General features: G+C 33.7%; 2 protein-coding genes across 2 annotated transcripts; one reads left to right on the top strand and one right to left on the bottom strand.

Annotated features, from left to right (window-relative positions):
• Positions 1 to 31703: 31703 nt before the first annotated feature.
• On the bottom strand, positions 31704 to 37729 carry LOC114372944 (L-type lectin-domain containing receptor kinase VII.1-like). The gene is made up of 6 exons (XM_028330512.1): positions 37685 to 37729; positions 37346 to 37511; positions 33933 to 34108; positions 33603 to 33824; positions 33413 to 33509; positions 31704 to 33043 (listed from the first exon to the last, which is right to left on the bottom strand). The coding sequence occupies exons 1-6, from the start codon at positions 37727 to 37729 to the stop codon at positions 31704 to 31706; spliced, it is 2046 nt and encodes a 681-aa protein (XP_028186313.1).
• Positions 37730 to 39469: 1740 nt separating this feature from the next.
• LOC114375580 (cytochrome P450 83B1-like) lies at positions 39470 to 58468 on the top strand. Its single transcript, XM_028333405.1, has 3 exons — positions 39470 to 40060; positions 40388 to 40730; positions 57714 to 58468. Exons 1-3 carry the CDS (start codon positions 39510 to 39512, stop codon positions 58317 to 58319), a joined length of 1500 nt encoding a protein of 499 aa, XP_028189206.1. The 5' UTR covers positions 39470 to 39509; the 3' UTR covers positions 58320 to 58468.
• The last annotated feature ends 13621 nt before the right edge of the window (positions 58469 to 72089 follow it).

Raw genomic sequence — 72089 nt, 5'->3', positions numbered from 1 at the left:
AATGAGTCCAAGAAGAGCAAGGGGCATGAGTGCCCAATTTGCCTCAAGGTTTTTCCATGTGGCCAAGCCTTGGGTGGCCATAAGAGATCCCATATGGTTGGTGGGTTTGAGAGTAGAAGCTTTCAAACAATTGTGCTTCAGGAACCAGTGGCAGAAATTAGGGACTTCCTTGATCTTAATCTTCCTGCTGCTACTAAGGAAGAAAGCAATAGCCATGCTGACTCTAACAGTAACATACCCTGGTGGATAGTAGAAGACAACCACAAATAGGAGGCACTGGTAGGCCTTATCTCATAGCCAAAGGTGACATAGTTTATTGTTCCATCAGTGTTGCTGCAACTTCAGAGTGAAGATTCAAACTGTATAGAAATGTTTCTGCATTCATTCCATTCATTCTTTACTGGAGATGTATCTTCTTCTTCCTCTTCAGGGTATTTCTGTTTTTGTTCAGATTTTTCAAGTAGTTCATAATATATTGTTCTCTTCCTTTTTTTGTTTTTTTAATTTTATTTTTTCGGATTCTATATGTTACTACTTTTTTGTTTATAGAATAATTTTCATTTTTTCAAAGTTTAAGCTCACTAAAGGTGACATGTTTATGGGGTAATTATTTTTCTTTGCATCAAAGAAAAATGAATGAGGTGTTGAAAAATTCGGATAGGTACCCCAAGCCATTACACATGAAGGGATAGAAAGGTAGATTTTATAATACACATAAAGAAAATCCATAAGGACATAAAAGCAACTGTATAATAAAATTATATATGTCAAATAACTATAGGAGATAAAAGTTTTAACTGTAAAGCAAATCCATTAGGACATAAAAGCTTAAACTGTAAAGCAAATCTCAAAAAATGGATGATAGGCGCAAGATAAATATTCTATCATCACTCTTATCATTCTACCTAAACTAAGAGAAAAGATAAAATCAATTTAGATATTTTTCATTGATGATAATAACCAAATGAGGGATACATTTATGTTGAGTAAGATTTGTGTTGAGTAACCAGAGTGCAAAAGCAGTGTGGACAGCAAGGTCAATGTCTGGGGCTAACAAGAAGATGATTGAGGCACTAGCTGCTAGGAAGAAGGAACAGTATCTAAAGAAGGAAGAGTACCTGCAACAATTTAAGATGAACTGCCATAAGTTCCATTTTCAAAGCTTTCATCCAATATATGCATGTTTTCAATAATGCAATTAGTAAACCAATGACACAAACCAATGTAGTATTGATTGAGTCTAAATAGAAATGTAGTATTGATTTGCTCCATTTTATGGACTCATATTAAATGTCCATTAAATATTAATGAATTTGAATTATGTGTATGAGTTATGTAAATGAATCTAGCAAAATCAAAAATATAAATAGAAAATTACATTAGACGATGTTAATTAATTCTCCTTCATCATGATCATTACGATTAGCATGAACGTCGTTAGCTTCTTCTTCTTCGACAACGTTAGGAGTGATTTGTGCGGTCAAAGGACTAACATAGGTGTCCATGTATGAATCATCATCTTCTACATTGACACCAATTGTTTTGCCCTGGAGAACCACGCACCACCTTTCATCACAGGGATTTTGCACGTAAAATACTTGTCTAGCTTGTTCTGCCATGATGAAAGGGTCATTTTGGTAACCAAGTTTCTTTAGGTCTACCAATGTAAATCCTATATCATCGGTGCGCACACCGGTGTTGCTGTCAACCCATTTACATTTGAAAACACATACAGTAAATTTCACATAGTTAAGCTCCCAAATTTCATCAATGAACCCAAAGTAAGGGATGGATGCTACACAGAGATTGGCGTCATTCACACTTGCAAAGTGTTGAGATTCAGCCCTTAGGGTGACCCCGCTGTTCTGCATTGTACTTTTGTCATCTTGTGCTTTTGTGTAAAATGAATACTTGTTTATGTCGTATCCTTGCCAAGTTATAACATTTCTTTTAGGCCCATCTACTAGCTTTCTTAATGTTTTTGAAGCATTCTCATCTACAAAGATTGTATCTTTAAACCAATCACAGAAAGTCTTGTTATGCTTTTTCAACACCCAATTCTTTGACATTTTTGGATTATTCTGTTCGACTAAAGCTTCATGGTTAAGTATGTATGGCAAAACTTCATTACTGTTGTTCAAAACATACAAGTGAGCTTGTAACAAATCTTCTACACTTGGAGTGATCACATGTAGTCCTCTTGAACCCTTACCACCCACTCTGTCATCATGCCGAGACTCAGGAAGGCCAACAGGTTTAGCCTTCTCAATGTATTCTGAACAAAATTCAATGGCTTCTTCTGCAATGTACCTCTCAACAATAGATGCTTCTGGAAGATATAGATTCTTTGTATACCCTTTTAAGATCTTCATGTATTGCTCAACCAGGTACATCCACCGTAGATAAACAGGACCACAACATTTGATTTCTCTGACCAGATGCACAATCAAGTGAATCATGATGTCAAAGAAAGCAGGGGGAAAATACATCTCCAACTTTCACAGTATAATTGCGGCCTCATTTTCCAGCTCATCAAACTTGACAGGATCAATGACTTTGCTACATATAGCATGGAAGAAAAAGCACAGGCGAGTTATGGCTAACCTGACTTTGTTTGGCAAGATGTCTCGTATAGCCACAGCTAACAATTGTTGCATGAGCACGTGACAATCGCGAGACTTTAACCCTACAAGCTTAAGCTCCTTCAACTGCACAAGGCTCTTAATATTTGAAGAGTATCCTTGTGGAACCTTCACCCGATGAAGACACTGACAAAAACTTATCTTCTCCTTTTTGGACAAAGTATGGCAAGCTGGGGGCAAGTAAATTTTCTTCCCATCAGACCTTGGATGCAACTGTGATCGTATCCCCATATCAGCTAGATCTTGACGGGTATTCAAGCCATCCTTCGTCTTGCCTTCAATGTTAAGGAGCGTCCCAATCACACTGTCACAAACATTTTTCTTCACATGCATAACATCAATACAATGTCTAACATCTAGATCAGACCAGTACGGAAGATCAAAGAAAATAGACCTCTTCTTCCATATGCAACTCTTACTTTTATCCTTCTTTTGGGTCTTTCCAAATACAGTATTCAGGTGTTGAACCCACTGATATACCTGTTCACCAGTCAACGGTATCGGCGTAATATGATGCTCTTGACTTCCATTAAAAGCTTTTTTCAGTCGTCTGTAAGGATGATTGGCTGTTAGAAAGCGACAATGCATACTGTAGACTATTTTTCTTCCATGTTTTAGTTGTATGTAGCTTGTGTTTTCTTCATAGATGGGGCATGCATGATGACCCTTAACACTGTAACCGTTGAGATTCCCATATGCTGAAAAGTCGTTAATGGTACAAAAAAGCATTGCACGCATTTCAAACATCTCCTTGTGAAATGCATCAAACACTACAACCCCCTCATCCCACAACTTTCTCAGATCTTCAACCAACGGACTTAGATACATATCAATGTCATTTCTGGCTGTCTTGGGCCCGATATCATCATAGACAACATCATGTATTTTCGCTTCATGCAAAACCAAGGAGGCAAATTGTAAATTACTAGCAGAACTGGCCATGAACTGTGTTGAGTGCTTAAGGTGCCATATGGATTCATTCCATCACTGGCTAGTCCAAGTCGAAGATTTCTTGGCTCTTTCCCAAAATCCGGATGCAAACCATCAATCTTCTTCCACTGCAAGCAATTACCCGGATGACAGACCATTCCATCAGAAATCCTTCCATTTGAATGCCATGTAAGGTCTTTTGCGTCATCTTCATTAGAAAAAAGATGCTTAAACCTTGGAATGGTTGGAAGATACCACAAAACCTTCGTTGGGGGGCCCTTGTTGGATTTTTCATCAGAACTGCTTTCCTCTTCATCCTTCACTTTGTACCGTGAAGTCCCACAGATAGGGCATTTTGACATTTCTTCAAATTCATGCCTGTACAGTATGCAATCATTGGGGCAAGCATGAATCTTCTGATGCTCCATACCCATCAGACACAATATCTTTTTTGCCTTATAGTAACTTTTAGGAACCGTGTTGTCCTCTGGAAGCAGATTGTGCACTACCTCAAGCAATGAGGTGAAACTTTTGTCACTCCACCCATACCTGGCCTTCACATTAACCAAACTTAACACCGCAGACAACAGGGTTAAGGAATTCTTGCACCCCGTATACAAAGGCTTCTTTGAATCACTCTGTAATCCTTCATACACAGGGGCGTGTGCTTGCAGGAAAGACTCTTGTCCAAGGTCACGAATCATGTCCTCTAAGCGATCTCCCATTTCTACATCAAATGGTTCAGATTGGGACCTATTCTGCATGTCTGTCACTTCACCATGCCATATCCACGTCGTGTAATTATTCTTAATCCCATCACACAATAGATGGTCCCGTATGTCGTCCAGTAGTTGTCGTCTTCCATTCAAACAGTTGATGCAAGGACAATAATATTTTCCTTCTTCATTCGGTCGACCTCTTTCTGAAGCAAATTGCAAGAACTGCTCGATGCCATCCTCATATTCTGGGCTCATGCGACTTTCATTCATCCAACTTCGATCCATCTAAGCAATTCCATGCATGAAAATCTTACTTTTTATTTATAGGTGTGGCCCTATCCCATTTAGGAAGACTGTCTTTTATGTTAGCTTCAAACGTTAGGGTTAGCATTATTTTGAAAATTTTGACTAAATTTCGGCAGCATTTCGCATTGGTCTCCAAGTACACGACATGACATCGGTGAAATGAATTTCCCGATAATCAAGTATGCTCTCAGAGAACAACTTGAAATGCATTGAACTGAAATTTCATCAAATTAATCAAAATAATAATAACCTTGACGAATGAATCTAACATAAAAATACTAGTCTCCCCAAATTGTCCAAACGGGCAATTCAAGACTAAATACAATGACTAATGCAAACTGTCCACAAGAATCATTGCATTCAGTCTCAAACAGGAATCTATGGTTCACTCAGCATGAACAATAGTTGTTTATATAGCAAATTACATTCATGACGTACAAGAACATACAAATTCTAAATTTCAATTACAGACAAATATCGACATCAACAGTTGTTTGCATAGCATATAACATTCATGACATACAAGAACATATAAGGACATCAACAGTTGTCTGTGTGTGTGTCTGTGTGTGTGTGTTTGTGTGTTTGTCTCTTTATGTGTGTGTGTGTGTGTGTGTCTGTGTGTTTGTCTATGTGTGTGTGTCTGTGACTCTGTGTGTGTGTGTGTGTTTTTGTATTTGTGTGTGTGTGTGACTCTGTGTGTGCGTGTGTGTGTCTGTCTCTTTATGTGTGTGTGTGTGTTTGTCTGTGTGTGTGTGTGTGTTTGTGTATCTATGTGTGTGTGACTCTGTGTGTGTGTCAGTCTCTTTATGTGTGTGTGTGTGTGTGTGTGTGTGTTTATGTGTGTGTCTGCGTGTGTTTGTATTTGTGTGTGTGTGTTTGTGTATCTGTGTGTGTGTGACTGTGTGTGTGTGTGTGTGTGTGTGTGTGTGCCTGTGTGTGTGTGTGGTTGTGTGTGGGGGGGTCATTCGAGAGTACCAAAGGATCATTATATTCTAAAAATCATCAGCCACACGATGCACTCCTATATTGAAGAGTTACTAAACCACTAAGACCAGAACAAGCATTATAATCAATTTGCAGTAGCATGTGATGTAAGCTCCATTGGAGCTTGTAGGCCTAGGATATTCTTTATCAATGGATTCCTTTGCTTCTTGGAAGATGAATGGCAGCGGAATGACGAAAGGAAGAGAGAGAGGAGACACCACTTCAAGGAGAAGATGAGTCTAGAAGAAGCTCACCACCATAGGAGGCCATGGATAAGAGCTTGGAGGAAGAAGGAGATGAATGAAGGGAGAGGAAGAGAAGAGCACGAAATTTTGTGCTCTATATGAGCTTTGAAATCTGAAGTTTAATATTTAAATTATCAAAGTTGAAAAAAACGCACACACATGACCTCTATTTATAGCCTAAGTGTCACACAAAATATGAGGGAAATTTGAATTTCAATTCAAATTTCACTTGAATTTGAAATTGAATTTGTGGAGCCAAAATTTCACTAATTATGATTAGTGAATTTTAGTTATGGCTCAGCCCACTAATCCAAGATCAATTCCAAGATTCTCCACTAAGTGTGTTTAGGTGTCATGAGGCATGTAAAGCATGAAGGACATGCACAAAGTGTGACTATATGATGTGGCAATGGGGTGTAGTAAGCAAATGCTCACCTCCCCCTCTTAAATTTAATTGGATTGGGCTTCTACCAATTAAATTAAATTTATTTCCAACCACACACATCAAATATTCACTTAATGCATGTGAAATTACAAAACTACCCCTAATACAAAAAACTAGTCTAGGTGCCCTAAAATACAAGGGCTGAAAATTTCTACATTTCTAGGGTACCTTACCTATATTATGGAGCCCTAAATACAAGGCCCAAAAATAATGAAACCTTAATCTAATATGTACAAAGATAAGCGGGCTCATACTTAGCCCATGGGCCCGAAATCTACCCTAAGGCTCATGAGAACCCTAGGGCCTTCTCTTGCATCTCTGGCCCAATCTTCTTAGAGTCTTCTATCCAATGCCCTTGCAGGGTAGGATTGCATCATTCCCTCCCCCTTGAAAAGGATTTGACCTCAAATCCCGAGGTTTTTGAAACTCTGGGCTTTTTTCCTCAACACCTGTAAAAAGAACAAAAACATATGTATTAATGGTGTTTGGTATGTTGAAGTAAGGTAAGGTCTGAAAACCCATTTCGTTGGCATCTTCCCATGAAGGAGCAATGTTCCTCACCAACTCAATGAGTGGTGCTACATGTATAGAAAAATATGGGACAAACCTTTTGTAAAATTTTGTAAAGTCATGGAAGCCCCAAATTTTTCTTATACTTGGTGGAGTTGGTCACTCAGGAATGTCCATTATTTTCTTAGGGTTCATGGGAACCCCTTGATCACTATTTAAAAAATTAAGAAAAGTAATGCAATAAAACATACCTTTTTCTGTATTTTCATGTTGATTATTCCTACCAAAATGTATGACAAAACTAAGGTGTCCCATATAAGTACCTAAGTTTGTATTGAAACTAAAAATAAGGACAAACCTACCTAATGAGTCCCTATGTACACAAATCATGAAGATGTTGGGTGCACGAGTGATTTTACAAAAGAGGGTTGCACCACTCAAAACATTCATCATACCACCTATTTTAGGGATTTGATGCCTAATAATACCTATTTTGGGCACCGACAAAGCACAAGGATTTAAGCTCCTGTGAACCAAACCCTCATCCAACAACTCCTTTACTTGAGGAATAAACTAAAGCCGAAGAGGTGTGGCAATGCTAACAAGTGTTTTTTTACAAAGGAGAAAATGTGGAGGATGTCTAAGAGGAGAAGTTTCTTTAATATTTGTCTTTATTTCAAAATGGCTTTCCTTCTTAGCTAACCTCTTGGAGGAGACACTTACCTCCTTACACTCCTCCTTAACCATTAAAGGTTGTCTCACTTCTTGGGGGTAGATTTCTTCACTAGATTCTTCCCTTTTTGCTTCTTCACGTTCACTAGAGGAAGGTGAAGTAGTAGCCTCATCTTGGCTATTATAAATGTCTTGGCCCCTCAAAATCATGGTTTTCTTGGTGGGGCATTGAGAAGTAATGTGTCCTCTTCTAAGACATTTAAAGCACTTTATAGAGCTAGTCTTCTCTTGCATACTAGCCTTAGGGGGTTGCTTTTCTATTGTCTTCCCCTTATCATCTTTGCATACTTGCAAGAGTGAGGTCTAAGATGTGACCTATGTCTTTCTTCATAATAGTCACGAAGTTCTTCACTTAGGCTCTTGCAAGAGTTATGACTACTATAAGAGGCATGTTTTTCTTTTCTTAATTCTTTTAGTATTTTCCTTCTTTCTTCCTCTCTTATTTTCTCTCTTTCATCTTGACTTATTTCTTCCACTCTTTTTTACCTTTTTCTTTTCTCTCTTGTTTTTCTTTCCACAACTTAAGGGATCTCAACTCATCTAATATCTTATACAAGGGGTCCTTAGGAGTAGAAACCTCACCATTAACACTAGATGAAGAATGAAGACTCATGTTGGTTCCTAAGTTATGGTTCTTTCTTGTTGGGGGTTTGAAAAAAAAGGTAAAAGAAACTATGGTTGAAACTAGCCAAAATAAACACTAAAAGAGGTGTGAAAGATAAGGTAAAAACGAATTGGTAAAAAGCAAGCTATCTTGGCGGTTTGACAATGGAGGGTAAAGGAAATAAGCTGTGAAAGTAAGTAAAAAATTAAAGTGCAAGAAATGCAAACTAGGCGGATCCTAAGAGTGTTTGGATGACCTCATTTAAGGTTCCCAACAAAACACTCACTATCCTAAGGGAAAATTGCCTAAAATTATTACACACAAATGGAAGTAGGGTGACCTAGCGGAGGCTCCCAACTTACTTCCAATGAAAGGCCTTTTTGTTACAAAATTTGAAAGCAAAGCAAATTGCCAATTACAAAGAAAAAGTCCTCAATTGTGGTGGCTATTCTCTCTTTATTGTTTCACTCAATTTGGAGTGCTTCTTAGTCCAATAGCTCTTAAGGTGGTTGGCCCCTTCCTTCTGGACTCAAATCCTTCAAGATATGGCACCAATCCTCCTTTCCAATTCCCTATATGGCAACTCACAAGCAAGGAAACAAAGAGACAAGCAATAACCAAAGACCAAAAAAAAATGAAATGAAAGCTAAACCAATATAGTTTTAACAAGACAAATTTCCAAGGATTATTCAACAATTAAAGCAATGAAAAGCACAAAAAAACAAGCTAGGACTCAAAGAGAAACCTAGAATGGCTCTAGAGTAGAGTAGAAAAACTAAAAAAAAAAGGACTCAAGAAACCTCTAGTTTTGGCACTTGTTTTCACAATAATTTTCAATTGAAATTTTAGAACTAGGATTGGTATAAAATAGGCACCAATTATAGAGCAAATTTTGAGCCAAAACAACAAGCACACTTTCCTTTCACTTTTTTTTTCCTGGACACTGATTTTTTTGCCAACTTGTGCGATTTTTATTATTTTTTCCTTTAATCCAAATTGCTTGGTTATTTTTTTATAATTTTGGTCCAGATTTCTAGAAAATTAAGTAAAACTTTCAGCTCCAAAAACGTAGTGACCAATTCCCATTAATTTATACAAGTTCGTATGTTCAAGCTACCAGCACTAGCGATTTCAACCTAGAAATCAAGAGTAGTGTTTATGTTGCTTAAGGCTTGGATAGTTACAATTTGTGTTTGCTTATGCTCAATTATCTTGAATAACACTATTCAGGAGAGCTTAAGACTTATTTTGATTCACAAATCCAGCCACAACTCAGCACCACAACTCAACTTCATCATAGGCATCATGTAGGAAACTTAGAAAACAAAAAAAAGTTCAAGAACAAGACTACTTCTAGGAATTGATTTAGAACATGTTATGAACTAAATAACATGCATGAATTAGACTCAAAATTCAAAAGATAGGCTAAGAATGACAAGAATACATGAAAAAATATATATAGAATTCAATCAACAAAATAAAATTCAACACAAATTTAGAACATAATGTGACAATTACTATGACTAAACATGACTCTAAGACAGCATGGATTAAGTGATTTACACTTAGATTTTTGTGTTTTTTTTTAATCAATATTTTGGAAGAACATTTAGATCTAAGGTTCAGCACAAGAATATTATGAATGAAAAATGATAGAACCTAAAATCAACACAAAAAACATGATTCAAGAATAGATCTACAAAATTTGAACCATAGAAATGCAAGAACAAGTGTAGATCTAAGATTTAATCGGTTTATTTTTTTGAATCTACTCAAAACAGAACCAAACCACAAGACAATGGAGGATATACAAGGAGAATAAGATGAAGAACAAGGAATTAAAGAGAATTCACCGAACAAAAAGATAGAGGAAGCAAAAGAACATCACCTAGATGAAGATGCTCTTGATACCACATGATGTAAGCTCCATTGGAGCTTGTAGGCCTAGGATCTTCTTCATCAATGGATTCCTTTGCTTCTAGGAAGATGAATGGCAGCGGAATGAAGAAAGGAAGAGAGAGAGGAGACGCCACTTCAAGGAGAAGATGAGTCTAGAAGAAGCTCACCACCAAAGGAGGCCATGGATAAGAGCTTGGAGGAAGAAGGAGATGAATGAAGGGAGAGGAAGAGAAGAGCACGAAATTTTGTGCTCTAAATGAGCTTTCAAATCTGAAGTTTAATATTCAAATGATCAAAGTTGAAAAAAATGCACACACATGACCTCTATTTATAGCCTAAGTGTCACACAAAATTGGAGGGAAATTTGAATTTCAATTCAAATTTCACTTGAATTTGAAATTGAATTTGTGGAGCCAAAATTTCACTAATTATGATTATTGAATTTTAGTTATGGTTCAGCCCACTAATCCAAGATCAATTCCAAGATTCTCCACTAAGTGTGCTTAGGTGTCATGAGGCATGTAAAGCATGAAGGACATGCACAAAGTGTGACTATATGATGTGGCAATGGGGTGTAGTAAGCAAATGTTCACCTCCACCTCTAAAATTTAATTGGATTGGGCTTCTACCAATTCAATTAAATTTATTTCCAACCACACACATCAAATATTCACTTAATGCATGTGAAATTACAAAACTACCCCTAATACAAAAAACTAGTCTAGGTGCCCTAAAATACAAGGGCTGAAAATTTCTACATTTCTAGGGTACCTTACCTATATTATGGAGCCCTAAATACAAGGCCCAAAAATAATGAAACCTTAATCTAATATGTACAAAGATAAGCGGGCTCATACTTAGCCCATGGGCCCGAAATCTACCCTAAGACTCATGAGAACCCTAGGGCCTTCTCTTGCATCTCTTGCCCAATCTTCTTCGAGTCTTCTATCCAATGCCCTTGCGGGATAGGATTGCATCAGCATGAATTGACCTTCTTTGGAGGACACAACAATTCTGCCATGTATTATGCAACTACCAACGGATAACAATGACATTCTCAAAAGCTATGTTAACAAGGATTCAACCACACTCCAAGTATAAACACTTCCATCCATGGTCATGAGCAATTTCAATTGCTGCCATAGAGAGATTCACAGAGAGAGAAACAGCCGCTACAATCTCTGAATTGATATGGTTTACAAAAAATTCATATCCTATCAAATCAATTCTAATAGGTAACCCTAATGGGCTGATTCTGCTCGTTGTAAGAGTTATAGTTATTTAGTCATTGTTAGTTAACTTTCTAACAGAATGTGGCAGAGATAGGCTACTAAAATTGTGTGTGTATGTAAAGGCACCTCCACGAAAGTCTAGAGAAAAGCTTCAAAGGAGAAGGAAATGGGTGCAAAGGGCACAAAAGAAGAAGGAAATCAGTGTAGAGGGAAGAGGGTTCAAAGGAGAAGGAAATGGAGGTTCTGAATGCATTCTAGTTTACGTACACACACAATTTTAGTGGATGAAGCACTTGGTTCCTTTGTGCTATGGTCATTGGACAGCATTGTTGCAGACCTTGCCAGTCATCAAGGAGTTGTTAAGGGATATAAGAAGGTAGTCCAACAATCATCATCGAATCATTTGACAGCAACAAATTGATCGATGAGGCAGCTTTTTTTGTTGTGGACATGGCTAAGGCATTTCGAGAAGGATTTCTCTTTGCATTTTAACCAATGGTCTAGTAACCATAGAGAAGGGATACTGTACTAGTTAAGAATAGAACTTTTGATTAGCAGATTCTTTCACTAATATGGTGTGGCTTGGCTGTGGTTCCTAATAGATTCCATTTGGTCTAATCTGGAACCATTAGCTTGGGCAACAAAACATTTGTACTTCAGTACCTCTGGTACTCAATTATCTATATATATATATATATATATATATATATATATATATATATATTAATGTTGCTGATAAAAAAAAAATCATCGAAATCTTAGGTACCCTTTCAAATCATAACATTATATTTGGTGTAGTCCTTTTAAAGGTGTTGCATATAATATTTTAAATCAAACATCAGTATGCAACATTTTAAATCAAACACCAGTATATAACATTTTAAATCAAACACCAGTATATACATACTAGTTCCTATGTACGTACCTGGAGTTGCTATAAACCTAAAGAGCTTCAACAACAATGTGAATTAAAAGTAGTATATGATAACCTGGAAAAAAAACCATAGTCCATGTCATATGTTTGAAATTGAAATCTAGTTATATAGATGATAAGGACAACCTTGCAATATACTATGTGGTCAATTATCCAATGCCTAATCAACTCTTATATAAGAAACTTTTTTTTTAACTACAAAACTGCAATTGGAGGAAAATGTAATTTATTCTGCAAACTTTTAGGGTACGATTGTGTTAAAAATAGTTTTGGAACTTCTTAAATTTATAAAATTATTAAGTTTATTATCTGTATGGTTATTGTTAACTGTATTTATCTTTTTCCCTTGTCAACAATTAATATCCAATGATACATAGGCCTACGATATACTTTGGCCTAGTTTTGATTACCTTTTACCTTATGTTAGCCGTTCAGTAGTAAAACTCTAAAGGCCAAGAATGTCTACCTCTATTATGTTGGTAGGTGTTTTCTTTTGATGTTGTGGATTCTGATGGTGGACAAATTGGGGCAACTTGCTTCAATGCTGTGGCTGATCAATTCTACAATGTTATTGAAGCTGGTAAGGTATCATTGAAGCTGGTAAGATTCTATAGGTGAGTGTGATAGGCAAGGCAAGTAACTAGGGGATTAATAGAGAAAATCGCTATTCAAATTCGGGCTAAAACTTTTAAGGTGTAAGGTAAGTGCTTTCAAGTCATGGATTGTAAAGATGGAGGCATATCTGCCATATGCCACCTCCATCTGCCATATGCCACCTCCATCGAGCAGTTCTTTTAGCTCTTGTAAGTAAAAAATATACATATATGTCATATTTACCTAAATTGATGATATTGAAATTTCTTTAATTAATATATAATTAATGAAGCATTCTATATTAATGATTTATTATGTAGGTGGGAGAGGTGGGAGAGCTTTCTGAGATCTTGCAGTGGAAAGGAGAGGTTGCAAAGGGATTGCCCAATTGGAGTTCTGATGATAAGGAGCACTTAGAGGAAGAGCTTTCAGATGTTTTGCTTTATTTAGTGCGTCTTGCTGATGTTTGTGGGCTAGATCTTGGACAGGCTGCTCTGACTAAAATAGTGAAGAATGCTCAGAAATACCCAGTTACTAGTACTAATCACACCAGCAATTCCACTTACAACTAGCAATTAAGCTGTTAATTTCTCAGTCTTTTTCTTCATGTACTAGTATGCTTTAATTTAGTGCTACCTACCCGAAAAAATAATTGCATCTATGTATCTTCTCTTGGTTTTAGTTTTCAAACTGAGTCACTGCCACTTAATTCAATCATGACCGTGTAAGAAGAGGAAACCTTAATTTAAAGAAAAAAAATTTAAGTATTTGATAATTTGTGTTATGTTATCTTAATTTGATGTAGTAGTTTAGGTGCCATGAAATATTACCAAAAGGACTACACTCATATTTCATCATTCTGTCATGCATGGATCGAACTACCCATGTGATCTCATTCTAGTGTCCTAAGCGTTAGTGAAAATGAGTAAACTGTCCATGTCGGCACGTGCCTATAGACAACAAATTTTCATCTCATGGGTTGTTTTGTGATATCATTGGCATCATCATTTATGAATATGCTGTAAAGCTGATGTAACACTAATGTTGCCAGGAACATTAGAAACTACTATGACTAGAGTAAAAGCTATAAAATAACTACAAAATTATGTTGATAAGTGTTGCATCGAGTGGCCTCAGAATAATTAAGAAGGAGGGGTTGAATTAATTATTCCTAAACCTTTACTAATTAAAATTTATTCTTTTTAAGACTTTTACTAAATTTTTAAGAGAATGAGGAGTAGAAGAGAATCTTAACAGAAAGTAAAAGAAGAAATTAAATGCACAACGGAAAGTAAAAGAGTAGGAAAGAAGGAAACAAATACATAAGAGTTTGTATACCGGTCCGGCAACAACCCGTGCCTACATCGAGTCCCCAAGCGACCTGCGGTCCTTGAGATTTCTTTCAACCTTGTAAAAATCCTTTTACAAGCAAAGATCCACAAGGGATGTACCCTCCCTTGTTCTCTTTGAACCTAGTGGATGTACCCTCCACTAGAACTGATCCACAAGAGATGTACCCTCTCTTGTTCTCAGTCAAACCCAAGTAGATGTACCATCTACTTGTACCACAAAGGATGTACCCTCCAATGTGTTGAGACAAAGATCTCAGGCTGTTAAACCTTTGATACTTTGTGAATAGGGATACAAAAGAATTCTCAGGCGGTTAGTCCTTTAAACACTTTTGTATTAGGGAAAGGGAAGAATCAAAAGAATTCTCAGACTGTGTCGTTTTGAATTCTTTGACAAGGGAGAAGGGAGACACAAAATAATTCAGGCGGTTAGTCCTTCGTTCTTTTGGAAAAGGGAGAAGAGAGACACAAAAAGAATTCAGGCGGTTAGTCCTTAGCGAATTCTTTTTGGCAAAGGGAGAAGAGAATGAAAAGATGAATAGCACAAGTTTTCAAGGTTTAGAAAACCAGAAAACTTTAGAAAGCTTTTGGTACAAAGAAGAAGAAGAAGTTCAAAGAGATTCAAGGCTTGTAAAGGATTTTATGAATAAGTGTTCAAGATGCTTGAAATGCAAAACAAAGCCTTGCTTTTATAGACTCTTCATGTCTGGTCAAGACAACCATTTAGAAGAGTTATAACTTTTAGAAAAACTTAAAACCAATTTGAAAAAGTCAAAATCTATTTGAAGAGTTACATCTTTTGATTTTATTCAAAAACAATCACTAGTAATCGATTACCAAATCAGTGTAATCAATTACACAAAGCATTTATGTGAAAGGATGTGATTCTTCACATTTGAATTTGAATTTCAACGTTCAAAGGCACTAGTAATCGATTACAGCTTTTTGAAATTAATTGGAACGTTGTAAATTCAATTTGAAAACTTTTTCAAAACAATTTTGCTACTGGTAATCGATTACAACAATCTGGTAATCGATTACCAGAGAGTAAAAACTCTTTGGTAAACATGTTTTGAGAAAAATCATGTGCTACTCAATTTTTGAGAAAACTTTTTATACTTATCTTGATTAAGCCTTCTCTTGATTCTTGAATCTTGAGTCTTGAATCTTGATCGTGATTTTTGAGATCTTGAACCTTGAATCTTGATTCTTGACTCTTAACTTTCTTCTTAAGTCTTGAATTCTTCTTGATTCTTATCTTGAACTCTTGAATTGTTCTTGATTCACTTGAGTTGTTCTTTGATTGATCTTTGAGCTTTTTGTCATCACCTTTGTCATCATCTTTTGTTATCATCATTGTTATCATCAAAACACATTTGAATCACCTTTGATTCACCATGAAGCTTTGCTTCTACAATGAGTGATTTGACTGGTGGCAGTGAGTTTGATGGGAAGGGTGGATGCAGTGGTTATTTCCAGAAGTGAGGAAGCCATGAATAGTTTCTGAGAGAGGACTATGAAATTATAGGCTTATTTGATCCTATATAGAAGATGGATAAACTAAAGATTTTATTCGGTACGTTTAGTTGTATGTGTACAAGAAATATATATAGAGAGAGAGTATAGAAGAATAATTACAAGCTTATCTCATGTTAGACACCCTAATATCAGCAGTTGCAAACAATCACAATTTACTTGGTGCCAACTTAAAGTGGAATTAAACAAGGAATATACTTAAAGTGCATAAAAAGTTAAATAATGCTCAAAAATAGGAAATCCTAGCTTAAATCTTACCCTTTCCTTAATGTCACCCAAAGTCGACAAGTACAGCTTATAGAATTCCTCTCTGAATGCAACCACAAACCTAAATAAAGTTTAGAAACCAACAAGAATAAGACAATTAGAATCTGTGTGATTTGTATAAATTTAAGGGACAACAACATACATGTACTATATTATAGTATTTTCACTTTTAAAGGACTAAAGATGAATTATTGACCATAATTGATATATTAGCATTTGTATATCACTAACTCGCTCTTACTTAGTATGTCTCTCAACTTGCAATTACAAATTCATTGCAACTCAGCATTTGTGTAGGTTTTAAATACCTGATATAGTTAACAATTGTATAATGGATCAAGCTTAAGCTTCTAAGTTCTAACAACACGATGCAATGATGCAAAACCATAAATTTGTGGTAACCCACAACCACAAACTTCTTTACAAAACCTTTGTCATACTCACTCAAATTTATTTATATCTATACATTTGCACCAAAACTTTTCTTAATCTTGTTCATTTTAATTATGTTAACTGTGTTGGTTTCCTCTAGGTTTCGAAAACCATAATACTTCACTAGTTTTTAAGTTAAACAGAGAATTATATGGGCTTAACAAAGCACCAAGATAATGGTTTGACAGACTTAAAACCATTCTTTTGCATCTTGGCTTCTTTGCAAGCAAATGTGATCCATCTCTCTTTATCACCTGATGGGAACTGAGAGTTATGGGTAGCTATGACAGTTATTGGCAGAAACTAGTAGTAGTTAGTAGTTATATATTAAAATAGATGTAATAATAACTATCACGACTGTTATGTATTATTAGAATCTAGAATATGTTGAATATTGAATAGTAACTGTCATGTTGACAGTTTTGGACACAAAGTAAGGAGCAGATACTATTATTAAATGTATGTAATAGGGGAATAAGGGGATACGTGTGTATTGCTTTCTAGTAATCTGAACAAAGAACTCATCTCAAGAGGAGTGTATGACTTTGGGACAGTAAATTATGCTGCACTTTGTCATTTTTTATATTGATTTGTGGGTTCAGTACTAGGGGACTGAACTGGACTAGATGCTGAACTAGAAGTTGGAATAGGTATGTCAGTGTCAGACTGAACTGGCTGATGATTAGAAGAGGACTGTGCAGAAACAGATGTAGACTGTCCAACATCAGGAGAATTGAGATGACCGGAAACATAGGAGGTATGAGTTTGAGTGGGTTGATGGGAATTAGAAGTAGGATGTAAAACATTGGAGACTGAATGATAGGAATGGAAGGAAACTGAAAAGGAATGGAGGAGGAAGTGGACTGACTGAGAGAAGTAGAAGTCTCAAACAAGTCAGCATAGGGAAACTTGGACTCATTGAAAATGACATCCTTGGAGATATAAATTCTGCCTGAAGAAGACATACATTTATACCCTTTATCAGAGGTAGAATAACCCAAGAAAAGGCATTCAACAGATCTAAAGTCTACCTTGTGGTTGTTGTAGGGTCTACGTAAAGGGAAACAAGCACATCTAAAGGTTTTGAGAAAAGTATAATCTGGAAACTGTTGGAACAGTATATGATAGGTTACTAAAAAATTTAGTGATGTTGTGGGTAGTCTGTTTATAAGATAGACAGTTGTGCAAAAGGCAACACCTCAAAATTTAAGTGGTAAGGAAGCATGATGCAGTGATGACCAAGTTCTACAATATGCCTGTGTTTTCATTCAACGACCTCATTTTGATGATGAGTGTGAGGACAAATTAGCCTATGTTGAATGCCACAGGTAGCTAAAAAGGATGTAAATGGCCTAAACTCTCCTCCCCAATCAGTTTGGAGACTTTTAATTTTGAAATTAAACTGTAATTCTACCATACCCTTGAACTTTTGAAAAATGTTGAGGATTTTAGATTTACTTTTAAGAAGATAAATCCAAGTGAAATGAGAATAAGCACCAACAAAAGTTATATAATAGAGAAATCCATTAGTTGAAGAGACATGAGAGGGTCCCCATAGATTACTATAAACCAAATCAAGAGAAGTATAGACAGATTTAGAAGAAGAAGGAAGTCTGTGAGACTTTCTATTCTTTTTCTCATCTCTTACAGCCTTTCCATCCTCGTCTGCACCATACAAAACTAGTTGCTTATAGTAAGAGTAATCTCTATTCTCTTTGAATATAAAATATAGAAAATAAAAGATAAATCTTGAGTGCTGCAGATGTGCAGAACATCTACTCTAAACCCATGTCCTTGTCCTCTCACCTACATAGGTCCTTGCTTTCCTTGCCATCTGCCACATTTATAGGTACTAGGTAATTACAAAGCAAATTACACCTTTTGCCTACATGAGAGATTGATTCTCTGCTACCCCATCCATTTCTCCTAGTAAACAACCTACATACGGTTCAGTGTCTATCATATAAACTACAGAGTAAATATTTATGAAGTTTATGAAGATTCATATTCATAGTTATTGTATGAGTGGTTGCAAAGATCGAGTCATTAATCATTATGCACACAAAGTTAAATATAAGTTATGTCCCTTGATGTGTTTGCTTTAGAGGCATTGCCTGGAGATGGAACTTTCATGAGGAGGTTAGAGTTGCATGACCATGTTAACTGTTGTTGGGGAGTATTCATTAGTTTCGATAGTGTTTAACTTGTTTTTGCAGAATGGAATAAAAGATTACTACTAGTTTATGTATTTGCACTAAAATACATGTTCTTTGAAATATCTTATGAATGGATTCTAGTATTGATATAATTTTGTGTATCTTATGAATGGATTCTAGTATTGAAATACAAAATTATTCCAATAAATGGATAACTTATACTCCTATTTCTGACTGTCCCTTTTGTAAATAGGTAGACAAAGTTTGATGTGCTTCTTAGTTCTTAAGTTACTTTCTTGTCCTACATATTATTTTCAAACCAAAATGCTATTTATTGTAAAAGCATAACCTAGTACTACTTGGCACTATATGTGAATTTAAGTATACAAGGAGTTGCCTTTGTCATAAGACTATATCAAATCAAAATGGTTAAGGTTCCCTTTTGGCCCAAATTCTTGCTTTCAAAATCATGTTATTGTGAACCTTGTTTTGGAAATAAAAATAAATGCACCACCACCAAGTAGGATAAGAGAATCAAATGGCAAGTGGCAACTTCTCAAAAATGGATATCAACATCATTCAATACCCAAAACACCAATGAATCGATTATATCGTACGATTCATGAACAAAATCAATGAAAAACTTAAAAATAAATTATTCAGTACCCAAAACATCAAAACATTTTTTAACTAATACTTAAATTTCACATGTCATTAAGGAAATAGTAAACTCCAACATAAGGTATTATATTGTATTATGAGGGTTTGTCATTATAGTCCTGTTTGCATAGTCAACTAATGCAGGTACTGAACTAAACTATGGCCTTTAAGTGTTCTTTTTTTTTTTTGTTACAAAATTTCACATACAAAAAACCAACAACTATCATATTTGGGCATGTAGAAGCTCTTGTTCATGGTCATAAGTATGATATTTGGGAATCCAGACTCTATAATAGAGACATACCATCAGCCAATTGGTTCAACACTTGCTGTACAAGAGAAGTATGTTGCAAGTCCTTTGGTAGATAATCCAACAGTGGCTCAGATTACAAAGTGGAACGAAACATAACCTACAAATTTAAACGCAAGACCTTGTGAATGCAAATAACTGATTAGAAAAGTTGAAATTGATGAAAGCATGCAAATAAGTTTCAGAGTCTCAAAAGGCTTATTGTACTTACAGAATTGACTCTTTGTGCCTCAGATTTCCAATCTTCACCACTCCTCCCCAACGACAGCACACTTTAAACCACAACCAAATTTGGTTAGGCTTGGCACCTCCTTCTACTGGTCAAGCATGTACTTTGACACTAAAGCTTTTGTTCGCAACTGCACTATTTGTCAGCAAAACCAATACCTGCCACACCAGAAGCCGGGTTACTTCACCAAAGCTTTTGTTTTCTGACCCAAAGTACACAAAGCCCTTTGTGTTCTCCTAACTCATCGAAATCCCCAAAACCATCCATTGTGCCTAACACCTCTGAAACCCTTCTGCCCACATCTCCACCATTACATTCCCTTTCCCACTATCAAATAAATCTTATGGTTAGGAAAACAACTCACATATATAACCACCAGCCCTTGCTCCATTGTCAAAACATTGAATGAAAAAGGAACTGAATCTACGACACCCCAGGATAGTAGACCAACTGCAAATAATTTTCTAATACATTCAAAAGAACAGAAAATGTGAAACGAGCAAAGCAAAAGAACAAACAGGTCAAACTACTTTCGATCAACAAGGTAACAGAGACCCGTACCCCAACCAAAAAAACAAAGTCCAATGACAACAATGTCCTTATAAAAAGCAAAGAAAACAGAGTCTAAATGCAACGAAAAAGAATGAAGACATGAAGCTGACCTCGAGTGGCAGCCACAGGCAACTCAAACTGGGACTAAGAAAGAAGAGTCACGACCAGTCGTAGCTGACAACAATGTGGTTGCAGTGACGATAGGGTTTCAGTGGAAATCGTAGTTGACAACAATGTGGTTGCAGTCGTAGCTCAGGCGGAAGGAGAAAGGAGAAAGTACGATAGGATTTTAGCACGGGGGAGGATGAAGTAATTCAGGTTTTTAATTTATCAACAGAACAACATTGGTTTTTTAAAAATAACCGATGTTGACCTAAGGTAGTTAACATCAGTTTTCAAAAAACCGATGTTAACCGCAGGTAGTTAACATCGGATTTAAAAAAACCGATGTTAACTAACTCGACTTATTTACAAAAATGTTATCGCGCCTTTATTAATATCGGTTTATAAAAAAAACCGATGTTAATCTTCCGATGTTAATTCTATATTTTCTACTAGTGTGACAAGTTCTAGAAACATTCACATATGGTTTTTGGCAACTTCTTGCGTCCTCGCAAGGCAATTGGAGGGTGATGGTTGCTTTTCTGCGTGACGGAGAGTTGCTATTTTGGCTTATTTAATGTTGGATTGTGATTTAACTTTGGTAATCCGAATCAGTACTAAGAAAAAAAAAAACTTTATTATTGTATGCTAAGACTTTTTTATTTTTTTTAATACAATTAATCATAAAGAACTCGTAAAATCCTATTATACTAAGCGATAGAGAATTAAGGTTTCGTATTCAGTGCAATTATTTTACGCTGATTTATTTTTCCTGCATTTCTGCTTCATTTTTCTTACACGTTATTGTCCTTTTGTTTCTTGTTAATGCAATTTAATTTTCTTCCTTATTGTACTTGTTGGCACTTCTTGGTGCTTTTGATCTTTTCATTTTATTGCTCCTTCTTTACCATTTCATGCATTCATTTTTCTTTCAATTTTAAATTCTTTCATTTCTTTGTATCTTCTTGCAATTCTTATCTATTATCCTCAATTCTTTGCCTCTAAAGTCTTAGTTCACTTTTCATTATCTTAGTTTTCCTTTTTTTCTTATGTATTGCTGGTCTCTTAAATCTTTGTCGTCTACTTAATTTCATTATCTTTCCTTTTCATATTAAATAGTTCTCTTGTGAGTTTATATTTGGTCTCTTTTAGCACATTGTTTCCTTTTATAGGGAACGGATCCAAAAATGTATTAAAGGGGTTTAGATTTTTTTTTACAATAATTTAAATTCTAATTTTTAATAAATAATTATTTAATAAATAGCAAGTTTTATAAAAATATTTATTATTAATTTTATATGTAAAAATAAAAGTAAGACCCACTACCAGAAGAAAATTAAACAAATATTAACTCAAATATCCTATTTTTCTTATTTATTTTACTCTATAAATATTTTTTTAATTTTTAATTTTATTTTTTCTCATACATATTAATAAAGAGTCTCAAGAGATTCTATTATTTCTATAAGATAAAATCTACAAATATAAATTTGATTTTATAGAAATAGTAAAAATTGAAATTGATTTTTTCTTGTATTAATAAAAAAGATGTTTCAAATTAATAAAAACTTGTTTGGTGGAGGCCAAGGCCCTTGCTGCTTGCCCCCTAAATCCGTCACTGTTTTCCTATAAACTTATTTTTCCAATTTAGCATGCAATATCTTGGGGCCTAAGGAGAAAATGTTAAAGGTGTCTTTTTTTTACAAGAATTTTAAAGAGATTTAATATATTATATAAAATATTAATTTTTATATTAATCTTTTAGCTTTTTTAGCTGCAAAATCATTTATCAGAGTTTTATAATCAAGCAATTTTAATACTTCACTTTCAATAAATAAAATAGCTAATACATTCAATCTATCTTGTAATATTGTTGATTTTAGATATGATTTAAGTAATTTTAATTTTGAAAAACTTTTTTCAGCAATAGCAACTGTTACAGGAATTGTCAATAAAATTCTATATGCAATGTAAACATTTGAAAAAGAATCTAAAGTTTTAATATAACTCATTGGTGTGCTAATTTCTTCTCTTAACACTTCTTTTAGTACTTTCAATTCTGAAAATAAATCAAGATCATCAATATCAGAGTATTCATTAAACCTTAAAAATTTTTCAAGATTAATATAATATTTTTTCAATTCATCCTCATCTAAAGCTTTAATTTTTTTGGAATCAAATAAAAAACCAAAAATAGTCTCATATTGTAAAAATTATTCAAATCGTATCTCAATAGAATTAATTGATTGATCTAATATGTATAAAAAATACTCAATACGAAAATATTCTTCATGTTTGTAATATCAGAGATTGATTAATTCAATAAAATTAATTGATTGATCTTTTGTAATACTCAATTAATTGATTAACTCAATGGAGATTGATTAATTCAATAGAATTAATTGATTGATCTAATATGTATAAAAAATACTAAAAGATTCTTCAATAGAATTAATTTCATGTTTGTTTTAATTTAAAGTATTAAACTAACAATATCATAATATGATTTTTTTTAATTTAAAGTAAATGGAAACTAATTTTTCTATAATTGTCAAATGAATTATAAACTTCTTAAGTGATTTATAATATATCTATTTTTTGTGTACATATATTAAAATTTTATAATTTTACTAACAGAATAATAATAAATAAATAAAATATATATTACCTAATAATTTAAATTTAAATTAATTTTTTATAAATACATATAAAATTAAGGTCTTAGTGGGAGGCCTAAGGGCAATGGCCTAATTGACCTTAGCATTGCTACGGCACTATCTCGGCTAAATGCAATTTTGCAAGATTATCATGAAATATGAAGACCCCACTACTTTTAGAGAAGACAATTTTTTTTCTCTCATAATGTATCTTCCTTCCAAAATAATTTTCTTGGAGGTATGACCTTCAATAAATGTAAACACCTTCTAATAATCAAAAATCTAATTCACTTGGTTGAATAGAATATATAAATTGTTATAAACCTTCTATAGTTGTCTACAATTTATATAAATTAAAAAAAAATACCTTCTAAAGTAAACTTCAAGAAAAAAAAATATTTTACATACAAGTTATATATTAGATTTTTTTGTGAACATATGTGACTTGTTTGCCAACATATGAGGGTTTTTTTTCTTTACAAAAATTAAGAACAAATAATTTTTTGATTAGTTGGCCTAAAACTCTCGCATGAGCTGCTTTAACCTTGGGTCAACACACTACTAAACAATCAAATTTTTTATTTCCTTTCAATCTAAATAGATCATGTGTTTGATTTCACTTTGAGTTCTCTCAAATGACGTTGAAATATTAATTAATATAATATTAGACAAACTTTCACATATTTGATTCATGAGATTTTAATTTTAAGTTGAGAATTAATTTTGAATTAAAACAATTTTAAATAACTTTTGGGTTGAATAAATTTTTATTTACTACTACCTTACTTTTATAATAAAAATATTTAAACATTGATTACATTATTAAAAATAAATTTTAACCAAATAAAATCATTTTTAATATAAAACCAATTTGCCAACATTGGTCCAAACACCCACTAAACAATCGGCCATCTCAGCCTTATCACACCCTTCAACAACCCAATCAGCCATAACATCAAAAGACAACCAAATTTCTGAAACCTCAGACATCATAGCGATGCCTTCACTTCACAATCATGCTCGAACCTATCTTTACCTTGTAACATTATTGCTATTTTCACTCCACCGCAGCTAGCTTCATCCATGCTATATGCTACCACAAGTTTGCCGCATTGACCAGCCACCGCATTACATCATCGATCCAAGCCATGCAGGACCTTCCAAAACCACAAAAGTCACCGAAACAACTTGCACACCATCATCCATTTGTCTTTATATTTTTCACTTCTTGTGCAAATTCAATTGTCACCCTTTTGTTTTTTTCTTGCTCCACTTTGGTGCTGGTTTGACTTGGTTAGAATTTGTGTTATGCTTGCATTTAGGTTTTACAGTTTTGGGCTTGTTTCTTTTTATTGATGAGTGGGTTTATTATGTGGCAGTTGTTAAAAAGTCCCTTAATTATTGAATTTTTTATGTGGAAATCGAAGATTAGGTCAAAATATACACTATGTTTAATCAACTAAGTTAGACCTTCTTGACCTTAATTATTGAATAGGCCTCCTTTTCTACTACTTGTTATTACATTTAGAGCAAATTACAATTACTTTCCCTAAGATTTGCACTAATTACACGTGTCTTTTCTCCTTTTTTTAACCATTTCTTTGGCATCCACTACTTTGACTGTGTTAATTTGCCGTTTAAAAATTAAATTTAATTTACATTAATTTTTTATTCACTTATGAAAATCCAAATTGTCCCTGGCTCTAAGTGACCCAAACAGTGTGAGCCTCAATACTGTTTTGTTCTCAGCATCACCTTCTCCTCCGTTATGGTGCTAGGTCTTCTCCTTTCGTGCTCATGTTCTCCTCCCAATGATAGGTAATCTCCATTCATTCATCTCAGAATGCCAAAAAATGCAAGAATCTCTTCCATCTCAGTTGAACATCATAAAAAAAACAAAAAATAAAATCAACATCATGAACATAACCATGAACTAGAAAGCTTCATCCACAAAAACAAATGAGCACTAGCTTCATCAGACTCAGCAATAATAGTGACTCGTAAACATTTAACAATGGTGTGCCAAAAGATAAGGGTTTTATACGAATGAGATGTGGATAACTTAAGGATTACAATTTTCATAAAAGCCAGGTATCAAGCATGTGATCTAAAAAATAAATGAAATTAATACTGTTTACGATGGAGGAAGTGTAGTGTAACGAAATCATAAAAGTTAAAAGATTTTGTCTAAAATAAAAAAAGAGAAAATATATTTGTAATTAGTGCAAATCTCAAGGGAGATTGCAATAATTTGTTCTTAAATTTACTTAAATAATCTGGGCAATTATTTAATCATATATAATTCTACCCATTATCTTTCTATGGTTACTTACTAAATATTTTAATATTTATATTTGGTATATTTTTATAGTATATCTACATAGATAAAATTATAATTCTATATTTTTATAGTATATCTATTTCAAGTATAAATTAAAAAAGAATGTAAATATATGATAAGTATGAATATAATATATAATTATTTTAGTTTGAGTGCTAGACTTTTGTAATTGTTGATATTATGCTAACAGATACTTATTTTTTGTGTGTTTATAATGAATATTTTTAGATGTATTTTATTTTAAATTTGTTGAAGTTGTGAAATATTATAAAATACATTTACTGTTAAATATTTTAAGATTATATTTTTATTCATTTTGAAGATATTACTTTTAATTACTATGTTATATCGTTGAAGTTTTGAATCATTAATCTCATCATCACATAAATTAAATGGTTCTCGTTAGTATAATGAGATTTGTCCATCATCATCACCATCATCATCATTTCATTCTTTTACTTTAGTTTCATTAATTTTTCTTTTTAAATGTATTTATTTATAAAAACTATTATATGCTTCAGACTTTATAAGATATAATTTAATTATAATAAGGATTATTTATCTATAAAAAATATTATATATACTTGTTACTAATTTCTTAAATAGTATTGCATGATACTTTTTATATGTTATTTTTTCTCATTCTTTTTTTAGTGATTATCTTCTCATTAAAATAGATCCTTGTTTATCTTAAGAGAACAAAGTCTCAAATTGTTCTTTGTAAAATAACAATATACTCATATTCAACTTATGTAATTGTAGGAGTAGAGTAAAATAGTCAAATTGTAGCATATGAGAAAGTCATTGTTGTTGAAAAATAAGTAAAAGTAGATTTTTTTTGTAGAAGAGAAAACAAATCTAAAATAGGACCTTTTTGAACCTTAAGGAAACAAAAATTCAAATTATTTGTTCTAAAAACTTAAATCATAGAGGCAAAGAAGTCATTTTCTTTTTTCTTTTAAAAAAATGAATACGCTTATATTGTAGAAGTAAAATAAAATACTGAAAATTTAGAATATGTGGAGGTTGTTGATATTGAAAGAAAAAAAATCAGTAAAATTTAAACAATATTTAGAGAAATAAATAAAATTCAAGATAAGGCATTTGCTCACATTTATGGAGTGGAGTCTCAGACTTCTTGCTTTGGAGACTCGAATCATGGTTGAAAAAAAAATCATTACATCCTATATTAATGCGGAAGAAAACAGTCATAATTTTTAGGATGAATATGCAGAAAAGTAGTATATTCAAAAACATATTGAAAACAATGTTTATAGAAGAAACATTTTAAATGATCTTGCATGTTTATGGATCCCGTGCAAGTATCTTGAATTGGAAAAACATTTTAAAATCAAGTTGAAATATTATTTTTCATTCCAATGTAGGAGAAAAATATTGATCAAAATAAATCAGTTAACAAGGTAAAAGAAATGTTCATCTTATATAAAATAAAATTTTGTAACACGTGTGAAAAGAAAATAGATAAAAAAATTATTGATGATTACTAGAAGTAGTCATTGTTAACACGTGTGAAAAGAAAATAGTAGAAATAATATGCAAAAGGTAAGAAAGTAACAAAAGCTAGAAAGTAGTTAAATTTTGTTAATAATTTTTTGTTGATATTTATAATGTTAATGAACTGGCTAGAAAAAATCCTGACATAAAACTGATTGGAAAATGTTATTTATTAACAATCGGTTTTGGTTTTGCACCCCTTCTTCTCACTTTAGCTATAAAGTGCTTCCCACAAATTTGCTTGATCACAAGTAAGTTACTTTTTATAATTTCAAGAGTTATATGATCAAAATTAATTTTCATGCCATGACAAATGTGAGATTCCTTGGATGAGCAAAGAGAAAAACGATGAAGAATTTATATTGCAAAAATGATTTGTAGACATCCAATTAATATTTTTAAAATTGGACCTATCACTAAACCGATTCAAGATATTGATTCAAGGTTTAAAGGTTAAACTCTGATCAAACCGGTATTAATATATAATAATAATCATTATATAACATAAAAATTCATATTAAATAAATATAGTAATATAACTTTATAACACTAAAAACTAAAGTAAGAACATCATTTAATAGGTTTATAATTTAATAAGATATGTTATTAAAATTTAACATGTAGAATAAATTATAAAATGGGAAATTAATATAATACTATAAAATTATAAAAGATTAAGATATAAAGAAATAAATAAATATAAATTACTAAATTATACTTTTTATAAAAAAAATTTATAATAATTAATAAAATAATTTATACGTATTTGTAAATCTTATTAAATGTATGTTTGTTTATTTTAAAAATATTCTAGATTAAATTAAAAATGATTTTTTTAAAACAAAAATACCGATTCAATATTGCTTTTCAGTACCAATTCAATGATTTTTATCAATTTTATGTCAATCCAACCAGTTCTAAAATAGTCGATTTATTAGAGTAAATGGATTGGTCACTAGGCCAATTCTTGGTTCAACCAAACCGCCCAATACGATCCGATTTTTAAAACAATGCACCCAAAAATGTGCATGAATTTAATTGTTATGAAGGTACATTGTCAATATAGGTGGCTAGAGACAAGGGAGAGATGCAAACAAAAAGAACCAAAAGAGAAGTTGTATACACCATAAGTAGAGGTGTTTGTGCTGAGGTTTGGTACAGTTTTAATTTAAAATTAGTTCGAATCAAATAATAAAATTAATTGTGGTGTAGTTTGGTTCTATTTAAAATATTTATAAAATCTAAACCAAACCAAACCAATTTTTTTGGTTTGGTTTGGTTTGATTTTTGGGATTTGAAAATTCTAGTAGTAAGTATATAAAAAATACTTAAAAAATTTAGTATTAATTGGACAAAACGTGGATAATAATACTAACTAGTTCAACAATCAACAATATAAATGAACAACAATTACACTTAAAGTTAAACAATAATTGTTTTCAATTTAAATAATAATAATTCAACTTAAAAGTAACCATTCAACTTAAATAATAAATCATTTAATGTAAAAGTAAAAGTAGAACATAATACTTGCTTCCAAGTTCCAACGAGTGAACTTCTAAAGATAAATATCATAAGAAGGGATGTTGAATTGTAATTTAAAAAATTTTAAAACCTTTTGCAAGTAAAACAAAGTTTTTTGTCTAATAAAACTTTGTAACAGATATTTTGAAAACCCTATCAGGCGATATAAATACATTTTTGAAAACACAAGATATATATTAAAGTCTAAAAACAAATTCATACCCTTAGTTAGATAAAGCTAAAAGAAAGCAAGAAAGATCAGAGTAGGAATTTTTAAACCAGTTTGTCTCTATAACTGAGACTACATCCAGTTCTTGTCAAACCACCAAGTTTCAGTAACTTCTCATAAGTTATAAGTATTATTTACTGTCATTTTTTGCTCTTAAAAAAAATAAGCTATATCTCAAGCTTGACAAACAACCCAATACTCTTTGTCTTACCAAGCCACAGTTGGCTCTAAACAAATAAAAAAGGATTTGTTGTTTGGGATTGTTCATTGACTAAAACTATGAATATACAATCAGCTCTTTAGTCTTTTCTCTCGATATGTTCAAAGTGTTTTAAAGCTTGCTTCACCCATAAGCAACACACTCGCCTGGGCGAGTATGTTTCTTCAGCATTAAGCCACAAATTCGCCTAGGCGAGCTACAGCTTGCCTGGGTGAATTTTCCTGCACCCCTTGGCTGTTTTCTATAAATAGCCATGCATATGTTGAAAAAATAATCATCCAGTTGTAGAGAAAAATGTGAGAAGCCGAGGAAGAAGAAGAAAATGGAAAGTGGAGTCCAGGCGTGGCAGAGTTGTGACCATGGATCGCATCCTTCATCATTTCTCTTGTTAGTTTTGTGCTCTACGCAATGATCAGTTAGTTTTTCTTAAGGATTGGATATAATCTTTGTACCCTTATATATCCTTTTTGATATTTTATATATATATATATATATATATATATATATAAATCTTTTCTACTCATTATTGGTGATTTCATTCTACTCATAATGCTTGATTCTATTTGATCACTAGTTTCATGAAATTGGATTTTAAGTTTGACTGGGAAGCACTTTTAGAATTTGAAATGAATGAAGTTACTCTTTACGTTATGTTGCTAGGAATAGAGCATAACACTTTGATTGCAAAAAACACGAGATTATGATTGTAATGTTATGGTATTTACTTCATATGTGAGGGATCGATATTTAATAAATATTCTTAGGTCCCAAGTGCGAGGGATCGACTTGGGGTAACTTAATGTATGCATCACTAATGTTAGAAAATGATTCATATATGTTAATCTTATTAGGATATTAAGGGTATGAATGATGAAATCCAATCCTACATTTTCTTGAATTAATCAACTTCATTTTTATTGTTTTCGTAACTGTACGTATTTTTGACGCACTAAATTCCGTTATTTCCGATAGTTCCATAAATTCTATTATTTCATTACTTTAAATTTAATTAGTTAAACAAACCCATGATATTTTGACTAAAACTTGTACATAACTATTGAACTGATAACTTTTATCCAAATAAATTAAGTAAACTCAAGTCCCTATGGAGACGATCTCTTTTTACAAATATATAACCTACGACGACAATTGGTACGCTTGCCAAAAGTCTAACATCTATTGATGGAGATCAACATTTTCATATCTTGGACTTCATTTATTCTCACTACTACAAAAGCAGCTTACTACGTCAGCAATTCAACGACGGTTTCAAAGAAACGTCGTAGAAGCTCAACCGGTGGCATATCCGTAATTAAGAGCTTCAGAACGACGACGTTTGCCACTACCCGTCGTAGACATCCAGCTGTTGTGGCGATTCGTATTTAGCTGGGTAAGTTACAAAGACGGTTTTTTGGAAAGAACCGTCTTTGTATCGTAAATGGTAGCACGTGGCAAGCATGTGAGTGGGCCGACGAGTATACAAAGACGGTTCACTGGTGAGACCGTCGTTGTTTTTAAAGTATTTTCACGTGACAGCCACGTGATTTGAGGATTTAAAATCCAAAGACGGTTTTATCCAAATACCCGTCTTTGGATTGTTGGTGGTTTCACGTGTAGGTCACGTGATTGGAGGCGTTAAAATACAAAGACGGTTTTTGGCTAACACCCGTCTTTGTATGGTTACAGTATAAACACGTCATCAAAGACGGTCCTGCCGCAACACCCGTCTTCGTATTGTTTGTGGTACACGTGGATTGCACGTGATTTAATGCATTAACATACAAAGACGGGTTTACCCGAAGAGCCGTCGTTGTATGTTTAGTATAGACACGTGGCGGCCCCCTGGTGGTTGTTGTTGTTGTCATTCAAAGACGGTCTTTGGTAGGACCCGTCGTTGTATCCTAAATTCTATCACGTTTACGGCACGTGCTTCTTACTATCTTTTACGTTGGCGCGCCGTATCACTTCTTTTCTCCATTTTTTTGACTACTTACTATTGCTTTGGCGCCCTAGCTACACAGAGCATCTTCTCCGACAAAGACCATCGTCTCCGACAACCACCATCTCGTGTCCGTTGCGTCTCGTTCCGTTTGAAGCCGCCGCCGACAAAGGTATGGGTGCATTTAGCTCTTCTTTGTGTATCCCTTCATTTGCATGTGTTATATTCCTTCATTCATGTTATGATTCTGCTTCATTGTCGTCTCAGGCCCTTGGTTGTTGTTGGTTGTCTTCATCGTGGTCTACATTGTACTGTTTAAGGAAGATAAGCTGGTTCCATAAGGTAAGATACATTGTGTGTTTTGTGAGAGAAAGTACGATTTTTGTCTACCTTCTTATGTAACCTGCAGCTATGGGTTGTAAATTTATTTTTTTTTTGCGTTTCAGTGGGGTTTATGTGGGGCTCATTGATGAAGCTGACTTGCGAGCAGTGAGTGAACGACTTTCGGGAACAGCCTGCTGCCATCCTTCATCAGTGGTGTGTCATCCTGTGCCACATTATCAGTTTCGTTGAGCGTTTGGTCTAAGTTAGTACACTGAACTTGATGAAACCCATGATGTTTAATTTGAGCTTCAGATTTACTGTCTTCATGTTTAGTTGTGTCTGTAATTGAATAAACTGGAGAATAAATTATATATAAGTATGTTGTTTGTAAAAGTTTTATTTGATGAATTACATAAGTAAATTGATTTATTTTATAATTGTCGTTAAGATGAAACATTTTGGTAGTTGCAGTAGCTTGTATGAAATGTTATGAGTACTGATGGAAAGAGTTGAATCTCCCTCTGAACCCCTTTTCAACTCAGCCCTTAACTAACTCTCTAATTATTCAACTAACTATGGGGGTTACATATTAATACTGGTGATTTCTGATTCTGATCCTGGAAAGGTACTTGAGCCACTTCTAGAAGTCCTAGAATTAAAACTGAACATCTTAACTTCATCAAAAGAAGGGTAACCACTGTATGGTAAAGCACATTCAGCTCTAGACCACGTAGTAGCTGATCTTATTTTTCCAAGCAAACTCATTTCCATGTTATCTTCATCAGACTCAATGCTGTCAATTTCCACCTCCAAAATTTTCACAACCTGCCTCATTGTTGGTCTAATACTAGGGTCTGTATGTGAACACAACAAACCCAAATGAAGAAATCTCTCACCTTCCTCTATGGTGTATCCCCCTTTAGCCTTCAACCTTTCATCAATTGCACTGTGCAATTGGCCTTGCACCATTAAGGACATCAGCCATTCAATTAGCCCCGGCTTATGTTCTTCAATAGGTCTTCGTCCGCAAATTACTTCCAACACCAATATTCCAAAACCAAACACATCAGACAAAGTTGACGCTGTTCCTCTTTGAATCACTTCAGGAGCAATGTATCCTAGTGTCCCTATTACTCTTGTTGTGCTGACCACTTGTCCCTGATGATCATGCATACGAGCCAATCCGAAATCTCCCAGCCTTGCATTCATGTCCTTATCAAGAAGAACATTGTTTGCTTTAATGTCCCTATGCAAGACCTTAACTTCCCAACCCTCATGCAGGTATAGAATCCCTGTGGCTACATTTTTCAAAACTTGAATCCTCTCTTCCCATGTTAGCATCATTCCCTCTTCACACTCAAATATCCATTTGTCTAAACTTCCATTGCTCATGAAGTCATAAACTAGAATCAAATTTCCCTTTTCTTTTTTGCACCAGCCTCTTAATCCTACTAAATTTTTGTGCTTCATTCTGCCAAGGCTTGAAACCTCGGCCAAAAACTCTCTCATCCCTTCTTCCCTTTCTTGAGGAATTCTCTTGACTGCAACTTCTACCCCATGCAAAACCCCTTTATATACCTTCACGGTCCCTCCTACAACAGCCACATTCTCTTCAGAAAACCCCCTTGTTGCTGCATCGATCTCATGGAAACCTATCCTGTGAGGCCAATACTCCAGTTCCCAATCTTCAACTTCTTCTTGTGTCTTTCTTCTGCGGAGAACGAAAAATGCTACATAACCAAAACCAATGATTAACACAAACACAATACTGGTGACACCTACCGCGAAAGCTTGTGCTCCAGGAAACCACTTTTTATGATGAACAAATGAAGGCAAATTTTCTGTCACTAATGCATCACCAATTGAAAAATTTGAATCACTAAAACTCCAAGCAAGAATCTTAGCACTGTCTATTATCCTCCCTGTTGAATAATTATTTGATATCAGTAGTGATGTTTTTGTTCTTCAACTGGGTGTTGACATCAGCCACAAACAGTTCACTTTTCCTGGTTCCTGATGCTGTAGTAGTCTTCGTATTGTGAAATTTGAAATTAATATTGTTGCAAAGGCAGAACAATGGAAATTTCAAAATATGAAAGTGCGAACTCACATGTGGAAATCTATCAATGAATTTAGCTGCATTAGCAAGTTCAGTGGCAGCTCTGATTTCTTCATTTGTTGCCCCATCCTTACCATAGGCAATGTTTTCTTTGATGCTGCAACTGAAGAGTATTGGTTCCTGACTGACAAGGCCTATAAGCTTTGGTTAAGGATTGACCCCAGGCCTAAACCAGCAACCACTCCATCTTGCACTGCAGTCCTGTAAGCTTTGGTTAAGGATTGATTGTATTGAGCTGTAGCTTGACTCTCGCCTGTAAATGATGCAACCTGCATTGGAGGAATGTGTATCTTTTATATTCTACTGTCTACAAACATGTAAAAGAACAAGATTGACAAGTTCCATTATGAAGATTGGCATACTTGTCGAATTGAATCAATTGTGCGCTCTACTACAGTTGCTGCTTCAGAATAAGCTGCTTGTCCACGGGATGGCAACATTGCAAAAGTAAAGCTCATCATGGAACCAAAGATTACAAGAGGTGGAATACAAGATAGAAGGACAAGGGTTAGAAGCCAACCCTTGATGAATGCTATGACTAAACGTCCTAAAAAACATGCCACACACTGTATGAATTTTCTTACCTGGTATTATCACACAAAGGATAAAGAAAAAGTTAATTTTTATTTTTATTTTAATTTTGTTGTAGAGGAAATAGTGATGATTTGGTAGTTGTAGCTTTTCATTAATACCTTCTCTCCCAGGGCTTCTTGAATAAGAAGTGTGTCACCTGACATCCTTCCAACAACCTCACCAGTATTGGTTTCCTTGTCAAAGAAGCTGATATCTTGCCTTAAAATTGCTCTGAGGTATAAGCCTCTTATTCTTGCTGCTTGTCTCTCCTCGGTGGACACCCAACAAGCAACCTCTGAGTAATCGTTTACCCAACATATCCAACCATGAACACTCCTTCATACTTGATTCACTTCTTGTTTGTTCTTTTAATTGGTTACTTTCATCCGATAGTCTTCATGATGCAAACCATTTACCTTTCAAAATTTTACCTATACCTCAATTTTTTTCTTGTGTTTTTCGTGTAATTATATAATGAAAATATAATTTATCTCTAACTTAGAGATTTTTCATTTGTTGTTTGTATAAATGTTGTTAATAAAAATACAGAATATATATCCCTAACTTTTGGCTTGTTGTTTACATAAATGCTCTTACTAATGGAACGTGATTGAAATGAAGATAGTAAGACACAAAAATACTTTGTATAAATACTGAGGCTTGAAATACTCCTTGTGATTATTATTAAGAGAGTGCAAACTAAAGAAAATATTACTGAACTGAAATGGAACAAAACACTTTGGTTAAAAAACCTTAGACTTGATTTCAGCTGCTAGCCCTTATGGGCAATCCATTATTCATTATAGTAAATGTTAGTTAGTATCTTATCACATCATGCTAAAAAATGATTAGGTTGCTCTAGATCAGTATATGTCTATGATCTATGGTTCCGATTTATTTTATATGCAACTTATGAAATTATAAGACTGACTTGGTAGGGTTGAATTGTCGATCTAAATAAAAAGAATTTTGTTTCAACTTGAATACATATTTTGATGAATTTTGTTTAAACTTATATTAATTTATTATGATGAATTATCTTAGATTCATGTTTCATGCATTTTGATGATATTAATTATATATATAATGAATTTATATATCTATTTTAAAAAGAATCTAATTTAGGAACATCTCTAATAAATTATAAGGTTGTATAAATGAATTAAAATTTATATATTCTCTTTTATGATCTCTAATTAAACTATGAAAAATTAATAAAATAACAACTAAGAAGCTGTCTATACTAGTATATTCAATTTTTTTCTTCCTACCCTTAAAAGTAAGAATCTGTCTTAATTTATTTTGCTTTTCTCAATACATCACAGGACCTATTTTTATTTATTATACCATGTGTTTTTTTATACATGTGTGTGACTTGCTTGGTCGGCTTTTCACTCAATGAACAATACTAGTGGCACTGTTTTTTTAACAGTATTTTTATCATTGATTGAAAAGGTTTAAAATTTATTAGGTGATGAGTAGTACTTCTAAATATATATACAAAAAGAGTTATTAAATGGCCTGTGTGATCCATCAAAATTCAAGATTTTTAATAATAATATATTTGAACCAATCATATAGATAATGTTGAAGAAAAAGATCCAGATAAATACAGTGTTACTAAAATGGTCTTCATTCCTATTAATTATTTCAGAACTTCAGTTTAATTCTAAACCATCATTTTGTTGAAGTTAGCAAGAGAAACAGAAGGGTACAGCAGAGGGGGCTTGGTGGGGGCTTGTTGTCTATTGTAGGGCAGGGTGGGGGCTTGTTGTCTATTGTTTGTTTTTGTTCCTGCTAGTACAGGATTCCTTCTATGTATATCTTGAAGTACCTCTGGTACTTTTTATTAATATAAATTATCTTTGCATTTCAAAAAAAAAATATACTATTTAATACCTTTAACAACTAGAAAGAGTAAAAAAAAATAATAAGAACAGAAATACCAAGATATTAATGGATGTATAAAATTATGAATGATTCATATATTACTAGGATGTTCTTATATGATAGTATTGATATACTGTTATACAATGTACAAGATTTATTTGTTTAATCATAATAAGTGCAAATTATTGTGACTGCTTTACTTAATGGATGTCTTACGATTGAATTTCATTGTGACACACAATATGTTATGCTTAATTTTGGACACCTTGTGGATTTTGCATTAATGTAATTAGACGTCATTACTTTTTACCTGATGCTATGTGATTTACTAAATTCATATATACATGTGTAGTGGTTTTTTGATCGATCACCGCTAACAGAAGAGACCATGACCACACTCCGGCATAAATGGGCGGCCTATTTTATCCAAATGAAGAAATGCGAACCAAGAAAAAATTTGATAACTTAGGAACAGTTTTCGTGTAGGCCAGAATTTTATTTGTCTGCTGAGAACAGTACATTGTTTAGATAACTTGAGTTGTATATTGAATTTAATTTTCTCTCAGCTTGAACAATTTCCTATCCAGCCCTTCAATGTGGCCGTGTGCCTTGAACAGTATATTGTTTCAGTTAATGCTTGAGTTGTATACTGAATTTAATTTTCTCTCTGCTTTTTGTTTCACTTAACATTTGATAACTAACTTTTTTGCTTGTACTTAATTGTCTATCATAATGTTGTCGTGTCATTAACTTTTACTGCTACAATTGCTGACTTTAAACCCAGCTAGGTAACTTCTGCTCAGGGTGGTGCTGACAAGGACTACAAGGAGGTACCCCCACCTCCTTTGTTTAAACCTGCAGGTGACCTGAAATTACCATCAGGGTGGTGGTCACTTTGTTGTTCCTCTAAATTACCATATTTAAGTCTATGATCTATTGGGTTTGTTTGTTCTTGTTGTTGCTACAGGGGGACACATCAACCAAGCTGTGACCTTCAACAGATCTTATTACAAGGTAATCACTTCAATGAACAAATGGTTGAGTCACTAGGGATCCTTAATTAAGCTCTGTGTCTTAATTTAATGACTTTAAAATCAACAGACATTATATATCATGCATGTATCCTTCTAAGAAGCATTTTCATCTGCTTTTAGGATTTTCAAAGTGCTTATATCATCTTTTTATTCCTTAATTATGTGCTCTTATGATTAAATTTGACTAATTAAATGTATATTTCTCCCGATTATTATGATTAGGTTCAAATTATAGGACAATTGTGCACGTACTATAACCTGAACAACCATCCACAAGGCTTGGGTTAAAAATAAAACCGTGGAACCAACACATTATTACTGCATAATTTGCTGTTAAAAAAAAAAACATTCCACGACGGTTCTAAGGAAACGACCGTCGTAGAAACGTGATGTTTCTAAGACGAACCTACAAAGCAAACCGTAGTAGTATTAATTCCCTATTTTACGACGGTCGTCGGCAACAGAAGACCGTAGTAGTATGAATACAAGTCTACGACGGTCCATGCCATACAACCGTCGTAGAACACGTTTATCTCAACGACGGTGTTGTTACGTGACTGTAGTAGTATTAACACCGTCTCTTACGACGGTCGTCCGCAACAAAACACCGTTGTAGTGATAGGACCCTTCTACGACGGTTCTGGGTAGACAACCGTCGTAGTCTGTTGTTACTTCTACGACGGTGGTGTCCCCATGCCCGTCGTAGTCTGTTGTTACTTCTACGACGGGGCTGTTGACAGCCGTGTTTGAATTGTGGACCTTTCTACGACGGTCCTTTGGAAACAACCGTCGTAGAACAAGATTATGTCTACGACGGTGCTGTCCTTATGGCCGTCGTAGTCTCTAGTAAGTTCTAAAGACGGGGCTGACCGACAGCCCGTCTTAGAATTCTGTAATATCTACGACGGTTTTCTATAACCGTCTTTGAAAGCCATCGAATTTATTACGTCGTCGCAGACAACGACGGTCTTCAACCGACGTAGTATACCCATTTTAACCGACGTTGAATTCTGCTTTTGTAGTAGTGTCTTCACAAGACTTTGTTAGATCTTCTTAAATTCTTCTCTTAAATGCCTTATCAGTTATGGCTTATGCTTGCTATTGTATGAAATATCAAACACAAATTAGCAAAACATAATCAAATGATGGATCGGATGTTGCTTTTATCATTTGTATTTGTTTGCATCTAATCAAAATAATTAGGAGTCCTAATTTGTCTTAAGTCATAAAATGACTTTTGACTTAACAGAACTTTAAAAAAAACCCTAGTAAAACAACATCTATAATAGTTGCTTCCAATCATAGAAACTTAGATAGTAGATATCCAATAACAAAACACTAATTATAACAATAATTTCCAGGTGTGTTCGTGGTACAATTTGGTTTGGTTCGATTTATGCATGTAAAATCACAAACTGAACCGAATTGTGCAGTTTGGAGAATTTAAAAACCAAATCAAACCAATGATCATCTATTTTATTTTATTTTTTTATAATTTTTAGTGTTTTAGTTTGGCTTTTGATTTTTTATTTTACATTCGATTTGATTCGATTTTGAACACTCTAATCATAAGTAATGTGTGAAAGGAAAAAAAAATAAAAGAAATAAAGATGTAAAAGAAAGTTTGTATTAGTATACAACAATATGGTGAAAAAGTCATGCATACATTATCTAAGGAATGATAATATTTGAACGCTCCTATATTTTAAACACTTTCATAATATTTTTGTTTTTTATATATATTTTTTTTCCATATCATATCATATCATAGCAACTGTAATACCTATATTTTCCTTTTTGTCAATCTTTTGGTGTCAAAAGACATTTAGGGTTTTAGGTGTCTAAATATCTTTTTCTTTATATAAAACCCTGTGCAGTATCTTGCAAGTAATTTTTTTGGTTAACGTGCCACTATAGAATTGTAACTGGCAAATTCTATAGGCATTAGCTAGATAACTTAGTGGGTCGGTCTCCTCATGCCAATTTTCGTAATTGCTTACGTTCGCAAACACAGTCTATGAAATTATGAATACTGGTAAGAATTTTTGTTATTTTTTATTTATTTTAGAAGTATAATTTAATTTTGATTCTTTGAATTTTACTTACATAAAAAAATTGAAAAGATAACTCTTCAGAAAAATAATAATAAATATGATAACGAAAGTTTTTAAACTTAAGAATCCAAGTTCAAGAATCTATCTATATTAAAAAAATTAAAAACTCTCAATTTATGATTCTAACTAATAATTATGGGATATGTAGATAATTTTATATATTAAAATATATTAATATTCCTTAAATTAAGAAATAATAACTAATTTTTATTAAATAATGATTAAATATACCTTTAATTTAATAAATATATTTAATTATTTATGTGTCACATAATTATAATTATAGGTTAGAATTATAAATCAGGTAATTAATGGTCTTAAAATATCAAATAATATTTAGTATTAAAGATGCTGTAAGTGTCTCTCTCCCAATTTTCGTAGTTGCTTACGTTCGCAAAACGCACGAAGCTAGACCAAATGACCCGTACATTATACAGTAAAAAAAAGTAAAACAACAACCTATTTTATCCTGCAAATAAAGGAAAATAAAAAATTGAGAATATTGACAGATTTATTCCATTTATTGATTTTTTTGGGATCCGTAATTTATAATATTCACACATTAAACAAAACAGAGCCAGACTCGTTGATTATATATATTGATTATGACTACACACTAGAATTTTCTAACTTGCTTGCTCGTTCTGTCTTATCCAAAATGTTGCCACTTGTGTACATACTCATAGCTCTTCCTGCAGTAGTGTTGCTATTGATCCTCTTCAAAGCCAACAAAAACAACCCGCCACGTCCACCAGGTCCAAGAGGCCTTCCCATAATCGGCAACCTTCACCAACTCGACGCTTCGAAGCTCAATCTCCAACTAGGGCAGCTCTCAAAGACCTACGGTCCCCTTTTCTCCCTCCGAATCGGCTTCAAGCCAGCCCTCGTCGTTTCCTCTCCAAAACTCGCCAAAGAAGTCCTCAAAGACCACGATCTGGACGTGTGCACAAGACCTCCCTCTCTCGGCCCTCTAAAATTAACCTACAATGCCCTTGAGCTTATCTTCTCTCCCTACAACGACCACTGGAGAGAAATCAGAAAAATCTGCGTTGTCCATTTCTTCAGCTCCAAGAGAATCTCCGCTTTCTCCCATGTCAGAAAATCCGAGGCCAAGCGAATGCTGCAGATCGTATCATCCCACGTTGATTCTTCCAAAACAACCAACTTGACCGAGGTTTTGATGGCGGTATCAAGCGCTATAATATGCAGGCAAGGATGGATCTATCTATAAAGCAATTAGGGACAATTGTCCTGAGTAAATTTTTTTACTTAATATAATGAATAATTTTTTTATTCCCATAAAAATTAGGTGTTGTTTCCATTAGAAAATTATTATAAAAAATGAATGTAGAAAGTTGAAAAGGATAAAAAAGAAAATAAATTAATATTAAATTTTTTTGCTTTATGTTTTTAGTTTTTATTATGTTTAATTTTTTTAATATTCTTTTAATAGAGTTTATTTTATTTTTTATCTGAGAAAATATTAAATTTTATTTTATCTTCGTTAAGAAATATTCTGGATCCGTCACTGTACAGGCTTGCCTTTGGGAGGAAGTATGATGACGACGGCGCCGAAAAAAGCAGGTTCCATGGGCTGCTTAATGACTCGCAAGCTATGTTGCTCTCTTTTTTTGTTTCGGATTACATTCCGTTCTTGGGGTGGATTGATAAACTCACCGGGATGGTTACTCGTCTCGAAAAGACTTTCGAGGCGTTGGATAGGTTCTTGCAGGAAGTGCTTGACGAGCACCTTGATCCTAATAGGGTGAAAGTGAAACAGAACGAAGAGAAGGATCTTGTTGATCTGTTGCTTGAGCTGAAGAAGCAGGGTCGCTTGTCAATCGACCTCACCGATGATCAAATCAAAGCTATCATCTTGGTATGTGCTCATGCTTTCCCCTTTTAATTTCTTAGAACTTTGGTCTTTAATTAACTCCATGTACATCTGCAATTCATGTAGTTTTTTTGTTGGAAATCTTGAACTTACACATGAGAGACGAATATTCATCTTTCAAAACGATTTATTTTATAAGCTTAAATATATTTTTGTTCCTCGTATATATTCATTTTTGGCATATAGTTCCTAATAAATTTTTTCTTTGAATCGAGTTTCTAATATTTTAAAAGTTTTGTTCAAGATTTGTGTCGTTGGTCGGAATTCGTTAACTGCTTACGTGACCATTAATCAGACACATTGGCATTGTGACATGTGTTACCATGTATACCCGTTGGCTGAGTGAGATTACACGTAAATTTTTCTTTTTAATTTTTAAAAAGCAGAAACGATGTTGTTTTTTATTCCTTTTATCGTTTGTTTCTCTCTTTCTCTCTCCATTGCCTCTACCACCAGCTAGGCTGGGTCCACTGCCTCCTCCATCGCCGCCGCTATCTCTTCTCACAGCAATGCTGACTCCCTCCGCTTTGACACCATGAACCATAGCAACATCGCTACGTCCATCTTCCTCCACATGGATTTGAGCGTGGCGGATAGGTCGGGGTCCGACGGAGGTGTGGTATGGAGGAGCTCTGCGAGCACGATTTTCGATTTCAGTTTGAGAAAGGAGTCTTAGCACTCTCCAATGGCGACGAGGGTCTAGCAATTCTTTGATGAACTCAAAGCAAATAAACCATTCTCACCAAATGCACCAACCTCTTCACCACCCTCTCCACCCACTTCTCCTCCCTCCAACACTCCGTTGTCGAGAAATCCCAATATCTTGATTCCCTCTCCAAAGAAACCCTCGAATCCCTCCACTGTTGCAAGACCTCCATCCCGAAGTGCAAGTCCTCCACCATTGCCCGCATCGAGGAGCAGAGGGAGGTCGTGCTTGCATTGCAACTCGCAGCCACCATCTCCATCCTTCTTCAGATCTGGTTCACCATCACCATCCCAAAATGACATTTTTTATTCCTTGTTTTTGTTCGGGCACATGAATAGGGGCACAATGGTGTTGTAAGACGATGGCAGTGTTTGCGCTTCGTGTTCATGCCGTGGTGGTGTGTTGGTATCGCGATCTATGGTTTGGTGGTGTTGGTGTAAAAATTTTAAGGATTTCTTAGATTAACAATTATAGGAAACTAATAAGATATTAAAATCCATGATTCTCACACATAATAGATAAACAATGCGTACATGTCTCCATAATGAAATTTCTCTCCGGTGCACTTTGTTTTCTTGGAAGAGGAGAGAAACAAGATTTCACTCCTTTGAATATTCTTTCTGTCTCTCTACGTTTGTGATAACCAGATATTAAACAAAACACTTTTCTGTTAGGAAGGAGACCTTACTTCACGTTAGTGAGTATTAATCCCATTCATAACCACTATTCTCATCATGTAACAGTTACCCCTAGAAACTTCTCCTATTTAACCCAATTATAATTTAATCCTTAATTATTAATTATTTATTTATTAGTTCCTACACAAGTCACATGTCTCTTACATGACACATTAATTCTAACATTCTCCCACTTGGCTCATATGACATTAATAAATATTATGGACTAAATAAATAAATAGATTAAACTAACATAATGCGCATTTAAATGACTAAACCGTTCTATACATTGAGTACATCATAATTTCATGATTAAGAATATGAACCAATTCAAGTCATGATAGTTGCACATCACTTAATTGACATAGTCCCTTCCATGTACTATAAATTAGTCTTCTCCTTAATATGACCATTAGTTAGGAGTACATAATTGGTCCAACATAATGTCTTTATTCAAGACAAAACCTATTAACATTACTCTAATACAAATATGCATGTAAACATATAGAACAAGTAATTAGAAACATATCATAAATGAGCTTAGAGTGTCACTAAAATGCATAAGGTAAATTACACTTAACGATCACCAATAACAATAATGCCTATACTTTCAACATGTTCTATAAATGTCTTGGGCGGTAATCCCTTTGTCAAATGATCAACTATCATAAAGTTTGTGTTAATATACTCTATTGACACTCTTTGTTTCTGAACTTCTTCCTTCACAACAAAGTACTTCAATTCCATATGCTTAGCACCCTTAGAATACTTGTCATTCTTAGAAAAATATTGTTGCAAAGTTATCACAATACATTTTTAGTGGCCTAACAATACTGTCGACAATTCTAAGCCCTTAAATAAGGTTTCACAACAAATTAGTCTGAATTGTAGCCTCAAAACATGCTATAAATTCAGCTTTCAAAGTAGATGCAACAACAACTAATGCATATAGAATGACTTCCATTTGTTTTCGTTCCATATCATTTTTAGGACATTGTGTGAGACTAAATTTGTCTCATTTATAAATTAGAATAGGTGATGTTGAACACTTTTTCATCTTGAATCTCTCTAGTAAATATTGATATATGATGTTTGAGATAAGTCTAACAATCCTTGTGATCTACTACAAAATATTTCTATCCCTATCACATAGCTTACCTCACCCATATCTTTCACTTCAAAGTTGTTAGAGAGAAATTTCTTAGTCTCATGAAAAAGATCAAGATCATTAATTGCAAGCAAGATATCATCAACATACAGAATTGGAAAAATGACCTTACTCCCACTGACCTTCAGATATATACATTGATCAACAGTATTTTCCTTAATTCTAAAGGAAGGAATGGTATCATTAAACTTTAAATACCATTGGTGAGGAGCTTGCTTAAGAATGTATATTGATTTCTTTAATTTGAACATCATGTGTTCCTTTCCTTAATCTGAGAACCCATCTGGTTGGTCCATGTAAACATTCTCCTCTAAAGCTCCATTAACAAAGACAATTTTCACATCCATCTGATGTAGTTCCAAGTCATAATGGGCTACTAATGTCATGATAATCCTGAAAGAATCCTTTCGTGAGATAGGTGAAAATGTCTCTTTATAATCAATGTCATCTTTTTAAGTAAATCCCTAAGCAATAAGTCTAGCCTTGTAACATTCCAGATTGTCATGAAAGTCACGTTTAGTCTTGAAGACTCACTTACAACCAACTCTCTTACAACCCTTTGACAATTCTACAAGGTCCCAAATATCATTATGTTCCATGGAATTTATCTCTTCTTTCATGGCATTTAACCACTTTTCAAAATTATCATAGCTTGTCGCTTGTGAAAATGAAACTGGATCATTACCATTAATGCTTAAGTCTATTTCTGTTTCATGTAGGTATACCACATAATAATTCGAAATAGTTGTTCTCCTTTCTCTTTGAGACCTCCTTAATGCAACTTCTTATGGTTCTTCCATAATAGATTCATTATGTATCATGGACTCATTATTGTGTTGCTCCTCTTCATTATTTTTTGGAACAACAACTAAAGGAGTAATCACCTTATTGCTAGAGGCATAATCTAAACGGACTTACACTCTAACTTCTTTAATTTCCACATCTCGTGAAACTGTACTCCTACTGATTTCACCATTTTCAATGAACCTTGCACATCTAGAAAGATACGGGTAAAGTTGAATTGCTTAATATACTCCTAACCATATTCATTAAAGTTCTATTATGCCTTTATGATACACCATTTTGTTGTGGTGTATCAGGCATTGTGTATTGCACACAAATGCCGCATTTTTTTAAGAAGTTTAGCAAATGGACCTGGGTGTTGCCCAGTTTCATTGTATCTTTTGTACTATTCACCACCTCTATCAGACCTAATAACTTTCACCAGGCATTCACTATCTGAGATTTCTCATGCAGTTAGTAGACATAACCGTAACGTGAATAGTCATCAATAAAGGTGATAAACTATATGTTGAATAAGTGACCTCAATAACTTAAAAGAGGGGAGTGAATTAAGTTTTAAAGAATTTTTTTATTAACAAGTTTTAATTCCCTTTTTAAAATATTTGTGATAGGTTCATAATATAAAAGATGAAGAAGCAATTAATTCGTTGATGTTTTTCAATTATGCAAGCCAAAATAAGTGTAATAAAAATAACGAAGATAAGGAAAGAGAAAATTGCAAACTCGTTTTATCCTGATTCGGCCACTTCCCGTGTCTACGTCCAGTCCTCAAGCAACTCACTTGAGATTTTTCACTATCTTTGTAAACTCTTTACAACCTTTGAACACACATTGGGATCCCTCACCCTTGTGTTCAGGATTCTCAAAAGCTAAGAGACGAACAATCTCTTGATTACAACTGTGTTTATAAGATGTACATAAAAATGTATCTCATTTAGAGCAGATGATACAAATTGAAGATCTTAGAATAATTTTCAATTGATTTGCAAGTGTTTGGCCAAACTCAAATTTGACAATTAGGTTTTTGCTTTCACACACACACACACACACACACACACACACACACACGCACACGCACACGCACACGCACACGCGCACGCGCACGCGCACGCGCACGCGCACGCGCACGCGCACGCGCACGCGCACGCGCACGCGCACGCGCACGCGCACGCGATTTTCAAAATATTTTCTGAAATTCTTTTCAAAATATTTTCTGAAATTCTTTCACTGTAGTCGATTACAACATTCTAATAATTCAAAGAATTTTCTGAAGTCTCATTGCTGGTAATCGATTATTGAAACATGGTAATTGATTACAAGAATTTAAAAATTCAGGTTTCAAAAACTTTTGGAAAGTCATGTGCAATCTATCTCTGGTAATCAATTACAACACCTGATAATCGATATTTTGAACTGATGAAAAACATTTGAAAATTAAACTTTGAGGCCAAAACTTATATCAATCAATATGAGATTCTTTTAACAAATGGACTAAGGCCTTATCTTTTTCTTGATCTTGTTTGCGTGACCTTGAATTAATCTTAAAGCAATCTTGTTTGCTTATACTTTGGCATCATCAAAACCTGTATGCTCAAAACTTGTATACTTAAATTCACATTCTTTCCCTTTTTGATGATGACAACCATCTGTAGGGAAAGAGTAAAGAAAGTATCAATTTGTGGCGTTCACTCCCCCTTAAGTTTTCAATAATTGCATAGTTGAAAACATATGTTCAAAAGATATTTCCAAACAAAAATCCCCTTACCTTTTAGCTATTTCTCCTCCTTTGGCAACATCAAAAACAAGGGAGGAGTAGAAAAATCATACACAAGGCTTTAAATCAAATAATTTAAAGTTCCAAGTCCTAAACAAACAATATAGCAGTACCATAACATGATTAATAATAATTGAAAGTACCAAGTCCTAAACATTCAAACAGAATAATTTAAAGGCAACATAATAGAACCTAAAATGTATCAAAGCCTAAATAACCATAGGCATGAAGTCTGAAATGCTAAGAAACATAAAGTTATAAAGTGCTAAAAATGATGACACGGGATAAACTCTAATGATCAGCCAGAGGATCAAAGCAACGACAAATAAAGCTCATATCATCCTCAAGTCGTGTAACACGTGAATCCATGGAATCAAATCGGTCTCCAAAAAAGACACGAACATCCCGAAGCTTATTAAGAACATCATTCAGCAATGAAGAGGAGGGATCCCTTGGTGGTGGAGATGGAGTGCATTCATCGGGAGCATTAGGCAGGAGGTCTTGTTTAAGAACCCATTGACCATCCAGATCCTTCCTATACCTAAAGGACGCAACTGCAGTGGCTCCAATGGCAAAGGAACATTTAACCTTGACAAAAGGTTCATTAACCGGGGGAATATTGAAGTGCTGCAGAATCAGAGTAATAAGGTGGGGATAAGGGAGAGGTGCATTTGCCCGTAATGCCTTATGCATAAGGTAGCGAACAAGATGGATCCAATCAATTTGACGGCCAGTTTGCAAGGCCCATAATAGGATTAAATCTTCCTCAAAAGCTTGAGCAAGATTTGTGGAACGAGGAAGTAATACTCGACACAAAATAGAATGCATGATGCAACACTCAAAGGAAAAAGAACCAATAAGCAAAAAACCAATCATATAAGCATTTTCAACACAAACCATTATTCAAGCATCATGACTAGAATAAATGGATTTCCAGTCATCAACTAAGGTTCCCTCAAAAGGTACACCTTGACTACTTAATTTGGTAAGAGAATAGAATAATGACTGATCAACAACAATAGGTATTTTGTGTACCTCAGAGAATATGACTCAATCATGAACTTCCAAATTATTATAGAAGACTTGAACTAATTCAGGATAATAAGGAAATTTTAGAGTCATAAAGTCTACTAATTTAGAGTTTTGGAATACTTGATAATAGTCAAAGGTTTCTCCCTCAAAGAAATCAAAATCCAGAAATTTAGGATCAAGAATGACATGATTTGAAAAGGAGGAGTAATACCTCTAACGTTGATCATCAGAGGAAAACAGAGTTAGTGAGCGTGGTGAGGAAAGGGAAGGATTGGGTGGTGCTGGAGAGTCATCGAAAGCACCGTGACAGCGTTGGCCTACAGTGGTGGTAGAGGAAGATGAATCCTTGCATTTCTTGGATGATTCTGCCATTTAGTGAATTTTCTGAAGATTTTGATTGGTGGGATTTGTAGAGAATTGAAAATGATGAACTTCACACTTTGTTTGATGCGATTTGGTGAAGAAATGAGAAAGTTATGAGGTTTGGAAGATTTGAGAAGGAGGGGAGCCATTAGAGAGAGAGGGAGGTTGGAGGTTCTGTAATTAGAGAGAGAAAATATTGTTTTTATAGGCAAGGGCGAGTTTTAATTTATTACAGTCTTCTGTAATCGATTATAGATGTGGGAAGAAACTGCCTAATTGCCTCTGGTAATCAATTACAGAAAATTTGTTCTATGGTAATTGGTTATAGTTGTTGGTAATCGATTACCAGGCCCTAAAAACATGAAATATTCAAGATAACAAACATCATAGGCAGTTAAATGGATTAGGAATCTAAGTCATATAGGTCCATAAGTCCTAATTCTCTTCTAATAGCAAAGAAAATTTCTTTGGGAAGAGGTTTTGTAAAGATATCAGTCAATTGATTCTTTGTGTCAACAATCTCTAATATGCAATCCCCCTTTTGAACATGATCTCTAAGGAAGTGATGCCTTATTTCAATATGTTTTGTTCTAGAGTGCAGAATAGGATTTTTGGATAGGTTGATTGCACTTGTATTGTCATAATGGATAGGTATATGATCAAGCATTAAGTCATAATCAAAAAGTTGTTGTCTCATCCAAACGATTTGTGCACAAAAACTTCCAGCAGGAATATATTTCGCTTCTGCAGTTGATAAGGCAACACTATTTTGCTTTTTGCTATGCCATGATACCAGTGCAGAACCAATAAAGTGACAAGTCCCACCAGTGCTTTTTATATTGGTTTTGCATCCAGCAAAATCAGAGTCAAAGTATCCTACTAAGTTATATGAAGAATTCTTAGGATATCATAATCTTAGATTTATAGTGTCTAATAAATATCTCATTATTCTTTAACGACACTAGGTGAGATTCTTTGGGATTGACTTGATATCAGGCACACATACATGATATCAGGTCTACTTGCTGATAAACAAAGAAGAGATCCAATCATACCTTTATATTTCTTTATGTTTACTGATTGACTGACTTCATCTTTATCCAAATAGCAAGTAGTGCTCATAGGGGTGACCATTTGTTTAGCATTTTCCATGCCAAATCTGTTAAGCAATTCTTTGCAATATTTTGCTTGACTAATAAATATTTAATTTTTGGTTTGTTTTATTTGTAGTCCAAGAAAGAAATTTAACTCACCCATCATGGACATTTCAAATTCACTTTTGCATATCTTTAGAGAATTCTTTACTAAGGAATCATTAGTAGAACCAAAGATTATACCATCTACATAAATTTGAACTGACAGAATAGCATGCATTTTTCTTTTAATGAAAAGTGTGGTATTGACCTTTCCTCTTGTAAAGCCTTTTTCTAAAAGAAAGTTGTTCAATCATTCATACCAAGCCCTAAGGGCTTGTTTTAAACCATATAGAGCCTTTTTCAATTTAAAAACGTGATTGGAAAAATTTGAATTTTTAAATTCAGGAGGTTGATCAACATACACTCCTTGAATAAAACCATTTAAAAATGCACTTTTAACATCCATATGATAAAGTTTGAAATCCATTATTGATGCAAAGGCTAGTAAAATTCTAATGGCTTCTAATCTAACCACTGGAGCATAAGTTTCTTCATAATCTATTCCTTCTTCTTGGTTATATCCTTTAGCCACTAATCTAGCCTTATTTCTAATAATTATTCCATGTTCATCCAATTTGTTTCTAAATACCCATTTAGTTCCAATAATTGGATGATCATTAGGTTTATCAACTAATTCTCAAACTTGATTTCTTTCAAATTGATTTAATTCCTCTTGCATAACAATAACCCAATGTTCATCAATTATGGTTTCATTTATGTTTTTAGGTTCAATTAAAGAGACAAAAGTCATATTATTGCATGCATCTTTAAGAGAGTGTCGAGTTGTTACTCCTTTTGAGATGTCACCTATGATATTATCAAGAGGATGATACCTTGAAGTTCTCCACTCCTTTTGAAGATCCACATTTGTTTGATTTTCTTTGAATTGAGAGTCTTTACTATTTCCATCTTCTTTGCCTTTGTGACCTTTTTCATGAATATGCATATCTTCTAAAGAATCTGTAATATCATCAAGTACTTCCTTTCTTGGCCTTATAGGGTTAGTCTCATAAAAACATGTATTGATTCTTCAATAATCATAGTTATTTTATTATAAATTCTAAAATCTTTATTATTCAAAGAATAGCCAAGAAATATACCTTCATCTGATTTTGCATCAAACTTGTCCAAGTTGTCTTTCTCATTATTTAACACAAATCATTTACATCCAGAAATATGAATATGGGAAATATTTGGTTTTCTTCCTTTGTATAGTTCATATGGTGTTTTCTTTAAGATAGGTCTAATTAATGCTCTATTCATTATATAAAATGCAGTATTAACAGCTTCAACCCAAAAATATTTAGGAAGATTTGTATCATTAAGTAAAGTTTTGGCTAATTCTTCTAATGATCTATTTTTCCTCTCAACTACTCCATTTTGTTGAGGAATTCTAGGTGCAGAAAAATTATATTCTATCCCATTTTCATCACAAAATAATTCAAAATCTTTATTCTCAAATCTTCCTCCATGATCACTTCTAATGGATGCAATGTTGATATTTTTCTTATTTTGAATGATTTTAGCAAGTTTCTTAAAAGCATGAAATGAATCTCTTTTGTGAGTAAGAAATAGAGTCCATGTGAATCTTGAATAATCATCTACTATGACAAGAGCATAATAATTTCCATCAAAACTCATAGTTCTAGAAGTACCAAAGAGGTCCATGAGCAAAAGTTGTAAGGGTTGAGTGATAGAAACAATATTCTTTGATTTGAAAGGGACCCTTACTTGTTTTCTCTTTTGACATGCATCACATAATCTATCCTTTTCAAATCTGAGTTTTGGAAATCCAATTGCTAAATCTTTTGAAATTAATTTATTTAGATGTTTCATATTTATATGAGCAATTATCCTATGCCACAACCATGATTCATCCTCTTTGCTTAGAAAGCATTGAGCATGATTTGGGGTTTTATCTAGATTTATCATGTATACATTATTAGTTCTATGTCCTACATGTTTTATTTTCTTGTCATGTTTACTTTCAATAAAGCAATTATGAGAATCAAATGACACCAAAAAGCCTTTTCGTATAATTGATTAACAATTAGTAAACTATGCTTAAGACCATCAACAAGTAAAATATTTTCTATGGAGATAGAAGGATTCATACTTATTTTTCCAACTCCAAGAATTTTACCTTTGTTGTTGTCTCCATAGGTCACATGTCCACTATTCTTAGGATGTGTTTAGAGCAACCGCTATCAATGTACCAACTCTACTTCAAAGAATCCTTCATTCATATAATCATATTTTTGATTTAGGTATCCAAATTTTCTTGAGTCCTTGAATGTTAGTTTTGACTAAAGATTCTTTTGGAACCCATACCATTTTTCCAATGCTACTACTATTTTTCCTAAAATAACATGTTGATGCACTATGTCTTTTTTTTCCATAGTAAAAACATGTCAAGAAAAGAGAACTAATCTTTTGAGTAGATGTAAAGAAATTTTTATACATCTTTTGTTGTTTTTTAGGTTTATACCCCAATCCAGCCTTATCAAAAACACATATTTGTTTTCCTAGTATAATATCTAAATTATTTTTGCCAAGAGTAAATTTGGAAAGAGAATCTTTTACATCTTTAATTTCTTCTTTAAATATTTTACAATATTTACATGAATGAGATGCTTCATTGCTTTCTTGTATTAAACATTTAGTAGAGGATTGGTTTGTATCTATTGGTTTTAATGTTTTAACTTCTGCTTTAAGATTTTATAATTCTACATTTAATTTCAAAACTTTCTTTTCTAAATTTAAAATAGTTTTCTTAGAAAATGAAAATAATTTGGCAAGTTTGACAGATTCTTTATGCAAGTTATTGAATGTATCTTGAAGTTCATCAAAAGAAATAGATGAGCTTTAGTTAGAAGATGTTACCTCTTCTTCGCTTTCATAGTTTTTGGCCATGAAACTTAGATTTACTACTTCATTTTTTTAATCACTTGATGAATCCATGTTATTATCTTCCCAAGTGATATAAGTTTTCTTTCCTTTCTTATCTTTGAAGGTTTTCTTGTCAGATTTATCCATTCTTCTTTTGAAGATAGGACACTCAACTCTTAGGTGTTTAGGTTGATCGCATTCATAACATTTTGGAACTGAGGAGGAATCTTCTCCTTTCTTCTTTGGATTGAAGTTTGATCTTTTTCGATTTCCTTTGTTTCTTAGAAATTTATTGAATCTTTTTATGAAGAGACTGAAATCATCATCTTCTTCTATATTGTTATGTTCATTCAAGCCTTCTTTGTCACTTTTTTCAAGAATAGAAGATGAGGCTTTAAGTGCAATTCCTTTCTTCTTTTTGTCATTTTCTTCATGTTGGTTAAGTCTCATAAGTTTCATTTCATGTTCTTGAAGTTTCCCAAAAAGAGTTGCAAGAGACATGTTGATGAGATCTTTTGATTCTACAATTGCAGTTACCTTTGGTTTTCATTGTCTGCTTAAACATTTGAACACTTTGTTAATGAGATCCTCATTAGGAAATATCTTTCCTAATGATGCATGATAATTAACTATATGTGTATATCTCTTTTGCATATCTTGTATGGTCTCATTTTGATTCATTCTAAAAAGTTCATATTCATGTGTGAGGGTATTTATTCTAGATCTTTTCACGTCAGTTGTGCCTTCATGTGTTACTTGTAATGTATTCCAGATTTCTTTTGCATTTCTATAATTTGAGACTCTAAAATATTCATTCATGCCTAATGCAGAAGTAATTATATTTTTGGCCTTTAAATTATATTAAACCCTTCTTCTTTCATCTTCATCCCATTGTTCTCTAGGTTTTTCTATAATTTAATTTCCTACTACCATTGTAGGCATGATGGGACCAATTTCAATGGCTTCTCATATATTTAAATCTATAGCTTCTATGAAAATTTGCATACGGGTTTTCCAATAGTGATAACCCTCTCCATTAAAAATAGGAGGCCTATTAATGGAGTTTCCCTCGGGAAATAGAAAGTTTGATGATACCATAACTATTCTTGAAGTTTTTAAACTTTAGACAATAATCCTGCTCTGATACCACTTGTTGAACAAGTGGCCTCAATAACTTAAGAAAGGGGGGGGGGGTGTGAATTAAGTTTTAAAGAATTTTTCGATTAACAAGTTTTAATCCCTTTCTAAAAATATCTGTGATAGGTTCAAAATATAAAAGATGAAGAATCAATTAATTCGATAATGTTCTTCAATTATGCAAGACAAAATAAGTGCAATAAAAATTACCGAGATAAGGAAAAAGAGAATTGCAAACTCGTTTTATCCTGGTTCGGCCATTTCTCGTGCCTACGTTTAGTCCTCAAGCAACTCACTTGAGATTTTTGACTATCTTTGTAAACTCTTTACAACCTTTGAACACACATTGGAATCCCTCACCCTTGTGTTCAGAATTCTCACAAGCCAAAAGATGAACAGTCTCTTGATTACAACTGTGTTTATAAGATGTACAGAAAGATTTCTCTCCTTTTGAGTATATGATACAAATTGAAGATCTTAGAAGAATTCTCAATTGATTTGCAAGTGTTTGGCCAAATAGTAGTTTTTGAGAGAATTTGACAATTAGGTTTTATTTTGAAAATCTCTAAATATTTTTGAAGTCATATATAGGCCCTTTCGTGGCTGCTCAAAAACAATTTTGAAGAGATGTGTCTTTTCTAAGTATTTTATGAAATTCTTTCACTGGTAATCAATTACAACATTCTGGTAATCGATTATACAGTTAAATTTTGAAGAGTCATGACTTTTCAAAGGATTTTCTGAAGTCTCGTTACTGGTAACCGCCGAAACTTGGTAATCGATTACAAGAATTTAAAAATTCAAATTTCAAAAACTTTTGAAAAGACATGTGCAATCTGTCTCTGGTAATCGATTACAACACCTGGTAATGAATTACCAGTTCAAAAATACTTATTTTGAACTGATCAATCTTTTTAAAAACATTTCAAAAATAAACTTTGAGGCCAAAACTTATATCAATCAATATGAGATTCTTTTAACAAATAGACTAAGGCCTTAGCTTTTCTTGATCTTGTTTGCTTGATCTTGAATCAATCTTGAATCAATCGGAGCTTATTAAGTGAATACTTTGGCATCATCAAAACCTGTATACTTATATTCACAATATCTTTCCTTTCAAAAAGAATTAACATCAAAAGGTCCACAAATATTAGTATGCACAATTTCAAGAAGTTGAGTGCTTCTTGTAGCTCATGTCTTTGTATGTTTTGTTTGTTTTCCCTTAATACAATCCACACAAATATTTAGATCCGTAAAATCTAGATCAAGAAGAATTTCATTTTTTTATTAATCTTTCCATCCTTTCTCTAGAAATGTGACCTAAATGTTTATGCCACAAGAAAACAGATCGTTCATTCACTAAACTACGTTTAGTGACAACATTATGATGCAGAGTTAAAATGGTTTTAGCATACAAACCATCTAATTTCAATTTATATAAACCATCACAAAGAACACCAGTACCAATAAGATGATTATGCTTAAATAAACTGAAATATCCATTACCAAAATTAAAAGAGTATCTAGTAACATCAAGTTTAGATAATGAAACTAAATTCCTATATAAACTAGGTACATAAAAAGTTTCCAGTAAATCTAAATGATGTCCAGTGTCAAGTTTTAAATGATAAGTCCCGACTGCTTCCACTGGAGCTTTCACTCTATTTCCCATGAAGACGAACTTCTCATTTGGGTTTATGGTTTGTATTGTAAGGAATCCCTCCATAATGTTAGAAACATAAGTCGTACATCCAGAATCAATCCACCATGTATTATGGGCAATTAAGTTTGATTCAAAACATACAAGAGCATTAAGCTCACCTTTCTTTTCGAATCAAGATTTACACTTCAGGAAATCCTTCTGGAAGTGTCCAGATTTGCCTCAAAATTAGAAACTATTGCCCTTTGATACCTTCTTCTGGATTTGCAAAGAGTCATCATTGATCTTTAATGACCATTTGCCTTTATCATGCTTCTTCATAAATTTCTTTTTTGCTCCTTGATTCCCTTGGTAGCTTACATAATGGACTGGGTGACTTCCTTGATTCTTAAGCCTCGTTTCTTCCTGAACTAACATATTGTGAAATTCATGCATATTCTATTTAACTTTCATGGTATTATAGCTCATTTGGAACAAGCCATACTCAGACGGTAATGAGTTTAGAATAAACTGAACAAGAAAGTTCTCATTCACAGTTATTCCCAAGGTTTTAAGTCTTACTGCAATGTTTGTCATCTCAATGACATGTTCATGCATAGTACGTGAACCATCAAACTTCATGATGGTCAATGTACTCATTAATGTTCCAGCAAGAGACTTATCAGTTGTTTGAAAATGATCTTCCACTAACCTCGTAAACTTTTTAGCACTTCTTAGGGAGAGCTATCTTATTACTGTCTGCAACAATCATTCCCATGAGCATTAGGCCGAGTGTGTTAAATCTTTTCCAAATTTTATAATGGACTTTCTCTTTATAATAAAATTCACATAAGTATTTTGAGACATAAAACACATGCCATACATATGATTCGTTCAGATAACGGTCAATGTATTTGATGTTCTCCTTTGGGTGATACACGAACACACAATAGACAAACATGATGATGCTAATAAAACTCTTAACATTATTTGGCAATTAAATATGAACCAATTAGTAGTACCTATTACCTTTGTGTATATAAATAAAACCAATGACACACACAAATCACCTACAATTATATTCATTAATTATAAGAACAACTAATCAACCTTTGGACGATCCATAAATGCCTTATAACAATAAATTTTAATTACCCATAAATCAATAATCATATAGTTTAACATCCATTATTTTATGAGTAATTGAAATAATCGTTAATTTGAAATTAAATAACCTTATAAATTTAGCCATTTTGGTGACTAACAAATTCATCATACATTTAATTCCAACCAAATATATGGCCTGCACATACTTATTGCTATTAACAATTCATATTTATTTTATTAATTTCATTCCAGGCCAAATAAATATCATACATTCACATTATAACCAATAAAATAATAGAAATTCAATCACATTAAAACAAATGTATAGCATATAATATTTACTGCTGTCAATAATTTTAAAGCATTCACGTTAATTTAATTGTAGTGCATAAACTTTCAATCCTTTAATCACGTTCAACAATAATTTTTTAAAAAAATACGTAGGATTGAGAATAACAAAAAGTGAGCTACAGATAGCAATTCCAAGAATTCCGTAAGTGTTTCTCCGCGTTCAAAACAAATGGTGCACTTTCATTCCAAATAAATGCTTCACGTGCGTACATGGCGGCAGCAGAAGCCTTTCATGTACTTGTGCAGTAATTGAAAGCAATCAATACAAAATTGACTTCTTTTTCCAATATTATAATTTCTTGAAAAAAAAATCTCCCTTTTTTCTATTTACAAAATATCATATTTACAGCATAAAAATAAAATTCCTAAATTTCATAATTAAGGTTTGTGCATAATTGGGAGAAAATAAATCATTTTTGGAGAATCATAAATTTCATAAAACATATAAAAATTTTAAGGGTTTCCTGGATTAACAAGTATAGAAAACTGATCTTAAAGCCTATGATTCTCACACATAATAGATAAATAATGTGTACTTTTCTCAATAATGAGAATTCTCTTTGGTGCACTTCGATTTCTTAAAAGAGAAGAGAAATAAGATTTCACTTCATTGATTATTTTTTTTTGTCTCTCTACGTTTGTAATAACCACATATTAAAGAGAATACTTTTCTGCCAGGAAGGGGACCTTGTTTCAGGGGACCTTGTTTCACGTTAGTGGGTATTAATCCCTTTTATAATCACTACTCCCATCAAATAACAGTTATCCCTAGAAACTTCTCCTATTTAACCCAATTACAATTTAATCCTTAATTATTAATTATTAATTTATTAGTCCCTACATAAGTTACATGTCTCTTACACGAGACATTAATTCTAACCGTGTGTCATTGTTCGATGGTGACAGTGGTGTGTGAAAAGGTTGCAGAAAAGAGGAAGAAGGAGCTTGTAGAAATGACATTGTTTTTAATTAAAAAATTTTCCTACACGTAATCCCACTCAACCAACGAGGACACTTAACAATACATGTCGCATGCCAACGTGTCTGGTTAACGGTCACGTAAGCCGTTAACGGATCCCGACTAACGATAGAAACCTCATATAAAACTTTTAAAATAATAGGAATTTCCGAAGAAAAATTTTATTAAGGACTAGATACTAAAAATATAATAGGTATATATCAGGGATCAAAAACATATTTAAGTCTATTTTATATTCAAGGATTAACTAGAATTCGAATCCTCATCACCTGATTAAGACACAAGTCTCTACCATTTATATCACGAGTTGTTAATGAGATATATTACACTTTTATTAATGTTTTAGTTTATAATTAGTAAGTGGATGCCCAGTTATAAATCATATGTGGACCCTCACAAATCACTGGAGCTGATTTTTTTAGGAAACAAAGATAGATTCGTTTAGTTAAAACTAATAATAAGTTGGGAACGAATTCCACTGTAACTGTTCAAAAATTTGTAAGGATATATAATCCTGATTTTTTGGACACTTTCAAAATGTAAATATTATATCATTAATCATATTAATCACTTATTTCATTTCTTTTTCTTTCTCTTTGATGACAATATCCAAGGAGTGTCTAAACATGATTTTCCAAGGATTTAAATGAGTTGCATCATCTAGAAAATGTTTTTTTCTTCTTCTGCCTAGCATGCTTTTTCACTAATCAGGCTTTGTCTTCTTCGCATTAGGATATTATTAGTTCATCAATACAGTGTCGTGAAACATATGGAAAACATGGACCCAAAAACATCACATCACAAATAAGAATTTGATCATTACGCTTCCTAGTTATTGTCACAAAACTAAATTATAGCACAAACACATTGAGTATTAAGCTTCTAGGACAACTGAACTGGTTTCTTGACCAACAATCCTTTAGCTTCTACATGCTAAAAACAAATCAAAATTAAATTATGAGCAAACAGAAAAGAAGGAATATTAAAGGTATATATATTACTCTTTTATGCCTTGTATTGTACAGACTTTACAATTGTTAATGTTATGAAATCTTAGCTTTCTTTCTTCTTTTCCACTATGTCTCTTCTCTATGTTAACAAATTGAAAAAAGTTCTGATATTAGCTCATTCTTTACTATATCACAGGACATACTCATAGCTGGAACTGATACAACTGCCGCTACGTCCGTGTGGGTGATGACCGGATTGATAAAGAACCCAAGAGCAATGGGCAAAGCCCAAGAAGAAATTAGAAACCTGTCTGGCAACAAAGAGTTAATAGAGGAAGAGGATGTTCAAAAGCTTGTGTATCTGAAGGCAGTGATAAAAGAGACACTAAGGGTTTATGCACCAACGCCACTGGTTCCAAGAGAAGCCATTAGAAGTTTCACAATAGAAGGGTACGAAATACAACCCAAGACAATAGTGTATGTGAATGGTTGGTCAATTCAGAGGGACCCTGAGGCTTGGAAAGACCCAGAAGAGTTTTACCCAGAGAGGTTTTTGAACAATGAGATAGATTTTAAGGGGCAAGATTTTGAGTTCATTCCGTTCGGTGCAGGGCGCAGAATTTGCCCAGGAATATCACTGGGAATTGCCACAGTGGAACTCATAACTGCAAACCTTCTTAATTCATTCCATTGGGAAATGCCTCAAGGGATGAAACCTGAACACATAGACACTGAGGGGCTGCCAGGACTTGCTCGCCACAAGAAGAATCATCTTTGCCTTGTTGCCAAAAAACGTATGTGAATGAAATAACTAACAAAGGGCCTCTAATGTAATAAAGCCATTTTAGCTTGGGCTTTGATTTTGAGTATGCAAAATGGATCACCATGTTGCAGTTATATGCCTTTCAAAAATAAAATAATTTAAAATTACAAATGTTTTTTTTGGTTCAACGTGATATTGGAACGAACATGGTGATTAATTTTCATCGGGAATTAAAAGCGTACATAAAATGAATATTCTTCTAATAATATTTATTTCATAACCATCGATGAGGACATCAATGATTAGACCCAAGCCTAGAAAGAAGTCTAAGACCTAATAAAAGGCATGAGAAGACTCATGACAAGAGTAAGTACTTAAAAGACCCAAGAAGCTTTGCAACATATAGTGGCTAATGTGAGGGTAATCCAATTGCATGAGGAGACTCAACATCTAGAGGCCTGCATGCCTCACTTAATTATGCCTCAATTAATCACTAAGGCATTTTAGTTATGCTTACAATGTTGAGATTTTATTTTATTTTATTTTCTACCAAGTGCATGAGAACTGATTTATATAAATATTTTTTTGAAGTGAATAGACAAGGGACTTTTGTTAGGTTTTATCATTAAAGCGTGAGAATTGTCTCTGTTAGGGTTCTTTCTTAAATCATTTGATCTTATTAAGAATTGCTCAATGCTTGTAGCGATCCTCAAGGCTTATCAAACATCATTCCTTGTGGTGCATATCTTATTCTTCCTTTCACGTTTTTTGTTTTCTTGTCTAATTTTCTGCAATACTAATTCTGTAATTATGTTCGAATTTCTTATTTGTATACCTCTAGTTTTACTTAACTTTTTTGGGTGTTTTTTGTGTCTAAATTATGTTTTAGAACATCATCTTTCATCTCAATTTGGAACCGTTTCAATCCGAGTTCTATAGGTTGAGAAATGTATAAAAGTTAACAATACGTTTCTGACTCAATTGGTGTGCGAATTTCATCCTAAAATTGATTCGAATTAAAGCAAGACAAGAGGGATTCACATCAAGGACCAACCAAGATTCAACTCCTGTATCATTTGGTTAAGGGACACAAGTCATTACTATTTGTATCAACCATTATAAGTTAAAAACTAAAAATATTAACAAATAAGATATTTGATAAATTTTTAATAGAAAAATTTTACTCTAACATTTTATGACTTTTTTCTTTATATTTAAACAAGTAACTAACCATGAAGTTTTCTACACCTCCAAGTTTAATTATAAAAAAAAAATAAGATAAGTGATGGAATACAAAAAATTAAAGTAAAAACAAGAGCTATGTTATAAAAAGGTAATTTAAGATATGAGTAAATATAAGAAAAATTAGAATTGTTTATCTATTTTTTCTTGCATACCATTTGTATCCTATTATTTTTCAATTTTTTTTATTAGATTACTTATCATATTATTATTTTGTCTTTCCTTCTTGTCTCCTAATTATACCATTGGATTACACCACAAACGTTTATCAAGTTTCTATAATTATCAAAACAGAAATGACCAACTTTAATGGACAGCTGATAGCCAGATAGGTAATTTTGGAAAAAATAAATCCAATCAAACAAAAGTGGGCCTTTTAGATTATGCAGTAGAAAACAGTAATCATTATAATTATAGTACGAAAAACATGATTACAAATGCAGTTATAAATGTACATGTCCAAATGTCATTGATTGAATATTAAATTAAAAAATAAAATATAAAAGTCATTAACAGAAACAGAGCAAGTAAAATTTATAAATGTTTTCATGTGTAGATGTTTTAAATGAGAAAATAAGAACTAAGAATAACAATCCTTATATTATAATTAGAAATTAAAAAAAATTAACGATTATGATTAAAATCCGATCAAGTGAAATCACATGACTTTCATATTCAACAACTTGCGCAAAGTCGTTTCCAATCTCCCCTTCCTCCTCTTTTGTTCACGTCGTAGCAGGGAGTGTTTTGTTCGTGTAAATCACAATACATGATGAGATTTATACAATGACTAGAAAAGAGATTTATATATACAAAATAAACGCAAGATTGCAATCAAACCCACTGAAAACGAAAATTAACAACAAGATGAAATTGTGACGTGGGTGCCAAAACAAAGATGTCATCTGGATTTCTACCACAAATTAAATAATTAAAGCATATAAAATACTTATTCTATTAACCTGTGTGGCAGATTAATGATAAAACCGTGAGCAATTTCTATTTCGATTTTTATATACTTAATCATGATGAAACAATAAATGACTATCCGGAAGTGCTAAGGAAGAATAGATAAATATAAAAGTCATGATTTTACTTAACCGAGTTTTAATCTTAATCGTTAATTTTCTATAACTATAATCTAAGGATTATTACTCTTAGTTCTCATTTTCATATTATAAAATTTTCTAATTTGAAACATTCCCTTCGTGCGTATACGTAAAATTTACTATGTTCTAGACCCATGCTATGTTTTATGGGTTGGTGCCTGAGAATTGTCTCTTTGTTTTAGACTTGTTCGAACGTTGAATAATAGTGGACTAATATTTGCTTCAGGATTGAACTTATTTACTTTAAGAAAAGGCATCCATAACTATACAGGATACGGTAATGCTACACGTGTTAGCAAATATTATTTAATAGATGACAATGTTCTATCTCATTTAGATGCCATGAAGCTTTGCAAATTAAACAAAGTTTTGTATGGATTAAAACAATATCTAAGAGCTTGGTTTGGTAGGTTGACAAAGTCTATGAAGACATTTGGTATAATCAAAGTGTTGAAGTATAGCTGTGAAATGAAATTTCACATTGTGTAATAATGAAAATATTGAATACCATATAAGTGAAGGAAAATCCTCTAAACTTGAGCATTAAATTTTTTGATTAAGGTGTAGTATTAAGTTCACTTATATGGTTACACAATGATTATCTATGTTGATGATATGATCTTTTTTGTTTTAACAGCAAAATGTATATATATATATATATATATATATATATATATATATATATATATATATATATATAAACCATTGCCAAGGCATTGTCGTTATATGGGAATTATACCGGCCATCTCCAAAACATCATTCTATTTCACAAATTATAGTACCAAAAAAGTAATATTGCCTTTGAATTTTAGATGAAACAACTTGGAGATCTCAAATATTTATTGGGTATTGAAGTGGTCAGATCAAAACATGGTATCTTTTTTTATCCCAATAGAAATATTTCATTGATTTGCTATTTGTTCTTATTGAATTTGGCAAAACCTTCTCATAGTGGTGCTCTTTTGTAAGCTCCTCCACGAATGGTGGTAAAGGTGTACTTGTGAAGACATTTTGATGCTCAAGTTAGCAGTACAAAGGTATAACATGCATCAAAATATAGGTAGGATTAAGAGTTGGATTACTTGAACCTTGATGTTCCCTGTTATAGAGGTGAAATTCGATGATAAGATCTCAATTTCCCTCATAAGATAATGTAATTAGGAAAATATATGATTTTATTTTATCTTTCCTCTAATAATAGATAAATTTCATTTTTAGGGGATATCTTTATCTTTCTAATAAAAGATAGACTTTCCCTCTTACTTTAATTATATCCGTTAGGTTCTACAAAAATCGAATAGTCTACTTGGCTGGCCATTGAGTATGGAGGCTTGTCGAGTCCAAATAGTACACATGCCCCCTAAGCTCTGAAGTTGGTTGTAGGAGTCTTGTGAAAATAATCTCAAGTTCTCAGTTCTGACATTGCTATCTATTAGCCAAGTTCGAGTAATACTCATCGGTTTGATTATAGTCAAGTCCGCGAAGGAGTCAATTTCCTTTTCAGTCGAGTGTTGAATCAATCTTAAAGGGAAAAAATTGCACTTGTGTCTGTCAAATCTGAGTGGTGGAGTATTCGAAGCGATATTTTGTCAACTGTTATGTTGTTCAAATGCTTTAAATGTTTTCTCACATTTTCGAAAAAGGCATAATGATTATGACCTTTGAATTTTGAAACGCTCCTGAGATAGCTAGAAGTCATTCCCTTCCCCAATCGTTGATTTACATATTGCAGAAAATATCAAACAATCTGCATAGGTGCATCCTTTCAGCCCTCAAAAGCTTCCAAAAGGATGAGGCCGATTTCCCTCTGCCTGTTCCTTCCTGCAATGTCATTGACTTGGACTCGAAGGCTACTTCCGTTTAAGTGATAGCCCCTCATCCATTCATCCCTCCTCTTTCTTCCCCTCCTAGATAGCCTATAAAGTAGTACCCATACCCTTTCGATTTAGTCTTGGGTTCATAATGAGGTAGGATCCTACTCCAGTAGTTTCCAGACTTATGAATCGATTACTGACTTCCTAGAGGATATAACACTTTCAATGATATCATCAACTTCCAATGGAAGATATGACACTTCCAATGATATCATCAACTTCATCAACAATGCCACCCTCAGTGTTATCATTTTGATCCTCAGTTTCCTCAGCCACAAGATTAAGCTCAGTGATAGGCTCCATGTGATCATTGGTAACACCCTTATCTACTCCATTAATTAGTAGCCTTTATAACCTCAGTCTTTATGGGCTCTTCAACAACATCAACTTAAGCTCTATCCTCCTATGTGGTTTCCTCACCACCCTTAGAGCCGTCAAAATGGGTTCCAGCCCGTGGCCTAGCCCATCCCACTGCGGGCTAGAGGTGGGCTGGGCTCAATTTTTTTTTAAAAAATCGATACCAGCAACTTTTTAGCCCAGCCCACTTAGCCCGTGGGTTAGGTGGGTTCAACCCGTGGGTTGGTGGGTCAACCCGTCAACCCACCAAATTTAAATAGTATATTATTTTATTTTATTATTATTATAAATTTATAATTGTTAAGAAATTAAATTTTTATTTTGTAGTTAGTAACCCAATTGGCAATTCATATTCCGTAATAGAGCAAGCCTAAACAAACAAACAGAAAAGATATAAAAGTAGAAAACCTAAACGGCAACGAGCCAACAAAAGTTACGAAACCTAAATCCCTAATAGTGTGAATTGAGAAAATTGATCTGGTGGCACCTCCACCACACGAGCCACCGACGGTGACGGTGACCTCCGAACGCTCAATTGCCCGTCACCACGACACCGAGTTGTGGTCGACCTCCAAAACGGTAATTTCTCTCCTATTTTCATGCTTTTAATTTCTTTCCTTTCCTTTGTTAAATGTTAATTATTCTTGATGTATTGAATCTGAGTTGAATGGCTTCTAACTGTGAACCGAGTTGAATCCGAGTTTAATTTCTTTCCTTTTCTTTGTTAACTACATGTGCATTAGATTGATGGAAATGACTTCTGAAACTGTAAATCGAGTTGACTCTGTTGATGATATTGAGTTTATGGAAGATGAGGAAGAAGCCAGGGTTGAACCTAAACCAAATGCAAAGGAGAACAAAAGTGACAATGATGAAAAAAAGAGTAAAAAAGTTAAGGTTTGCACTTCTATAGTGTGGCATCCCTAAATAATGACTGGTTTAATAGTAATAAATTAAATAGCAAAAACCATGAGAATTTTTTTTTCTTTTTCTTTTCTCTCTCTTTTTCAAAGTAATTAAATTCAGAAGGAAAATTATCACTATAGAGTCCTGAATGGCTAGTTCACAACTCTATTCGGAGTCATTTCTTTCTAATCACTCATAACCTTTAAACTATTTTGCTCTTTCAAAAAGAAAAATATACCAGCCATCATTTTAGGACGTCACGTGAAAAATAATAAAATGCGGTCGATAAACTCTTTCCAATAAAGTTTGTTAACACTTCCTTTTCAAATAATAAGATTAAACATAATTACATTCATCATCTAAAATTGTCCAAAATATGGGAGTTTGCAAAATACATAGTGACATCCAGAGCAAAGGTATCAACTGTGGTGGCTTCAGCCACATATATACAATCATCAAAATTTCTATACAATAGGTCTACCCACCCAAAAATCAAAAGAGTAAACCTAGCAGTCTGTACTAGATACATCCACCCACAAAAAGTATGTACTCCAAGTCTAAGGAGCCGTCTGCTACGATGAAGAGTCATCACTATTCGCTGTCCCTCTAGGGCCGCTCTCCTCTGTGGAGTCTGCCTCAGATGCTGACATGACATCCTCTGGGGAATCAACATCAGGGAGGGGGTCTTCATCATCCTCGGGTAAGTCAAGATCATCCACAACAGGTTCAGGAGGTAACTCCTCTGGGTCCTCTTCAGGATCTTCTTCAGAGGATGACACCTCTATCACTTGAACTGGCTCCACTAGTCGATATGGAGTAGGTGTAGGTAGTATCCACTCCACAGGCTGCTGAAGTGTGCGTGCGGGTTCCTCCGGATGTACTAATGAAGTAGCAGTGAGTCGAATTGTGCCACGGAATCGGCACCTCTCATTGCCTTCGAGGGTCTCCCAAACTCCCTCTAGGCACTCCATCACCACGCGATCATGGATTAACTGCACTGCCATCGCGATCTACAAGAAACTAAAGAAAGAGGGTAGACTCTTTCACAAGAAATCTAACTACAGGTAACAATACAATGCGTCTTGTAACCGCTACGTATAGTCAAAAGGTCTTTCTCAAGGGATTTCTTCTCTGGTAATTGATTACCAGTGCCCAAACACGAATTACACAACTTTTGCACTTGGAAATCTACAATTTACTCTGTGTAATCGATTACACCTAAATGGTAATCGATTACCAGTGGCAGGTAGCACTGTGTAAACGATTACACCAAACTGGTAATCGATTACCGGTGCCCTATCACCTTGTGTAATCGATTACACCCCATTGGTAATCGATTACTAGAGGCCATTTTAACTTCCTATCTCCATTTTTAAGCCATGTAATCGATTACACACCCTTGGTAATCGATTACCAGAGGCCAATTTCCAGATACCACTCAAGATTCATAGCTGGCCAGCCGCCACACAAGCATCCTTGCTTTGTGGTCTTTGTTCTTTTATTGGTTTACTGCCAGGAGCTCGCCTGTTTAGGTACGTCACAGGTTCTCACTGACTGACTATGCCCGGGTTGGGTCAGGATTGGTCAAGCTTGGTTTTGGGCAATGGCACCCCACCTGACATCCCCAAGGTCTCCTGACCCCCGCGACATATCTCCAGGTACCACTCTGTGGTCAACAAACAAAAGTAGGAAGACTGACTCTTCCACGCTTTCTCACATCAAGCTTAGTGGATTATGGGGCACCTGTCATATGTGGTACTAGGTGGCGATCAGGTGATGGTGCAAATCAACTCTCCCACTTACACAAATCAAACATTAACGTACCATCCCCAGTTGCCCACCTTCAAATTGAGCTCACGCACTCCCACGTAGCCCTTATCCTCGTTCCTCTCAACACCGGGTCCCCATTAACCCCTCCAAGCTTCCACAATATCGAAGCAATTCAATTTCAAAATATCATGAACTATCCTAAACCAAGAAAACAGAGTAGAGGCAGAAAACTCTGCCCAAAACACATTCAAATATCACAGCTTTCCTTACTCATATACCCCAGTAACATTCTCTTAGTTCCGATTCGTTAACCGTTGGATCGCCTTGAAAATTTTACTGGAGGTTCCTAGTACAAAAATATAGATTTTGACCGTTGGGATATGCTAGAAAATGTCTAGAACCCAATATGTACTACCTTTCCCATACCCAGCAATGCACAAGCATTTTTCTGCACACATCAAAAATCTGCTGCACAATTCAAGAGCATTTTTCTGCATAATAGGGCAGATTTCGAAATCCATCTTGCCCACATAAAATTTTGCTCAAATTGGATCCTACAAGTCCTAAATCATGTATAAATCATATTTAAACCAAAAACAAGCTTCAGATCAAGGTAAATCAAAATCTAGGTATCCAAAACCCATCAATTTTGTGGATTTTCAAGGTTTGAGAAGTGAAAATGAGAATTGGTTAATTTTGGAGTAAACTCTCATCTCAAACAAGTCTATAACATTAATTTAGACTTGCTCAAACTGGTTTTAAGGCGAAAACTCCACCGATTCAAAATTTGGCCTCTGAACACCCAATTTACCCTAGAAATGACTCTTGCTTTCACATTTGTCACTCATTTTTCTCATTTGCTCTGCCCAAGCTTTCCTACAAGTCCTAATTGACATTCTAAACTAGAATCAACTCACTTTAGACTCCAATTTCCACTAACCCCAAATTTGGCTTTTCAAACCCTCAAAATCTCACACTTTTCCACTCACATCACTACCATTCTCACATTTAACCCTAAGTTAACTCTCCCCATCATCTTTACCAGTTTTCTACCAACAATTTCAGCATACAAATATCACAAAGCATCATCAAAAAACCCTAAAACAGGATGGGTAGCTTTACTCACATCAAACATGTCAAGTTTAGCATGCTTTCAACAAATTCCTTCACAAATAACTACCACAAGGCATAAACCTAGTAGAACTACCCATCATATCTCCTAAAAAGCCAACACCCACGAATTTCATGTGAGAAGAAGTCCACCCATACCTGAAATTCGAAGTCCTACAACGTAGAGGTGTGCTTCACGACTCCGAAAATGGCTTCCTTTTGCAATTTGGAGTAGAAGTGATGAGCAATTTTGGAGCTTTAATGGAGGCTTCAATGGAGAGGAAGAAGAAGAGAAAAGCAATGTGGGAAGGGGGAGGAAAAGCTTTCTGAAGTCTGAATGAAGAGAGAGAATTTGGCTTTTATTTTAAAAAGATTTTCTCTTTCCTTTTTTAAAAGCAATGCCACATGTCTCATTTTGAGTGGAGCAAAAGGGGCCCACCTCTTCCCCTTGATGTGACTTCATACTCAGCCACAAGGAGAGAAAAATTTGACCTTTTGAATGCTAAAAATCCTTCCTCGGTTTGCGTGCCACTTCTCTGGTTCTAGTTCCTCGCGTTTCTCTGCACCCGTCGGGGCCCGTTTTCGAAAGTAGGCAATATATATATCAAAACGCTCAGAATGAAACCCTGAGCGTGGTTCAGAGGTTGGTTTTGTTAAATTTTTAGTTGCACGCAAAACGATAATTTTTAGACTAATTAATTGAGAATTAATCTATAACTGTCTAGTTATGGATTACTCTTCGTTAATTAGCTTAACCCGCGTATCTTTCCCCAATGTACATACTTCTTCCAAGAATATATATATATATATATATATATATATATATATATATATATATATATATATATATATATATACTGAATAATACTTATATATATAATTATTTAAAATATATCACATACAAAATTCCGGGTAGAAATTTGCAGGATGTCACATATAGCTTGGAAATATTTTACTAAAATTGGTGTGGTAGATGGTAAAGAAAAGGCAGAATGCATTGCATGTGGGCAACAATATGTAATTGGTGGGAGTAAAGTTGGTACTTCACATTTATTGCATCATGTTAAGCTCTTGTGTAAAAAGAAAGCTAAATTTCATGATGTGGGTGGAATGATAATTGATCATGCTGGAAAGTTAAGATCTAGGGAAGTTGACCAAAAGCGTGTTCTTGAGCTTCTAACAATGTGTATTGTTCAACATGGTTTGCCATTTAACTTTGTTGAATATAAATGGGTTAGGGAATTACTTTCATATATAAATTCTGATGTTAAGCATATGAGTAGGAACACATTGGTGTCTAGTTTGCTGAAACTTCATGGTGAGATGAAAGAAAAATTAAAATATTCAATTCATAAATGTCATAATAGAATTTGTTTGACATCTGATTGTTGGACTGCTTGTACTCAAGAGGGGTATATCTGTTTAACAGCACATTTTGTTGATAATAATTGGAAATTGAATAGTAAGATTCTTGCTTTTTGTAAATTGGAGCCTCCTCACACCGGTGAAGATTTGGCAAACAAAGTGTTTGAAGTCTTGACTGAATGGGAAATTGATAGGAAAATATTTTCCATTACTTTAGACAATGCTAGTGCTAATGATCGTATGCAAGAACTTTTGGGTGAGCAATTAAGATTGCAAAATAGCTTGTTGTGTGATGGTGAATTTTTGCATGTGAGGTGTTGTGCCCATGTGTTGAATCTTATAGTTCAAGATGGATTAAAAGTGGCTGAAGTTGCTTTACAAAAAATTAGAGACAGCATTAAATATGTGAGAGCATCCGAGTCAAGAAAAATAGTATTTACCGAATGTATTGCTCAAGTGAGAGGTATTGATACTAAAGTGGGCTTGAGGTTGGATGTGCCTACTCGGTGGAATTCTACTTATATCATGCTTGAGAGTGCTCTTAGGTATCTTCGTGCTTTTGCAAGTTTCACTATTCGTGATAGAAAATACAAATGTTGTCCATCTAATGAGGAATGGAAAAGAGCTGAAAAATTGTGTGAATTTTTGAAGCCTTTTATAAGATGACTAATTTGATTTCAGGTATATTTTTTCAAACTTCAAAATTATAATAAATAGTTTCAGATTTATATTTATAGTTTAATTATCTTATTTGAATTTTTTTTAGGTACATCTTATCCAACTTCCAATGAATACTTCATGCAAGTAAGGAAAATTGAATGGTTGTTGCGAGAAACACTTAAGTGTGATGATCCAGTATTGCAAAATATGGCGGTGTTGATGATGGAAAAGTTTGGCAAGTATTGGAGTGACTATAATGTCATTCTTTCAATTGCTATGATTCTTGACCCACGGATGAAGCTTGAAGCACTTTGGTTTTACTATTCAAAGCTTGATGCTTCTACTTATGATGAAAAGATTAATAACATAAAAGAGAAGATGTACAAGCTCTTTGATGAATATGTGAGTGTAAAGTCAAGTTCATCTACTGCATCAAGTTCTCAACAACCTACTATTGAAGAAGATTTCAGTATAGAAGAAAATCAAGAGATGGATGATCCATATAATGTTAGTCTTTTCTTTTGTTTAATTATTTAATTGTTTTATGATTCAATTTATTTAATTTAATTTTTCTCTTATATTGTCATAGGAATATATCAATTATGTGAGCCAAAATGTTAATGTCAATGGCAAGTCTGAATTAGATATCTATTTGGCTGAGACACCGCTTGAGCCAAAGTTTTTTCCTAAGTTGGATATTTTGAGTTATTGGAGGGACCGCCAATAACGTTATCCAAATCTTTGTAAATTGGCATGTGAGGTGTTAAGCATTCCTATAACAACTGTTGCTAGTGAATCAGCATTTAGCATTGGTGCTTGTGTGCTAAACAAGTATCGCGCTAGTCTTCTTCCTTCCAATGTTCAAGCACTAATTTTAACCCAAAATTGGATAAATGGTTTTGAAGATATTGGTAATTTACATTTCTTTTTCCATAATTTTTAGTTTGTTATTGGTGTGTTGTTTTATTTATTTGACTTATTAATGATATTGTTTATTTTTTTTTGTCTTTGTAGATGAAATTAATGGTGATGTTGAGAAAGAAGAAGAAGTTGTTCTGGATTTCACACTCCATGACTCTAATGTTTAATTTCAATAGTTTAGAAGTTTATTTTTGATGACATTTAAATTTCAATTATCTTAATGTTGAATGTTTATTTTGAAGACTTCAATCACTTTAATATTGAATGTTTGGATTTGATTTAGTTTGGTTTTTATATTGGATTTTATTTTAAGTTGTTTGGATTTTTTTTTTTACAAAAAAAGGCAGAAAAGTGGGCCAGCCCGCATAACCCACCAACCCGTGGTGGGTCGAGCCGGGCTGGCATTTTGTTAGCCCACACAAAAGTGGGCCGAGCTGGGCTAGCCCACTTTTAGCTCAACCCGTTGCGGGCCATCCCATGTGGGCCGGGCTGACCCGTTTTGACAGCTCTAACCACCCTTTTGGCCATGATCTGCTTTGCCCCCAGGAAGATCAGGCCATCTCAAAAAATGTATTCTACAAAGCATCCTCTAAATTTCCCAAAACCATCTCGAAAAATGCCACCACTTCCTATCTGACCTAGAGAGCCACGAGATGCTCCATCCGAGTTACATTTAATATAGCCACTAATGGGTAAATGCCAATCAACTTGCTTAATAGTTACACTTTTAGAGGGCCTAGCCATTACCATAATCAAACACTTCAATATAGTAAACTCAGTTATGGAATTGGAAGCACTGCCTTTGGACATAGAACCTGTCCAAGAAACTGTAGAAATTACCATAGATTGGGCTTGACAAAATGAAATACTAGTATCTTAAAATCTTAGACTATTATGGCAATCCCAAACCACCCAAAAGATATGAATGACAACTGAGATTAACACTTCCTTTATATGACTACTACAAGACCTGTCAGTCACCTAGTTCAAAACAACAACACAAGATTTTTTGTCAATACATAAGTGAATAATATTTTGTAGCCAAGTCCAAAGTCTACCAGCAATAGAACAATTAAGGAAAATATGATTTGAAGTTTCCTTCGCCTCACCACAAAGACTACACATAGATTCCCCAACATAGCCATGAGCTCTTAAAAGCTAATTAGTTGGCATCTTTGCATGAGCTAACCTTAAAAAAATAAAGCTTTGAGAAGGAGGAATTGAGTGAATCCAATTTTCCCAAGAGAAAATTTAACTAGGCACATAAAAGAATGAGCCCTTTTTTGGATGACAAAAAACCATCTAAAGATGGCCTCTAACCAGCCTGATCAATAGGATCACATTAACTATGAGATTGATCATAAAAACAAAGATTACATACTTGAATTATACTTTAATCACTCAAAAACTATGAAATTTAGCTCATTTGGATTATGAAGTATCCAAATAGCACCTCAAAAGAGCAACAACAGAGGAAAAGAGAGAGAAGAGAGAGAGAATTCAAGATTCTATTTATGAGTGTTCTCAAATTAACCAAAAGTCTATACAAAGGATGTTACAATCTCTTTAAATAGAGATGAGATTGCATTTTTTTGCGCCTTAGAGGATTTTAAAATATCAAATATCACACTAGAAGGGGGAGGGGGGGGGGGGTTGAATAATGTGTTAGATAAATATGAAAACCTTTTCGCAAAGAGATAATTTTATCAAGTAGTTATGCTAAAACTAAGGTTCTAAATGTATCGTCCAATGAATCAGTACATATTAGACATTACTTGTACTTAAAATAAAATGCCTCGTGCAAGTGAATAAGTCCAATGGATGTGAATAAAAGGACTCAGTGTGTAGACATTGGTTTCACAATTGATTAGACACTTATTTAAGGTAGTGCAATGGACACTGAATATAACTCTTTATAAAAATAAGTTCTAGTGTGAATAGACGATGAATAATGAGCATAAAGATATAATATCATTACCATGTGCTCATATATAGTAAGTCCTATTCATTTAAGAGTAAACCATTAATCCATCATAAATTTATATCTTTGTAATCATCAAAACTAAGGGTATGGATGGATCATCCAAACGTAGTATAATGGACCATCCAAACTTAACAATCTCCCCTTTTTTTATTGATGACAAACCATAAGATTATTGATCAAGATAAAAATTAATCATGTGATGTATAAAGATAATAGTGAGCTCATGCATGATTATTAATTATGTATATCAAAGCAAATACACACACACACACACACACACATATATATGTTGTTGGATAAGTGGCCTCAATAACTTAAGAGGGGGGGGGGTGAATTAAGTCTTACAAAATTTCCCACTAACATAATTTATCCCCCTTTTAAATGATATATGATAGGCTCAAAATGCAGAAGAAGAAGAATCAATCAATTTAACAATGTTCTTTTGAATGCGCAAGACAAAGTAAATTCCAGTAAAATAACTAAGATAAGGGAAGAGAGAAATGCAAGCTCA

Source organism: Glycine soja, chromosome 11 (assembly GCF_004193775.1).
Source record: "Glycine soja cultivar W05 chromosome 11, ASM419377v2, whole genome shotgun sequence".
NCBI lineage: Eukaryota > Viridiplantae > Streptophyta > Magnoliopsida > Fabales > Fabaceae > Glycine > Glycine soja.
Note: the sequence above shows the minus strand (reverse complement) of the source record. Positions and strands in the feature narration are given on the sequence as shown.

Excerpts from the sequence above, each read along its gene's own strand:
- LOC114372944 (XM_028330512.1), bottom strand. The coding sequence starts at position 37,729 with ATGGGTATACTACGTCGGTTGAAGACCGTCGTTGTCTGCGACGAC. Across the intron at positions 37,512-37,684 it reads CCGTCGTTGTCTGCGACGAC|GACCGTCGTAGAAAGGTCCA; the intron begins GTAATAAATTCG and ends TTGTTTCCAAAG. Across the intron at positions 33,825-33,932 it reads AAGAAGCCCTGGGAGAGAAG|GTAAGAAAATTCATACAGTG; the intron begins GTATTAATGAAA and ends TGATAATACCAG.
- LOC114375580 (XM_028333405.1), top strand. The coding sequence starts at position 39,510 with ATGTTGCCACTTGTGTACATACTCATAGCTCTTCCTGCAGTAGTGTTG. Across the intron at positions 40,061-40,387 it reads TCAAGCGCTATAATATGCAG|GCTTGCCTTTGGGAGGAAGT; the intron begins GCAAGGATGGAT and ends GTCACTGTACAG. Across the intron at positions 40,731-57,713 it reads AAATCAAAGCTATCATCTTG|GACATACTCATAGCTGGAAC; the intron begins GTATGTGCTCAT and ends ACTATATCACAG.